Here is a 70,163-nt window from a genome sequence, read left to right as displayed (position 1 = left end):
CCAGCCAGGCAGCGTGGGAATGAAAAGCAACATTGACACGTGTTATGACTCTTACATAATTACATAAAAAAAAAAACCTGTACAAGTATTTAAGACATGAAAACTTCCCCGCACTTCTGCAGCACAAAGGAGTTTGGTGAAGTTGAGTCTTTATGGTTTCCGTTGCGATGTTTATTCCATAGGTTGCTCCTGACCTTCTTTAAACTCAGCCACTCTCGCCTGTAATGCAACAAAAACAAGTTGTTAGAAACATTTAATATACATGTTATCTTATGTCTGCTTGATGTGTTAAGTTGTTTTAGCTGTGCTGTTTGTCTTGAGTTTTTGCAGTGGCAGTTGCAGAAGGGAGCAAACAGAAACTGAACTCAACCAGTGTGTCTGCACTCAGGATAACAGAAGAAACGGCAAAGCCACATAACTGAGCTGAGATAACAAAAATGATTTATGGAGTTGGAGAAACCTGGTTCCTTAATGTTTTACAGTCTCATTAAAGACTCTCAATTGGATTTAAGCATGGACTTTGACAAGGCCATTCTAAAATATGACTAAGCTTTGATCCCAGCCTCAAACTACAACAATTTGATTGAAAACATGGATTCCTTTCACCAAGTGATTTCTGAACAGAGCTAGTGGTAAGTTCTTCACGGGATGGCTGGAGAAAAAAACAAACAAGAAAAAAAAAAAAACCTTCAGATAGTTGTTTAAAAAAAATGCATCCATTTTCCTCGCTGTCCAGAATTATGCTCTACTTAAAGAGTTTGTTCCATAAAATATTCATACAATACGATGATGTTTGTTGTAAAAAACATGGATATTTTTGTGTAACCATCTGAATTAATGGCGCTTTGCAGGCCAAAGCTGGAGACCAGTACAGACCAGTATAGACCAGTACAGACCAGCTCGCTTTTCTGTTTTGTTTCCAAGGGACTGAGATCACAACAATCCCCATGGGCCTTTCCAGAGGATCGACGTTGTTGACAGCCGACTCAGAGAAATGACTGACCATCTCTCCCGTTACTTTAAAGTGCATTTAAAGCCTTGGTAGCAAGTCAACAAGTAGAGCCGGGATTCACCGAGCCAAATGCTCAGAAAAAGACAATATAGATAAAAAAAATACATTAAATCTGCAACCTGCTCTCAGGTTTCAGCAGGTGAACCAGGAGCAGACGTAGCTCAGCCACATAGTTTGAGGTTTTCTGTGCCAGGAGCGTTCAAACGATAATCAGCGGCGGAGCCAAATGAGCTAACAGAACTTCGACCAGGAGGAGCCTTCATCTGCAGCTGCTTTAAATCAACTGGTGAAGCTGGAGCAGCAGAAAAAAAACAGAAACACTGAAACAACTCCCAACACTTTGGCGTGTTGGGAGTTGACGTGGCGTCACGGCCATCTGCAGGCCGCGCTCCAGCAGCGCTCTCATGTCAGAACGTTTCCTAATGACGCTGAAGAGAAACCTTTTCACTTCCTTGATCATAGTGATACGGCGTTAGTTTGTGTAGAGACTCCACATTACGTAATTTCTGGAGTTAAATTATTCGTTACTATAAAGGCAGACAGGCAAGCAAAAAGGTCTGAAATTATTAAATGAATTGTAGAAATAAATGTCAATTTATTCATTGATTACTCGTTACCTGGAGTATAAAGACTCAAAAAAATGTCTGTTTGCTGAATGAACAGCACATTCAGAGCAGTTAATAAGTGAAAATGTGCAAAATGTGCAATGACATTTTCTGTTTAAGACAAAAAAATGAAAACTTTGTAAATCTGTTCTACCCAGAACTCCTCAGGTGGAAGTTTTAGTTTCATGTTGGCCAAATTCTATAAAAAATAAAGTACATTTGCTATTCTATCATTACTCCAAAAAATTCAAAACAAACAACAAATAATCACAGTATTTTTTTTGTTTAGTTGCAGATGCATCGTTTGCTACAACTGACTGAGCTGCAGTAAAGAATCACAACGTTGTTGCATTTCAGGCAACATTTTTATTTTCCTATTAAAAATAAATTGAATTATTTGCACCTACTGATTTATTTCTAATATTACGTAAAAAAAAAGAAAGGAGGTTTAAATGAGTGTGGCAAATCATTTCATCTGATTAATCATCAGAATAATTAATTTCTAAAATAATCGTTAGTGTTAGCCCTACATGCAACAGGCTGCTTCAATGGATGCATAATTAAGCTTTTTCCCCATAAATGACCGGTTATATTCCTTTGTAAGACGATATTTCAACAAAAGACGGGATCCGGCTGAACCTGGAAGGTGTTGAGGACATGTTGGCAAACGTCATGCAGGTCGTTGAGGCCGCGTCGCAGCGGCTCCACTGCAGGAACGCCTCCTGAAACCAGCAGAGGACAAAACAAAACGGTGTCAAACACAAACCACAAGCTTTGATTATGATTGTCCGTTTTCTTTAGCAGTTTGTCTACAGACTGGAGAAATGCTTTAGAAAATTATCAAATATTCATTTTGATAGTTTACGTAGGACAAAACGAAGGTAAAGAAAGCTACACTTTGTGTGCTTTGTCCAATTTTCACTCTTATACCAGTGACAGAAATACAAATATTTCTGTTGTTTTTTTTCAACTCGTTTATGGCAGAGGTTAAAGTGACCAGAATAGGTAAATAAATTTGAATTTCAATACACGGCCTCGTCGACTCTCGAGTCATTTTTTTTCCCCTTCAACTGTAAATTTAACACATCAAATACTGAAGAGAAAAACTGGTTTGTTTCTATTTTTTAAATTTAAACTCATCTCATCCACACCTGCCGACAACTCTAACAAAACTGAACCAAGAGGCTTCAAGGACGTTGCAATCAGGTCGAAAGGCTTCTGTTGAGTTTGTGAACAGGTCAGAGATTTCATGCGCTAAATAAACAAATTGTGGCAAAACGATGAAAAGCTTCACGGCAGAGCGAACGGTCACGCACCGTTTGAATGATTCGTCGAACGAACGTAAATAGACGGAGCGATCCAATTGATTACCTGTCAACAGAGATCACTTTCATCCATTCTCCCTTAGGCTGCAGCAGAGAGCAGATATATATAGACAAATATAAAAAAAGAAGCAGCCTTTTATGCAGCGATGTCTGAAAACACTGCCTGGAAGCTAATTGTGTTTTACTAGGATGGAGGGATGATCCTCTGAGTCCAAGAACCTGCTGCAATAACAAGATGTTTTCTTCGTTGAGAACTTCCATGTGATGAGACAAGACAGATTGTTTTTAAAGGGATTCTGCATCTACGGTGTGTGTGTGTGTGTGTGTTCAGTATATGACTGAGTTCAACACTGGTCACTCTTACGCAATCGAGTAACCCAAGTGAAGGCGCAAGACTCCAATCAGCGTGTTTACTCTGCAACTCTCAGCGTCGCTGCGTGTGTGCAAATAAACGTACCTGGAAGGTGGAAAGACGGGGTTGCGTCTTTTTAAAAATATTGCACACAAATCTAAAAAGCGTGACATGCATTTAGAATCAGCCACTCGGTCAATATTTTATGTAACATCCTTTTGTTACGAGTGATGGAACAACATATTTAGGACTGAATCGGTCTTGACTTGGCGTACACAGGGACTCGAGTTCTTGCCCTTTCTTCATTGCGTATGCTGCAAAAATTCAAATTCAAAAATAATTTATTGATCCTGAATGGAAGTTAAATGTCTTAACTCACATTAACTCAGATTCTTCACAAAGTTATTGTAGATAATAAGATCTTACATAGAAACATCTAAGTAAGATGAAATATTTTAGATTTATGCTCGTTTTCTGTTCTATGAATTTACTTTTATCTCACTAGAAGGGTTTTATGTTGGAGTGTTTTTGTCTTATTTTAAGTGTTTTGGTCCTTAATTATCTCAGTAAGATATTAAATCTTGACATTAATGAATTTATTACTTAGTAAAACCAGAATATTAACTAAAAAATGCGACACTTCAAGAAATACCACAAGCTCTGTCAATTTGAATGGAGAACCAGACATGATTTCTGAATACTTTAAATTGCAGTTTTCTGACTGATTGCTGATCTCTAAAGTACCTGACAATAAAAATTTTTTTTGGTCTGAAAAGTCACTAAATCAAGGAATTTTTTTTTCTTCTTTTTACTTTGCTTCATTGTGTTTAGGTAAAATTCCACTAAAATATATTGAAGTTTGTGGTTCAAAATTTGGACAAACTTCTAAAACTTTCGCTTGGCTGTGGAGACGAGATGAGGCGTGAAGCTCTGGGACGGACTGAAGCTGACCTCGCGTCTGGATGCGGAAGTTGATCTTGCTCTCCGACGGATGCGTGATGGTGTAGCCGCAGAACTCCACTTCCGGGCTGACGGACGAAAACAGGAAGGTGGAGGTGAGACGGAGGATTTTTACCACCGCTTTGCGTAGGAGGCGTGCCAAGTGGAAAGTCTTAAACAAATCACAAAATGTCAAGAGCTGATTCTATTAGAAGGGTTAGCGCAAAACACAAAAGGGGAAAAAAAAAACAGGCTGAACTTGTGACCCTTTTCACATGAGAGCTGCGGTTTAGAAAACAAACAAACTTGCATCACTGACTTCTTCATGATCATGTATCTGAGGGAGTTGCCCAGCGTGTGGTCCTCATCGTGCATCACAAACGTCACGCAGCCGTCATCGGCCCCGTCAGCCTGGACCTGTTCGCAGGAGGACAAGTCATGTTACACATCACACTGTGTGAACACAAAGGACCGTACACGGTCACCAACAATGGATGCGCTTAGCAACAAAGTCGCACAATGCGGACTCTCATCAGCTGCAGGAGGTGCAGTGCTGTTTGTGACCGCATCACGTTGGGACATGTACACCTCGATTACACGCTGCAGTTTTCTCAGCGTCTGGTGACCCACACACTGCGACTTTACGACTCGCGCCTCCGGCTCCTTCGTTGCCTGGTCTGTTTGTTGGTAGTGATGAGCTCCCATATTTTCTCTGTACTTCTGTCACAAGATCTGCCAGCACCTCCAGCAGCTGCGCAGTCACAGCAAGACAGGGATAAACAAACATCAACAGAAAACTTTTGGTAGTAATACCCCAACTGGTTAGAAATAGTTAAACAACATATCTAGGTAAAGTGATTGTTAAATTAAAAACCACAAAAGAACACAGCAAACACTTATATGTTTGCTGTCACTTATTATGGCAGCTTTCTTCATGCTATTGTATTTCCTGATTAGGTGGACTATGCAAGCAACTGGTTGCACTTGGGTTTTATTTAGACATATTTGAGCATATAAGTGAAGGACGGGCTCTGGCTGCATATAATCAATTGCAACTAGAGCAACTGATTAAACACAGTAAGCGGGAAAAAGCTGCTCCAAAGTGGGGAAAAAAGCCTCTAAAACAAATACACGTGTTATCACATTCCTTGGATGCTAGGTAAATCCAGTTTAACGTAGAAATGCCCAGAACTGCGACATAGTTGTTCGGAGTTGAAGGGAAATGACAGTTTTCATGCTTGCTAGCTCGTGCGGCTGCGCGCGTGAGGGGAAAACAGGCGGCTGAGAAGATGCTAACACTGAATCCCGACATGCAACGAGAGACTCCGAGTTGGGTTTAACCACGACAAGCTCACGTGTTTCTGAAACACCGAATAACATGAGAGTTTACTACGTCTCACCATTTCGAGCACCGGTTTCTTTTCGCCTTCCCCGGCCATGCTTCGATACTACGTCCGTCAATATGCTCCTGCGGGCTTTCAGCCCTGGGCTTTGTCTGACAGGCAGAAAGAACGTGCGCTGCCACTTCTTCTTCTTTTGGTGAACCAACTCAAGGTGCAATTACTGCCACCTACCGGACAGTATACTGAAAAGACGACCTGAGCGGTTTTAGTGAGCAAGAGGAAAGCTACTGTATTTTTTTTAAGCAGCCATGTTACCAGGACTTTTCGGATTAAAAGCGTCTTAGGTACGTATTTAAGTACTTTATATAAAAGTTATATCAACATAAAGAAAAAGAAACTACCTGTGAAACATCTTTCTGTGTAAATATCTCATGTTACAACATGGACACCTGGTGGCTAAGACAAGAATGTTTCTGCGGAAATTGTGGTCTATTTGAAACTGCAAAAGCTGAAAATTTACTTTGTGGAACAACAAACACAAAGCAAAACAACTAACGTCTTAGTACATTTTGGTGTCGTTCAATAAAATTTAAGTCAATGTGGCATCAGGAGCGTCTTACGTCACAGATTGCATAATTTTACCCAGCTGTTTGTAATTTATAAGCACATATTTCATCAAATCTTTCGAATGCTGGAGAAAGGCACCAAGACATCCTCGAACCTGGAAGGATAAGTGGAAATAAACTGTGGTTCGTTTAACTGTCAAAATATATATATATATATATATATATATATATATATATATATATATATATATATATATATATATATTTTTTTTTTTTTATGTCATTTTGACTACTTTGTCTATTCACTTAATATCCATATACATTAATGAATACTTTAAACTATTAATTCGATTCGCACAATTTCATAAATTGATGGAATAACAGTCAAAAGATTATTTACTGTCAATAAACTTTAGCTGAAATGTAGCTAAAGTTTATTAGCTACATTTTGGGGTTTGCTTAAATCTACATCTTTAAGCAAACGTTAGATTTTATTGTCAGTACTTCTCTCTTAATGTAGAAAACTTTCGGACACGAGAAGCAGCCTGAGACATAATACAAATCAACTCCTGCGTTCTGGCCCGTCACAACGTCTGCGCTGGCCCGTCACAACGTCTGCGCATGTGGAAAAATGTGACGATTTCAACGACGTCACGCGTTGCCTAGGAATTTGTAGTTTAAACGGAGGACGTACATGCGCTAACAGCGCGAGGCTGAAGGGGGAGCAGAAACTACATTTCCCGGGGATACCAAGAACGAGTTTCCGGTGTTGCGAATTTGCGAAGCAGAAGTCACTCGAAAGAGATTAGCTAGCGTGCTAGCAGCTGAAACGCTTTCAGATGTGGAAATTGGAGCCAAACGGGGGACTTTAGCTATAACTGACACAAAGAGGTAACGTGTGTCTCTGATAGTTGCGTTATTCCTGTCTGTGGAAGGAATGACAATTTGTTAAAACCGCTCATTTCCACCTAAACGCCGCTCTGTATGCTGCTAAACGACAGCAACGCTCGGTGCTTTCCTGCTGTCGTTATCAGCTTTTGGTTTTAATTCTCGTCATTATCCTGGTTGTACAGACGAGGCGGTGGTAACAAGCTCAGAGGTGAACTCTGCTTACATTTTTATGCTCTCGGAGAGCACAGTCGGACGTGCCTTTTTATTTTAAAACAATATATACATACTCTTCAGTCCTTTCTTGTTCATTTTTTAAAATCTTTTCATCTCTTACCAACTGTTTGTGTTTGCAGACAGCAGCACTACAAAAGAACCCAGCTGTTGCCATGGCAATCCTTTTCGCTGTCGTGGCTCGTGGAACCACGATCCTGGCGAAGCACGCGTGGTGCGGCGGGAATTTCCTGGAAGTCACCGAGCAGATTTTGGCCAAAATTCCCTCAGAGAACAACAAACTGACCTACAGTCACGGCAGGTGAGCTGACACTCGCTGCGTGTCGCAGCCTTGGCTCCGTCGGGTCTGGAGCTGCAGAGGTGTTTACATGCTGTCTGATTTGAAGTGTATTCCTGTGTGTCATCAACACAGTTGCAGAAGTGAAGGCTAACCTGTTCTTTTTCCCCTCTAGTTATCTCTTTCATTACATCTGCCATGACAGAATCATCTACCTCTGCATCACAGATGATGTGAGTGTCTCCTATCTTTAATTATAACAACAAAAAGATGCACTTAATCCCGTAGGACTCTGGGATTATGTATTTTTCTTTTTTCTTCTAGAATGATGATGTGATTGTCAGCGTAGTTTTTTTTTTTTTACATGTATACATTAACACTACATTAACAGCAACATCATCTTTAAGTAACTTTACCGTATCTTTTCATGTTTACCTCTTTCGCGCGCCAGGACTTTGAAAGATCACGTGCGTTCGGCTTCCTCGGTGAAGTCAAGAAGCGCTTCCAGACCACATACGGGTCCCGAGCGCAAACCGCTCTGCCGTACGCCATGAACAGTGAATTCTCCTCTACACTTGCAGCCCAGATGGTGAGTAGATAGAATAGAATAGAATAGCATTTATTGTCATTGAACAGGATTCAACGAAATTTCTATTGCAACTCCCATGGAAATCTGCGTATGCAGGCGAAACATTTTTTTTGCGAGAGTCGCTTTGTGACTTGTTTAGGTGTTCGGGTGTTCTTTCTGTGCGTCTTTGGTTGTTGATTTATTTCAAAGAAGAAGATTTATCCATTCATTTCCAACATGATAGAAGTATAAAATCACACACATGCACAAGAAATGCAGAAGACGCATATTTCTGTACCACAATCATCTTAAAATGCTCGAAAAGGAGAAGGAAGAATTACTTATGAACTTCTTGACTTCTACCCCATAAACTCTAGACTCTCTTTATTAAATCAAATAAAAAAAATAAAAAGAAGCAGCATGAATATAAGAATCACAGGATCAGTGACTGCACATTTGCTTATCTGGGAGCCATAGTTTTAAGTTTGCAGAAAATAATTTAAAAGACCCGCTGGTATTTTATGCCAGACGAAACCAGAAGGAAATTTGCGAACGTTGTCATGTTTTCCCAGCTCAGCAGATGACGTCTCATTAAAATATTGCACTGATAACGTCCTATGGGCTTCTTATCCAAGACGTTCGATATCTGTTAATAAAATATCTCTTCGGGCTTTAGGGTGGATGCCTCCAGCTTGTTAAACACTCATAGGGTTCATGACTATTTCTGTAAAAAAATAAAACAACTCTGTGTTTTGCAGAAGCACCACTCAGACCCACGGGGGACGGATCGAGTGACTGAGACTCAGATGCAAGTTGACGACCTAAAGGGTATTATGGTCCGTGACATAGGTAAGCAGCTCTGTAGGCTTATAGAAAAAGTTATTATCGATAGTGATTTTTAATAAGTTCTGGGAATTTCCTTAGTTTTGCAATAAGTGTAAGCTACGTTGGTAGTTTATGTGGCCAAAACTGTTTTAGAAAAAAAATACAAACAGTCTACAAGTTTGTTTCTGTTAGGACATTACTCCATGTTCAGTCAAGATGCCACCCAAACATTCTTGTGACAGAAATGATATGTGAATTCTTACCTCTTAATAATCCCTTAACCTGATCAAATCCTCCTGCTTGGAGCAGTGTGTTGTCCCCTGATGCTCTGCCAGGGCAGCGCTGGCGTCTGCTTGAAGTAAAAGCTCCAAGCCGACATCGTAACACATGAAACTGCAGGAAACATTTGACGGGTTCTTCCAGCCTCACGTCGTTGCGTGTTTTTATTTACCCTCGGCTCTGTGTGCTTTTTACAGACCTGGTCGCTCAGAGGGGAGAGAAGCTGGAGTTGCTGATTGACAAGACAGAAAGTCTGGTTGATTCAGTGAGTTTTAAAATGCAGACATTGACTTGTGGTTGCCCTATATATATATTTCCGCTTTATGAATAGTATTGAGTTGTAAAGATTGTATACAATTGACCCTCAATGAAACCTCAATGTGTTTCATTGAGGTTTTAAGTCATAAGCCAGCATAAAGTCGTGGATATTTGTGTAGGGGAGGAGACATTATAAATGTTCTCCAAACCTTTTAACAGAGAAAAATGTGAAAAGTGTGCTGTCAATTCGCATTCAGTCGCTCTGCTTCAATGCTGAATAGAAGCAGGTTTTGCTACCATTAAATCTTTTTACGATTAAAATCTTCTGGGTTTGCACTTTAAGAAACTAACATTTTGGTCCATTTGTGGTTGTAAAATACCTGAAACTTAAGATTTGATTTAGATCCATGTTCAGACTTAACCACAGATTCTCAGTTGGCTTTAGAGCTGGACTTTGACTGAGCCACTACAACACATAAATAAGGTCCAGTCAGAGGTCTCCCATTCCATTCAAGGCTTCTGTTTTCACCAGAAATTATGTGCAGTGTTGGTTCTCCAGCATAAAAGTGTTTCATGTTTTTTATCTGTGAAATGCTTCTGAAAACAATCTTTTCTTTCACTGTGCACACGTGAGTAATTGTCTTTCCATCTGCTGCTCCACCAGTCGGTCACGTTCAAAACCACGAGTCGTAACCTCGCACGAGCCATGTGCATGAAGAACCTCAAACTGACGGTTGTCGTCGTGCTGGTTGCTCTGGTGAGTACCCAGAATGCTCCTCTGTAGCAGCTGACCTGTCTCAGCAGAAACTTAAACCCTTTTATTTGTTTTTTTAAGATCGATCTTTCTGAAGGCTCTCGTTGTGTAAGTGCTATCAGAGCTGATCAGATGATCGTAGCGGTCGGTGAACTCTCTCTGCTCCCTCCAGGTGATCCTCTACATCATCGTGTCCGCTTCCTGTGGAGGCCTCAGCTGGCCGTCCTGCGTCAAGAAATAAGACGGGAGTGGGGGATGAAAAGCGGGAGGCCGAGGAAGAGGAGGAGAAAGACCTGTTTTAACTTCAAATGCCAATGGACGAACAGACATGCAGCGCTCTTCTCCACCCTCTGCCCCCTTCTAACGTCGCCGGGAGACGCATGCTTCGTCTCCTCCTCCTCCGACCCGCTCTGTCGCCCTCACGCTACAAACCTGCACATTTATTTGCCTTCAGGACCAGGAGTCCCAACTTTTACGCCCACATTTCTAAACAGTGGCCTGATGTGGGAGAATAAATCTTGTCCTGCCGTCCGTCTGGTACATCCATCCCGTCTCCTGCACTCGTTGGGCCTGACGTGTCGGGTTGTGATCTTTGTCTTGCACCTGTGTCTGTGTAAATAATCCACTCAGACTGATGAACTGCAAGAAAAAGAGAAGAATGCCAAGTGTAATTTTTTTCCTTTTTTTTTTTTTGATGTCAAAAGAAACGTGCGGTTCCTGCAGGCGTCAGTAGCATCCATCTTTGACTGCAGATGAGTGAGCCGAGAGTCTGAGCCTGATTTAAACTACTAAAGTAAACAGTTTGGGCTAAACCGATGCAGTGTGAATATTTACATTTGCTTAATCACACAGTGCAACAGCACCTTCTAAAGTGTGTGTTCAGATGATATCAAAAGAATGAATATTGATTAATATTGCTGGTAGTTAATAGCTATTTTAAAGCATTTGTGATTAATGAAAGGATATTTTTCCCTCCTGCTGGCTGTGAACCTGATTGAAAGCTTCCTGTTTCTTTCCCTACCAATGGGATGTTCAGTGTGGCCACCATTATTATTATTTTTTTAACACGGTGCACTTTTGATAATGTACATAGCTCTTTGTCTTCTGGCATCACATGGCTTTTGATTATGGTGTTATTTAATTACTGTACCTCAAGATTTAAAAGAATGAAATAATCCGATGGCTTGAGAATTTCTTTAAAAATAACCTAAAATTCAAATGTATCAGCTTATGCTCATAGTGGCTGTATGAACTATGTAATATCTACTGTTTCTTACGCGTGTCAAAAATATTGCCAAGTAAGTAAATGCATTGTTCTATATTGAGAAGCTAGAATCATTTTATTTTTACATCCGTTCCCTTTGTGACTCGTATGATAAACATTTAGCTTCAAACTTGATATCACAATTTATTCATTTTTCAACCTGTCATCAATACATACGTCAACAGAAAATTTCAATCCAATAATTTAAACAATTCAAATCTAGCAAACTTGCAGTGATCTCAGTCGTATCTGCATCTTGTTTTGTTTTTCTCCGTCATGTCATCTTTGTTTTTCTGGAGATAACCAGAGGAAATGTATTTTCCTACACAATATTTCTAACTGAAATTGAACTTTCTCCTTGTGTCGCATGAAAAAACTTGCTTATGAAGCTTACAGCGTTCCACCAAGGCTGATCACTGACATTTTCAATGCGTTTCTGCACCAGAGACGCATCTCCGGTGGCCAAGCCATGATATTTCATTGCCAATTTTACTTATGTTTCTTTGAGCAACGACAATAAAGTAAGAATAATCCATATTGTGACATCAATTGTGTTTAAGCTGGTCACGCTGATCAAATATCTTCATCTACAAGTTTGAAAGAGTTTCTGAACTTGTGGCAATGAAATATTTCTCTGAGCTCGAAACCCTCCGTGATCCGAAGGCTTCTGAAGAAAACTGACCAACAAGTTTCAACAACACAAACAGTGGAGAATCAAACAGCCACCATGAAAAATGAGAGATTAAGCAAAGTGAAACTGTGATCCTTGAACTTCAAGTTACGGAAGATGAGAAGGTTTCTGCAAAGAAATAAGAAACGGAGAAAGGCAGGCAGGAAAACTGCTGCTGAGCAGGAAGCCAGAAAACACCAGGAGATTTCAGGAGAAAACAGCAGCAAGAAGTTTGCAGAACAGCCAACTTCAAGAATGATATTTATATAGATGAAACGGTGATCAAAATTGATCACGCCACCATGTCTGAGGCAACATAAAAAAATAGAAGAGAAAAACAGCTGCAGTAAATTTCAACATGGCGCTCTGTTTAGTTTTTGTTGCTAAAATGAAAAGAAACATTTCTTACAGATTTACAGTGAGGTGTTGCGACAAATAACACCTGCTGCAACAGTGCTAATGATATTCAGCATGATTTCTAAACCTTTTGGTTTCTAGCACAGCTTTAAAGTTTGGCAACAAACGTAAAATCCTAACAGTAAAGGACAGATTTGCAAGATACAAAACATTAAAAGAATCTGACGGATAGCATTTTCTAAAAAAGAAACAAACAAAAAGACAGTGTTTCTCTGGTGCAGTAAAAATAATTCCTCCGCATTACTTCCTGTTGCCTCTGTCACTCCGTGTCATCCAAGCCAAAGAGGTAATCGTTGACGTCATCCTGGGTGGGCTTGCTGTCCACATCGGCGACCGCAGCTTTCTTCACAGCAGGCATGCATCTCGGCATGAGCTTCTTCCCACTCTGGGAAAAAAAGAACAAAAACCGCCACCTTCTAAAATGATCTGAATGTGGATTTTCAGGTGGCTGCAGTGATTCTGACTAATTAGAGGAATCAGACGTACAATTTTCTTGGAGTCGGCCAAGGATCTCTCCAGATACCTCCTCATCCGTTCCTCTTGTTTCTCTCTCTGCTCCATCAGCTTTTCCTCCCGCATCCTGGGTCACAGTGTGAGGACAGAGGGGCTAAATAAACCCTTGGACTGCCCGTCTCATTACACATCGTCTCCTCAGCGATACCTGCTCCTCTTCTCGCTGTCCTTGACCTTCTTGACCGCCGCCAGTCTCTCTGCTGGCACGCCTTCAAGGCCCTGCAGCAGCGAGAAGACGCGGCTCTCGATTTCTGCCACCTTCTGCAAGGTGCTGAGGTCGGCGATCCCGTCCTCCACACAGCCGCTGTAAACCTCTGTCACCTTTTCGTCGAGAGCGTCCAACATTTCGTCCTGGACATCGAAGACAAACGCCAAGAGTTTAAGTATTTTACTTGTTTTTTGAAAAAACGTGTGCTTTTTGTTTTCACTACAAAAACACAAAATCTGACAAAGTATGTTTGCTCTAATTTCTGGTGCAAATATTTTAATGCGTTTGAAATGAGACAAAAAAGTACAAGTGGCTTTTCAGCAAGATGTAGAAGCTTATTTTAATTCTTTAACGTTGATGAAAAAGTATTCACTGTTGTGATGCATTATTTCACTTGTAACACTGGAAAAATGTCTTGTTAGAAGTGAAATAACCAAATAGTGGAACCAGTTGTTTTTGAACAACACTAAGGAATCATTTAAATAAAATAAGCTTCTATGTTTTACTGAAAACCTACCAAATGCACACAAAATTTTAAAAATAAGAGAAGAAACATTTTCTGTTTTTCTTAATTTTGCTGGACTTTAAAACTGCTCCGGATCAGACCTACATCTATCAGAAAGAAGAAATTATTATGTTTTCCCCTAAAACAGAACAGAAAACTCCCCTGTTCCATTTTCGTTTTGGTACTTTCTCATTCTTCAGAGCTCTATCACCCTGAAATATGCATGCAAATATGAGTGCAGACTCTCCAGAAAAGGGGTCAGATATGCATATTTGGTGTCCTTACTTGGTCCCGTGAGCTCAATGAAACATGAAGCTGCACCATCTGTTCGAGCTTCGCGCCTCTCGCCTTCTCTTTGTCGAGTTTCTGGTTCAGCTCTTTAATCTGCAGGGTTATCTTCTCCTCCTCGTTTTCACTTCACACATGCAGCAATCTACACTTAGCGAATGGTTTAAATGATGGAAGAGGAGAGAAAATGGCGCAGGCTCCACTCACATCTTCCTCCTGGTTGTGTCCACGGTCTGCCGGAGTTTGGCCAGCATCTCCCCCACCCTCGCAGAGTTCTGAATCAGGGACAGGTTCTGCTCCGTCAGCTCTGACATCAGGTCCAGTAGCTGCTGGGGATCGGTGAAGTAAAGCTCCGGCTCGTCCTGAGTGGAGGAGGGACGGCAAAGGTGAAAACTGCAGATAAACACTCCAAAAGGTATGAAGGGAAACTGACCTCTAAGCTGTCATAATCCAGTGGACACGTTTTCTCTCTGAAACACATAAAGACAGAGTTTTAAATGGATACGTTTCATAAATCGTATTCCCAATTTTCAGCCACAAGAGGGAGCTGCACACAAGAAAACGCATGTCCAGAATTCACCTGTTTTAATTGTAAAGTTGGGGAATGGTAAACAACATATCTACAAATACAATGTAGTGTTAAACCTACTGCCAATATTTAATGACAACATGTGCAGTTAAATAAAAGGTTAAATAAAATCTGATTCAAGATTCTGTTGCCGCACCGGCCTATGAGCCGCATGGAGCAAAACACGGGAAAACAGCAGAGGCTTATAGTCCAAAAAATACGGTAATGTTTGTAACATCTCCTTGGTAACAGATGTGATGCCAGTGGTGAAGACAAACATCGTCCTGTCAGCCACCAATAAATTTGCAGGTACCCATGATAGATGTAGTGATGCTAGCTGGCTAGCTAGCAAGCGTGAACTGGCAGCATTTCGGCAGTAGCCTCAACCACATCGAGCCGCAAAACGCGATGAAAATGTCTTTTGCCGAACAATAAAGTACATAGAATAACCAGACTGACTAATCCTGCCATCACAAAATGTAAGACTTGTGATCAACTTATTAAAGGCCATTTTAAAAATCCATCAAAGACATTTTAAGGCCTTCATGTTAGCCGCATGAATTTAAGACTTTTTAAAAGACTCTTTGAGGACACGCAGACACCTTGCCGTGTGAAACAGTGAAAACTTAAATGCATCCAGTGACTTCACCACAGCGTTCTGGCGTACAGCACAGAGCGCAGATGGTTAGCAGTGTGTGTGAGTGCTGTTACAGGGTGTCACTTTGAGCAGAGGACAACCTGGTCGCCCTGACAGGGGGAAGCTTCCTCTCCAAACCTGCGGAAAGGCAAACAGGAGACACACAAACAAATGATTGCTTTTAATCAGCGAAATGCATCTGGCGAGCAGAAACAATTGGATTCACAGCCGACCAGAGCGACGCTAAATTGTTATTCCAAATACCGGTTTCAGTCGGTTCCTGGCCATCATTCTGTTCGGACGACGTTTTAGTCTTTGAGTCTTTGCTCTTCTGCTTGTCCTGCCACTCTGGGGGAGAAAGTCTGAACAGGAAGTCCTTGTATTTCAGGTAGTCTGCCAGAGCATCTTCATACTGCTCAAGCTCACTGTGAAACAATAATAGTCCTTTTTAAAAAGCACATTAAATGATGCCACATAACATACAAGTGTTCCTACTCGACGGACTTTTCTGAATTTTGCCACTTCATAACCAGAAGCTTGACGTCAACAAAGTGTGAGGTGGATTTGTGTTTCCCCTCTTAACGCTGTTTTGTTTTGTTAATCATATATGAGCTAAACTAACACTGTTCATGGAGCGAAGCAGGTCAGAGGTGAAGGACCAAAATGCGACACCACTACCTTTGAATGGTCCTCATTTCAGCGGTCAGCTTCTTCATGGCGGCATTCTTCTCCTGTTTAGATTTTTCCTCCCGTTCAAAACTGAAAGCATGCAGACGTGCGTGTTTGTTAGAGCAATATCCCAAAACAACATCTTGTTGTCCCAACGTGAAGACGTCCGCAGTGACACCCACAGAGCTCTGGCTTCCACTGACTTCCTCTCGTTCTCCCGGAGGAACGCTTCAAACTTCTGGCTGTCCCTTTTGATGAGCTTCTCGAGTTGTTTCACCTTTCTTTCCTCTTTTGCAACGGCCTTCTCCATCTTCAGGATCTCGGAGCGTTTAGTTATCAGAGACAACTAAAAAAAACAACAACAAAAAAAGAAAGACACCACCTGCCTCTGTTATCAAGGCAAATCTGAAGTCTTCCTGAGATTTCACTGTTTACTTTAGAAGGTTCCCTTAATTAAAACTAAAATACGAATGGTTTTTGTTTGGCGCTGCATTTAGACAGACTGACTGCGAGTCCAAATCCATTCCACCGTCTGAACAATTCACCTCCAAGACTGCTTGTTGCCGTTCCATGAGGAGTAATTCATGCCTGCTTTCTTTTGTGAGTTTCTCTGTGGAGAGAGGAAAACACAACGGCTGAGTTCTGCACGATGTCAAAAAATGGCACTTTTGACAAATGTGGACACATTTGTTGAGATGCATGACAAGCTCCTAAACAAAGACCTGAGAGGTGGATCTTTGACTACTTCTCTTGACATCTCTTTATCTGTCTTGATATAACAGCTGTTATAGCCAGAAGCTACTGATCAGACATAAAATCTGATCAGTACTAAAGATGGACTCAAGCCTTTCAGAAACATTTCAGGAGTTAAAACTTGAACTGAGTCCCCAGCAAGATCTTGGCTTAGCACCAAAATACATTAAAGTTCTGCTGCTGTTGGTTCAGGTCTAGAATCAGAACCAAATGTGGAGGCTTTCCTGCTCCTCCAATCTGGAATAAACTCCCAGAAAACTCTCAAACTACCAGAACACAGAGGTCCTTTAAATCGAAACCTATTTGTTTAGAATTGCTTCTGGTTAATAATAACTGGAAGATCTTCGATTGTAGTCCATATTCCCACTTTTTTTTTTTTTTTACTTTCATTTATGATGTCACTGCAGTGAAACGTTTTATGCTACTGTCATGGAAAGTACTTTAAATTGTCTAGTGGCCGGAATGTGATGACAATAAACGGGATTTACATTTATCATGTGATAACTAAATCGTTACATTGTTATTGTTCCAGTAATCGCACCTCAGGTTATTGTTTTGTTAGAAACAAACGTTTCATGACATGGAATCTTTTCTCTCCCACTGAATAAAACTCTGTATTTTCCTAAAATTTTCCATGAAAGATTATGCTACCACCATTAAAAAAAATACTTTTTTTGGTTTTTTTAAGGCCCTTTACACAATTTTATTACGGGCGTTAATAGATACACCCCCAACTGATTGACATTGTGTAAAAGCTGAACTTCCCCACCCTTTCCTCGCGTTACCTCCTTTCGCCGTGGTAATTTTCAGCTCGTGTGCGCTCGGCGTTTGTTTAGGGAAAGCTGCTTTACTCCTGATTTGCTTCAGACTTTTCTTCTTCTCGTCTTCCTCCTCCCTCTCCTCCTCCTCCAGTTCTCCCACCAGCTCATTCTTCAGCTTGGCCAGCGCTCTGGCAGCGTGGGTTGCCTTTTCTTCAATTGGTAGCGCCAGAAATTTTCGCATCTCCTGAGAACCCAAAAATAAATAAATAAATAAATAAATAAAATAAAATAGAATAGGGTTAGGGGTGGCGAGAAGCATGACTTCGGCACAAAGAGATTGAATTTTGTTTTGCCGTGAACGAGGAAGCGCAGGAGCGCTCTAGAGAAAGTTGCGATTGTGAAAACAGCTGTGACAAAGCACACAGACCTCTCTACGGTTTGCCGTTTCCTCTGCAAAAACCGTCTTGTTGATTGGCACTTCATATGGGCTCTGCTGTGCCCTCCTTCTCCTCATTTCTGCACACAGCAATGCAGAAAAAAAAGAATACATATGCTAATAGGAGTTTAATTATCTCACCTTTTTTCACTGGAGATTTGTCATTTTATACCTGATTTTTGTAACTTAGCAGCAACGTCAGCCTCTGAGACCAAAGCCCGGTCTGCAGCGTCAGCTGAAAACACAAATGTTACAACGGCACATTGGGTGAGCTGGTGTACTGTAAGTGTGGAAGCTCGGCATCCTACCAGAAACGTACAGGGATGTGGTGAAGACATTTTTATTCCTGTTGTCCAGAGCCTCACCATCTCTCCCCTTTTATCCTGCCGTAAAATAGACACATAATACAAAAGATAGAAAAATCAAAGGTCGAGCGTTGGCATTCGTCAAAGCATTATTGAGATTGTTTTGTATTGATGTTTTTTGTATAATTTTTTCTTTAGAGTTTGTCTCCTTGCAGCCTTTTGATTTGATGTTTTTTGTTGGTTGCAAAGTGGATGGATGCCTGAAAAGAATAACTTTGCTCCATGTTATGTGTTTGATGTAGCGAAGCTCATATTTAAATATTTTTGTCTTAAATCTACAAAATACCTCTCACTATCTCAAGTGCCCTGGGCTTTGAGATATTGTTTCCTGAATGATAAATAATCTAATTTCTCATCCATTCTTAAATATCCTAAGATCAGATTACTTTTATTCATCAGGTCTAGCAGTGAAGCTGAACTTGGTTTTTCCAAAAATGTTCGTTAATCACAAGTAACTTGTTAACTTGTTAATCATAAGTTATGACAGTATGACATAGTTAATGTTGTATAGAATTCCACTTTTCATCACTTCTAAGTTTGGGTTCCTGTGTAATGGGTGAAACAACGCCCCCTCCTGGTGATTGGCAGCGTTAAATATAGTGAACACAAACATCTCGTTGCCAGTTAATGAGAGATGGACGCCAGATGACGAAGCTGGTCCCTGATTATTAGGCCCGAGCAGCTAAGCGCTGCGAAGGCCTATCGTTTTTGTACTGTTTCTTATTATTTTATATTCTGTTTCATACACATAAACCACATTTTGTCTCATCCTGTCTCCTGGTCCCGCATTCACACAACGCAGAGCTGATGATAAACCATTATAATTAAAAAGATTACAACAGGATGAATTTCCTGTCATTCAGTCAATTGAATATGCAGTCAATTGCCAACTGGCAATCAATTTTCACATGTTTTTGTTAAAAAAAAAAAAAAAAAAGATTTTTTGAAAACTTTAAATCAATTATATGACCAGAACATTTAAATGTGACAAAAAGCAAAACAGAAAAAAATAAAATGGCTAGCAATTTGAAGTAGGTTTATATCGTTTCTTGCCTAAAACAGCTAACGGTACAAGCTAAGCTAACTATAGGCCAGACTAAATTTGTCGCTTTTTCCTGAAGAACAAACAGAAAAAAAAAAAAAAAAAAAAAAAACAATATTAAGAACACGTCTTACGCTTGATGCAAACAACAAAAAGCCGTCCTACCGCGTGACCAGGTCGGGTTTCATGACTTTAAAAACCCAGAAGAATTCACCTCGAGGATTCTAGAAGGACTTGCGTGCTGTTGGCATGGCAACCGGTTGCTCTGTCAGCTACTTCCGTGTTTTCCGTGACTTCAGAAAAAAAGCAAACCAAACGGAATAAGCTCGCAAAACTCAACCTTCTTGTTATTATTACTTAGAAACAGGAAAGAAAACTTTTATAATTTGAAAGATACTCCAAACTTTTACCTAGGGAGGGAAAAAAATGTCTCTCGACAAAAACCAGCAGGAAGGAGCAGCTGTTCCGCAGATATGAGAATGAGAGCTACTTCAAGCACGACTTCAGTGCGTCGTTAATAAACAGAAGACCCGCCATGACGCGGCTCCCAAGCAAAGAAACAAAGGAGAAACTCGACACCAAGATCGAGTTGTGCAGCAGACTTTGTGTACCGTTGTCATAGCAACTGCTGCCTTTGCGATCCCTCGGGAATTTTTTATTTATTTATTTTACCAATTAACTCAATGTTTTCTGCAGCTCTAAAACTGTCAAGTGAAAGTCTAGCATAGGTAATTGAACGAACTTGTAAAAAAAAAAAAAAAAAAAAAAAAAACATCCTCTTGCTGCCATTTTTTTTTTTAAATTAGAAAGTTTTAAGCTTGCCATTTGAGGACCACGCTTTCTCCACTAGGTGGCAGCCAGCCATTACGTTCAAACTGCAGCTAAACTTCAAATAATCTCCTGGGTGTGCACAGGGCCCCTGCTCTCAGGCACATTCCAGATTAAAAGCCTCGTTGCTACCAGGACACACCGGCGTGCTCTTTCTATAAGCGGAATCTGAAACAGTTCTCGCTTTCCTTCAAAGTGTTGATCACCAGCACTCGTCTTAGTCTATGCTGTGCCAGTGAATATACTTAGAACACCATACTGTACATTGCATCCCACGCATCCACACATGACCCCGCGCATCTCTGCTCAACACAGCAGCCCACGCACTACAGTTGCTTGTAGGAAATCCCGCTGTCAGATTGCCGGGTTAAAGTATCACTCACTCACTCACTCACACACACACACACACACACACGGGCGAGCATTGGCTCACGCACCAGCAAAAGGCCACGTTGTTGTGTAAGAAAACATTCATATGTAGGAAACCGAATCTGAAGATTCCCTTCTTCCCTTCACACATTTTTCCTTACTTATTTATTTATTTATTTTTGGGACAGTGAAATTCAGCCATGTTCTGCTTCTGAATACATTTTATCAGCAGTCTATTTTTTCCCCCCAGCACGATCATTGTTCTGCAATAAAGATAAACGATGGATAAGCTATGAAAATGACATAAGTGCAGCCGGTGTCTTTCACAGCAGCGCGTCAGCTGTTTGAGGATTACAGATTGTTCTTCCTCTGCCCGTGGATGTTTGGGATTATATAAGATGTAAACAATCAGACATGATATGCTTTTCTTTAAGCAATTATCCGCCTCCCAAAGGAAAAAAAAAATGCTGAAATGACAGGAGAGACAGAAGAACGGATGACTCAAGCGGCTTGTTTCCTCTGGGTCAGCTCAAGAGTCAATGAGGAATTGTCAGGTTTTGGCACTTCCCTCCCCCTGTCCCCTACTCGCCCGGTTCGGGGCCTTGCACTCGGTTAAAGGTGGTTCCGAGAAGAGGAGGATAAATCTGATCTGCTGTCATGAAACAAACATGAGAGCCGCGTCAGAGCTGCCAGGTTGTCAGGCAGCTGTTGAGGCAGACTGAGCAGCTCGAGATTTTCAGACTCAGACGGTATTTGTAGCAGCAGCACTGTTTGTCATATACGCATAGAAAGCTTTTCCTTCCATAAACCAACAGCTACTGGTTTCATTTTGATTGTGCTGTGTAACCTGTGTGAAAACCTCCATTTGAAAAAATAAATAAAAAAATTAAAACAATGATGGCTGATAACCTTAATGCAGCTTTGCCACCTCTATACGCTACGCAGTATGGTAGGCAAAAAAGGCTAAACTTTTTCTAACAAAATTTGTCTTTATAAGGATGTTCCAAACAATCCCATAATCTTATGAAATCCTGCTGATATAACGTAGCCAACAGCGATTGCTGTTTTTTCCCCCTTTCTGTTACATTAATGCAGTCACATGATTTGTTGTCTGTGTTTTAGCGTGAAAGATTTCTTGCCAGAAACTTGTACAAATTCATCACCTGTGGCTCAACTTTATTTTTTAATGTGATGTGGGATTTAAACGGTTGGTACCACTTTGCAATAAGTCTCTGCTTATAGATGTCTAACAAATAGTTCATGTATATGTTATTAATTAACTTCTAAACACTTTATAACTCACAAATAACTCTCAGGCTTTAATTAAAGGTGAGAAGTTGAACTGTATCTGGAGATAAGTCCAATAAAACTTGTAAACACATTTAAAAAAAATATAGTATCCTTTTTATTCTTAATTAGTGCACAATAAACAGTTGTTCATTATTTATAAAGTGAATGACTAACATATCTACAAGCTGTTTATTAGTCATCTATGAAAATGTAAAGTGGTACCAAAAATTTAAAGGAACAACATAATCATGTATCCCCCCTCTACCAAAATAAAAAAAAAAACCATGTAAACGTATATTCACAGCTACATGATGAGTAATGGATTTTTGTTGCAAGATTTCAGATAATGCAAAAGTTTGCAAAAGATTATAGAAGACAAAAACCTCTGGTCAGCAGCTCTTCTTTTTCTTTGTTTGTATTTGGGCCAGTGACATCACAAAAGGCCCAAGTAGCAAGCTGATACACCGACCTTTGACAAAGTCTGGCGTGAACTCTGAAGAATTTAAGTTGCACCTGAGTTCCGAAATGTTTAACAAGAATTTCAGACTGAATTTGGTCTATCTGACCTTTGAACTTGAACTGGTACAAAACAGTTTGCATCTGAACGGATGCAAACTGTTTGGTGTCCGTGCGTGTCCTCCGCTCGTACAATGAGTAAATCCAATGCTAAGCTTGTGAAAAACTAAATGGCCATGAAGTTTGCCTGGACAAAGCAGCCTGAACTCAGACTTCTTTAACACATCTGTGCATCTTCTGCATTTCTTAAACCACTTCCTTGTGTTTAATTGATGCCAAATGTCAGAAGTCCATGCAGCTGAAATGTCTTGCTGTGGCCAAACCAAACACAAAAGGACACAGTTGAAGGTGCAAATTGATCAAAAACATTCAAACAATGAGGGAAAAGCAACAAACAACACAACAGAACAGTGGTTTTTCAGCCTTTGCCTCATGTGATGTCATCAGTCATATGCCTGTGGCAGCTTGCTTTTGTTGAGCTTAGTCAAATAACTGTTTACAACAAGCTACCAACAACAGGACATGTTGTTCTATAGGTGACTAACTCTTTCTAAAGTCAGTTAGAATGGCTTCACAGACCAGACTGGATTACAACTTTAATTTTCTTTTACAAAACATAATCCTTGATGGAGATTTCACTTGGGGTTTTTTTATGTTTTTTTTTCCATCAGTAGGAACAAATTGATTTTGTCAGCTAAAATCGCTGTTATATCATAGCGACTTTCCTGTCAGAGACAGCCGAATGTAATGAGTTTCCATTTTTGCATCGTATGGTGCGTGTGTGTGCGCGCGTGTGTGTGTGTGTGTCTGTGTGTTCAATTCCCTCATGTGTGTGTGACTTTCACTTCACCTGTAAGCCATCATGCATGTGACAAAGCGGAAACTTGACGGGTTAAATTCAATCTAAACGACGTGTAGAGTCAATCTTCAGGAATGAAATGAACAGTAAAGAGACCAGGGGCAAAAACCAACATCTCGTGTGCGAATAACCAGCGAGAAAACATTATTTCCTTCCTGAAAGCAGCTGCTGTGTGACTTCAGAGAGCCTGTCATCTCTGCCTCTTTGGCTGTCAAAGCCCACGCCTTCTCTAACACTGATAACATAGTTTTATTTATTTATTTATTTACTTTTTTGTACTTCTGCCTCTTTTGTGTTCGCATTCCTTTTCCGGTTTCCAACAGCAATCCGGTCATTTGTAAGCGTTAACACAACGCGGAGGGGCCATTCTTATTGGCAAATCCTGGGAATGTGATGAAGACACCCGATTGATTATATCTGGTGTTCTGATTATCCCTGCCTGAACTCTCGAACAATCCGTTTAATTGAATGAATTATTGCGCTGTGAATTGGGACTTCGGAAACACTCTTTTCTAAATATAGGAGACAGTGAAGCATGCCTAATGCTGGTTTGCAGAGTATAATTATTTGGCAGGGAAGCCGAGTGGAGCTCGACACAAAGCGCAGAAATCGAGACATGATTCCAACCCTCCACACGTCTGTCTGTCTGTGTGTCCGTTCAGTTTATTTGTCTTTCACACGAGGAATATCTATTGAAATGGGAAGTGTTAACATTTTAATTAATAACGCAGAAGCAACCTGGACGAGAAACAATTTGGTTAAAAGCTTTATTAAGAAGAATGTGAAGGATGTCAATTAAAAAAACACACACACACACAAAAACAACATAAGACCGAGTTCATTATTCCTCTTGCTTTTGATGACTGTCACCGCCGAGCCACAAACAATATTACCTCTGCTTCCTGTTTTCTCTGGTTTTCGAGGACAAAATGCGGCGTCTGCTCAAAGAAATACATGGAACCGGAAAAGGAAATTACCCAAACAAACAGGCTGAGTGGGTCCTAAGTGGCGCGAGGCCAGCTAACAGGTTTTCAATCATCCGCCTCTGAACGGCCCGCCGGTTCAGAGAATGGGACCGGAACCGGGCAAACCGCGTTAAGTCTGTAAATGTAAAGCAAAACCAGGAAGTGGGAGGGTATTTATGTCCACTGTACTGAAAGACACCACCGTTTCTCACTGTGACATGAAATCTGAGTAAGTGTTCTTATTAGGACTACTAAAACTGTGTATGTTGGCTAAATAATAAGAACTGCAAGACGTAAAATAGCTTTAGAGACATTTCATGATTTTTAATTATTATTTTTTTGTTATTTCACAGTTAGCTTACTGTAAGTAAGCATTAATGAAGGGCTATATAACCACTGGGAAATTGGCACCCAGCCCTCTACCCACCTTACTCAAATTAAATAAAAATTGCGTAGAATGTTTGTGCAGCAAAAAGTTTCGTCTGTGCTGCCATCATTTTAAAGACATTGGTAAATGTTTTCTGGTACCTTCAGAGGTTATTGAAGGTCAACCAGTCCCTGCCAGACTTACAAAATCCAACAAATTTGGTGTTATTTGGTGTTTGACTAGAATTTTAGCAGCACAAACGCAGCACTATTCATTTAGATCAATTTTGTTAACGTGTTGGGGGACGAGGCAGGTTGATTTCTCATTACCTCTGGAAACGTTTTCTTTAAAAAAAAAAGCTTAAAAATGACAACGACACAAACGGAAATTTTTTGCGGCACAAAAGTTGCACTGTTGATTGACACCATATTTCATCGGATTGTGTAAAAACGTGCTGACATTTGACCACCTCTGGAAACATTTATGAATATTTTTGAAACGATAGCGCCACAAGTGATTGGTGCACAAACGTAGCACAAATGTTTGACACCAGTTTTGTTTTAATTTGAAGAAGGCGAGGGGTCTGCTCCACTCAGGTAGCGCAGCCTCAGTTGACCATTTCCTTAAAAGGAAATAAAAGAGGAGAGTTTGTTTCTGTAAAACCTGTGGATGCCTGACGGGCCCACACTATTCTGCTCAAAGATTTATACTAAATAATATCAAAACATTCAGCTTACATTCGGTCTCTCAGAGGTGGATGCGTTTTTTGTGCAGTTTTGGAAGAAGTTCCCCTCCAGCCATGGGCAAGTTCAACACTTTGTCGCCATAACAACTGAACATGAACTGTTGGACTGACTTTGTGCAGGGCATCAAAAATACAAGAGTTGATCCTTTCTCTCTCAAATGCTGTTTCTTTTCCACTGACGCTACTTAAGTGTGACACAAGACATGGTTTTTGGTTCGTTATTTACTTTTGATACATGCAATACGGTGAATAAATCACTAAAGAGTCAACTCTGTGATTAAAAAGTGTTGTGGTTTCTTGTCACAAAACGGACAGACAAAATAAGAGGTGAAGACAACTCTGATCATTGTGGTTCTTCTTCTTGTGAAAAAAACTCTTGTTCTGATTTTTTTTTCTTTTTTTTTTTTGCATGTCCGGTGAGAGAGCAGCTGGATATCTGGGCGGCAGGGGGATCCGTCCACAGTTTTCGGTTTGGTCCCAGCAGATTTAATCCAAGCGTAATTAAAAACTCGTTAGCAGACACAGGCCTGGTCTTGACCGGGGGAAAACAAATGCACTCTGGAAATTGGCAGCAAAATAAAGGCCTAAAAACAAGCAGAGACACAAATAATACTAATTATCAAACTTTTAGAATGAAAGGAAATGTGGCATTTCAGTCGCATTGTTTAGGCCACTTTTGTGATTCTCGTGGTTTCTACTATTATTAGACAATTAATAAACATTGCTGACTGTTGTTGCTTCAGTATTAAGTCCCATTCTGAAGCAGTTACAGTCAACATATTCTGAATTGCAGTGGTGTGCACAAACATTTTTGGGGGCCGGTGCTCAAGAGGAAAAAAAGGGCCCCTGCTGCGACAAGTGGAAACACCGCCTACCTTAGTAATGTACTATTTTTTTTGTATACAAACCTATTTTAAATTGAGTCACACATAATACGTCGTAAAACAAAAAAAAAAAGGATTTCAGAAGGGCACTTTTTCATCCAGAGAAGAAAAGACAGGGGCTATTAGCACCTCCTAGTGTCTACCTGAAAACTGGCAACAGCATGAAGGCTTATAAAGGAACAGAGAACTCTACAGTGGTAACAGAAACATTAAAAATGAAAAGACGTGAATATTTTTCAGATTTCAGTAGCATTGCTGCGACGGCTCTTTCGACTTTTGTGTTACCTGAGTGATCTGGTTTGTGCAGCAAAAAAAATCCCTTTTTGCCACTACCATTTAACAGATATCAAGAAATGTTTCCAGAGGTCATGAAAGGTCAAACAGCCCACCCACCTTCTTCAAACCAGACAAAATTGGTGTCAATCAACTCGACAACATTTGTGCAGCAACATTTTTTGTTTGCGCTGCTTTAATTTTGAAAATTTCCATGAAAATATCCAACCCTCCTGCTTTTACAAAACCAAAATGGCCTTTAAACTTTCATTAATACTTTCAAAGCCAAAGCAGCTCAAACAAAACCTTTTTGCTGCACAAAGCAGCTTAAACGCAGTCGAGTTGACTGACAGGAATTTCGTCTGACTTGAAGAAAGTGGGTGGGCTGGTTGACCTATCATGACCTCTAGAAACAATTCTCAATATTTGTAAAATGATAGCTGCACAGACGAAAATTTTTTGCTGCACAAATGTTTGATTTGAATTTAGTCTGATTTGAAGAAGGGGCACTTCACTGCTGTCAACACATACTTTTGCAATACACTGTAAAAACAGAACAAAAAAATTCAGAGGGGCCTTTTTTTTTTTTTTTTTCTGTCCAGAGGAAAAAATTCCAGGTGCTCTAGCGCCTCCTAGTTTCTGTCTGTGCATGTCCCTGGTGAATTATAGAGCCTGGAAAGTTAATTGAATCGTTTGATCCCACACCCGAATACACTTCTAATGACAAAGTATAATGAGCTCTTTCACCTTGACCCACAAATTAAGTTTATTTAAAGCCACCAATCACTCTAAATCTATTATTTGCTCTGGCAGAGATGATCTGCTGCCATCAACGCTCACATATTTGTTTTGTCCTGTAATGGGATTAAGGCAATAATGTGAATGACTTTGAAAAGGCGGCATCATAAACAGAAGAGCATCGTTTACCGTCTGCAGACCAGAGCAGCCACCACAGCGGCAGCCGGGAACCGGGACGATGAGTTCACTGGTCTCAGATCGGATCATTACACCAGGAGCCACACTCATCTCCAACCGGCCCACTCAGTTGCACTGATGTTCCCGAATTACCGTCATTATGTACTTTCTTTCCCCCTTTTTTGATGATTCAATACATTTTATGGCCTGTCATTAATGAGTTTTTTGAGTCTTTCTTTTTTATGGTATGGCCCAATTTATGGGAATAGAGAGACAGTAAAGCACTTTGTGCTGCAGGCACTTCATGCCAAATGATTCCCAAACAACTGCAGTCTAAGTGTGGGCTGCTTTCCACACAGGTCCGTTCCACAGAAGCGCTACTAATTCCACTGTATGGTTATTATTCCAAAATGAGGTTTGCCAGCGAAAACTTTTTTTTTTTTCAGGTTTATGAGATTTCAAACTTTCCTTCCACAGAACTTTGTCGTTGGAGGGTTGTCAAAAAAAAAGCGGGGAGGAAAATCTCCACACCTCCAACGTTTGTGTGGCTCACTTTCACGTAGGCGTCTGGATTTCAAGCGCGTACTTCTTCACCTAGGAGACTGTGAGCACCTGAGGTTCTACAGTGTCATCAGCTGAGAAAGGCTGGTTCTGAAATCTGCTGAGGGCAGTTCTGACCTTTCAGGTCACAGCGTCAGAAAGCTCTGATGGCCGATGGCGACTCTGAAGGGTTCGACTTTCAGAATCTCTCCGTTTCGTCTTCAAGTCGTCCTTTAAGTTTCTCGTGTTGATCTTGCTGCTTCATGACGGCCCTCTCGTTTTCTTGGTTTGACCACCCACTGCAAAAACACACAATCTATTTTAACGACGTGCGGAAAAGGTTCACATGTTCTACCAAGGAGCTGCGCTATCATCGGAGGACACTAAGCATACTGCGAAATCATCATTCATTAGAGCCCTGTAAATAACGCGCCACGCTCTGGGAGTAAAAACCAGTCTGCTCTTGCACAACCCAATTACAACAAGATGATTTAGAGCACAGACTAAGGAGAACAAATAAACAGACCTGCACACTGTTCTAGATAACAGGCACGGATGTCACAGCGCACAGGAAATGAGCCAGAGAAGCCCAAACTGCTGCTAAACGAATAGACGTCTCAGGAAAAAGACCAACAAAAGAACAGAGTCTGACTCAACTTCAGATCGTGAAGTATTGGTTGCAAAGTGTCCGACACAGGACATAAACGCTGATTCCCAAACTAGTTTCCAGCTGCTTCCTCTTCGAAAAGAGCTGCAGGGATTCCACAAAAGGGTCCAGATGTCGGTGACGTTCTGGCCCACATATGGGCGATGGAAGCCCGGCCGATGGTCCGGGGGCCTCTCCTGAGAGGCATCCTCAGAGAGCGGAGAGGGCTATTTCCAGTGCGCCTATTTATAAAGCGGCTGCCTCAAAAGAGAGGAGCAATGAAGTAAGATTTTACCAGCAATAAGGTCAGGGATGTGGAAAAACATCCCAGCCCGTTGTTTTTTCCTTTTTTTTCTTTTTTGTTAATAAATGAATTGTCAAAATCAGAGGGATCGGTGAAACTGCTTGAGGTTTTTTTACTGGCTCCGTGACGTCAAACAGGTGCTCTAGAAGTGACTCACTTGTTTCATGTTGCAAGGAAATTTCTCTTTTTTAAAAAAACTGTTCAGAAACGCATCTTTTTACTGAGACGGCATAATCTCCCATGGGACATTTTTGACAATCCAACCTATCATCTTAATTTTACTTTGTCTTTTATTTATTGATTTTTTCCTAAACAATCACAGGAGACAAAATTATTGGCGCTTTTAATAATCTTTCAAATGCACATTTTGACTTTTGCCAAATTCAATCAAACGCTGAAGAAACTTCAGATTAGTAATCCACAAAAACATGACGTGACACATTTAGTTTAGGAAGCAAAAAAGAAAAAACAAACAAAAAAAATGTTTTGCTGCTCATCCATGACAACCAACAGGCTTCATCGCCATGCCGACCGGTTGTCTCAGAGGCATGTGAGGGTAAAAAGCGTTTTCTTTCCTACTATCACAAACGTAAAACACATGGAGTGTGAACCACACAAACTGAGAGGATTGCATGAACGTGAATCAACATGAATCTCGTCAGGCGGCTTTTCATCAGTGAGGAAAATTCAAGGCCGTGACGGGAAAATATTTTGCCGAGCAATGCAAAATTTGTTAACCCTCTCCAGGCAGGTGTTGCAGATTTGCAACAACTTACACAGTCTTTTCAAGTAATTTGAGCCTGAGAGGGGACATATTTTCTCCATATTCATACTTTAACAATAATGTCAGATTCTAAAGATATTCCCTAATATTTAAGAAACAAATGAATCTGTGCCTTTTCTGTGTTTGACTTAGATTTGTACTTTATTGATCCAAGCAAAGTCGTGTCAGGCTTCCTTACTGAGATAACGTTTGACCATTAACTTTTCAGATTTCATTATAATCTGAAATAGGTAGTCGTGTACTGTGTTTACAATCAGATTAAATCTAATCCATCTATATGGTTGGACTGTGTTTGTTTGTGTCACGTGAAAGGAATCAGATCAGATTAGATTGTGAAGCGGTGCCACTGTTTGTGAGTCGAGGAAACGTACGCTAACTTTCAATTCCAGACCAAAAAGAGATCAAGTCCTTTCAAATAAGGTAAAACTAGTAAAACGAGCAATACCTCTGTTTTGTTTTTGTTTCCCAAGTTGACATCTTGCTGGAAAAAACTCATTCCCTTCCCTGACCTCTGCATCTAATCTTCACGATAACTAGAACAGATGCTCATTACAGATAGTATAGAAATAGCCCAAATTATGTTTAATTAATCTGCTTGCCTTGGTGCTTTCTGGGGATTATTTGGAAATAACACAAATCTAAAATCGTCTCCACTGATAAAGGGACTCAAACTGATTTGTTGGCCGGTTGGATTTTTCGACATGCTTCTGGGATACAAACATGAAATCTATGTCAGCTTGTTTTTTGTCTGTCAACTCGTGTTTGTTCATTTAGTGACGACTAATGAGGCCAATCAAGTAAAAACAGTCGAGATGGAATAGCTCATTTAATTATTATCTCAGGATCTTCATTCTATATACAATCCATCAGCAATGCTGATGGATTGCTGTTGTTTTTGTTTACCTTTAAATGTCGCTGTTGGGTTTTATAGAAACTCTGGTTCTGTCGGGTCACTCTGGGTTTAGTTTTGTGCCATTCAGTGTTAATGTCATGTTTTAGTGAATTTTTCAGTAGTAACATAATTTTCTTGTTTCTTTATATTCAGCCTAGATATCCCTTTGTTGATCAATTATTTCATTCAGCATCTTAGTTTATTTTCGGATTCCTAAGGCGAGTGTTTCGCCCTCTTCTCTTGATTCCTCGTCAGCCTCTCTCTTTTTCCCTCAGCTGCCTGACTGCTCTCCCCTCACAGCTGCGCCCTGTTACCAGTCAGCCACCTGTCTCTTGTCCAGTAATTAAGCCCCCCAGTATTTAAGCTCCTCATTCTCAGTCTCTCACTGCTGGATTCTTCCAGTCTTTTTTTTTCTTACTATTGTTTCCCTTTGCTTTGTATTGCTTCCTGGTTCCCTGTCTGTGCTGCCATGCCAGTTCCTCGCCCGTATCCCTCTGTACCCGCCTGCAAGTTTTTATATTTATTTTCATTGAAGTCTCGTAATTATATCTCTGCCTCTGACTTTTTCTGCTTCCTGGGACTCACTGCGACACAGCACTATGACAGTCTTAGGAGCAGAAGGAATAGAAACTCCTTAAACATAAATAAATAAATAAATAAATAAATAAATAAATAAATAAATAAATAAATAAATAAAAGTCTGCCTCTGTACTGGAAGCTATTGAGCCTCCAGAGTTGACAGAAGGAAAATATATATACGTTTATCATAAAAAGGACATTTCCATGTCCTACACCAAACTGTTGGATTGTTTTCCATACAGCCTTTAGAGTCTTCGTCTTGAAGTAGTTGTTTCCTGAACGGCTTTGCAGGGAAATTGTAGCTCAGTTATTTCCTACTATACTGTGACTGGTTGAAGATTGAACACATTCGTTATATGAATTTTAGTCGGGTTGAGGACTGATAGACATGGAATAGGCCATTTTTAGCCCTCCGGTTGTTGACTTGCTGCTGCGTTTTGGAGATCGTCGCCCTGATGATGTCCCAGTTTTGGCCATGCTTTAGGTGATTAACAGATACTCTTGCAGGTGAATCCAAACTATTTTGGTATGCATGGTTTGCTGGACGACTGCAGGTCCTTGGGCTCCAAAACGAGGCGTTTGTGTTCTGATGTCAGATCACAACTGCAATCGCAGAGGTAAGTATATCTGGTTTCCTGTAATGTTTTAAGTGCTGCCCATCAAAACTGTTGAATAACTTTTCCCCTCGAGTTTAAGCTCTTGTCTGACGTAGAGGTTAGTGGTCAAGATGCCGAAACTCAAATCAATTGCTGTGGTCTTCCTGTCGAGTGAGGAAAATGTGGCTCGATGAAAACGCCATTGTTGCAACTGTGACGTTCTGAATAACGTCACAGCTTCATCTTTTCTTTAAGTCTCTGTTTCGGTCTGAGAGGACATCGCTCCATCTGTCTTGTGCTTCTTCTGCAACTTCATTCTTTAAAGGGAGAAATTACTTTCTCTTTGCAATTCTCCCAAACAAGCTATATTTATTCATATTTAACAGTCCTCTCATGAACATTCAACATGCTAACACGTTCTGTAAAATAGACACAATGATGTCAAGAGCAGGGCACAATTACCGACCAAAACCCATAGTTTCTGACATTTCTTTTGTTCCTCCTCCCTGGTCTTACCTTCCAGTATGTCTGCTGGAACAGCTGGGAGGCCATCTTAACGCCGACTTGAGAAAAATCCTTCTCACTGTGGGATGAAAATTAGAAAAGGGCCTTTTCCAGATCGAAGGACAGAAACAGCTGCTTCTCTAATGTGTTGCTGTTGTTTCCCGGTGTTTTTCTTCTCTCCTTAGCAATTTGTAATTTTGCAAACATTATGTGTGCTGAAGAGTCTCATATCCCAAGAAAAAGGGAACTTTACTTCTAACAACTAAAAACGACATCCTGGGGTTTGGAGAACCTTGAAGAACCTGAAGAACCTGAATGCTGGGGGTGGAAAATAGTTTGTGATGAGATGTGTCTTCATTAAAACAAGTTTTTGTTTTTTGGATACCAGTCGGAACTCTCTGTGTTTTCTTGGGTTTGAGGGACTGCTATACAAAGCCTTTTGTGTCAATATTTCAATAATTATTGATTAGGTTTTTTGTTTTAAAAATCTGAAATGCAGCCAACCTGGTGGTGTGACATTTAATATTTCATCCACAGATTTCACGCCACGCCGATTCTCATTTTTAAGAAAACGGATCTAAGAGTAACAAGGAATAACTAAACGTAATAATCCAGATTCATGAAGAAGAACTGAACTAAGGCAAAAACAGAAACAAGAAAGACAGGAAGGAACAAGAAATGACGGTATTTTTAAACCTGAAACTGCTGTTTGCACGAGTTACTCAACAGGGTGACCAAAAAAGCGAGAGACTGAGTTCATGCACCTCACCTTGCTTAGCTTGAGGCTAGAAGTTGAGTGGCTAAACGCCTTTCCTACATCACCCAGAATTCTGTGCGGCGTTCAGTGAATATTCCATCAGGCGTTTCATCTATCGATATTTCGATATATATATATAGTTATCGATTTATTGTCCAGCCCCACTGAATGCACAAGAAATAAAATTAAAGCAGTGAAAATTTTAGTTTTATTCTTATCCCAGAAGCAAAGAGACCACATCAACGCCACCGCCCAGCACCTGAAGAGAGTGTTGCATCTGGGATGTAACGTTGAGGCTGCTTCTCCGTTGACAGAGTGTGAACACGTTTGGCGGAAACCAGAATCCACAGAGGAGACTCTGATTCAATGCATTCCTGTTGCAGTCCTCACTTTCCCACACAATGTTCCATGAAAATCTCTGTTCCAGGATGAGCTTTCTGAAAAGAAGCAACAATTCATATACTGCAGGTCATAAAATATTAAAGAGTCTGAGCTAGTTTTTTCATTTTAAATTCAGCTGATGGTGAAATCTAATTTCATGTTTTTTTGGGTTTTTGTGTGAGCAGGCGAAAGGTTTGAATGTTGGACCAGAAGACCTGGACTGATTAGCTAACAGGTAGCAGGTGAGAAGGAAGAGAACAAGGGACTAAGAAAACGGATCTAAGAGTAACAAGGAATAACTAAACGTAATAATCCAGATTCATGAAGAAGAACTGAACTAAGGCAAAAACAGAAACAAGAAAGACAGGAAGGAACAAGAAATGACGGTAAAACCAGAACCAAGTAATCAAAACAACCTGACGGTATCATCTGTATCTCCATAGAAGGCCGTAATCTGTGCCGTCGCATCGCTATGCTGCGTAAATCTCAGACTACAAAGTCAGCCGACTGTTGCATGAACACCTGCTCCCCAAAACGCCTGTGCATGTCTTTAATCTTCACTGTCAACTTTATTGATTTAAAGACATCCCATTCGTGCAAAACCCACTGATCAAACCCATGCACACACAGTAGATCAAATGGACCGAGCGAACCAGTTGTTTTCCGGGCTGGATTGTGGAATAAAGTGAGCCATAAAGGCCAGGTAGGGGGAAAGCGACTCAGTCTGCGCTCGGAGTTACGATTGATGAGGCTCATTGTGGCAGTGCAGGAAGCTAATGAGTCAGAACCACGAGTCAAGCTGTTGGGAAATCACACCAGCGCCGACACCCCCTCTAAAAAAAGACACAACGTGACACGGTCGACTCCGAACGAAGGCAGCTGCAGAGACGACTGACAACCAAAACGAGACACCAGAGACGAGCTTCTGTTCAGCTGTAAATCACTTCTCCCCAAGAAAATGACTAATTATCAAAAAAAAAGTATATATATATATATATATATATATATATATATATATATATATATATATATATATATATATATATATATATATATATATATATAGGCCTATATATATATATATATATATCCTCAGCACTTCATACAAAAAATAATGGAAGGAGTTGCTTTTAAAAATAGAGCTGTGATGGTAAAAGATGGGCTTCAAAAACGACAAGCGTTGAAAGCACTTTAGATGTTTCTGTCAACCTTCTCGCTGCATCAGATCAGCGACTTGACTTGAGGCTGTCTCGTCCCAGTCGCACCTTTTGGCTTTGAATCCATCCCGGCATTAAATAACATAAACATCAGCAGTGACACTGTTTTGTTGGGGCTCGAAAGGACAAGTTTCAAGTATCCTGGGTTGGGTGGGATTCTGAATATATCAGCAGTACAAGATCGATCCAAAACATATCGATGCATATTGGTATCAGATTGATACTACGCTCCTAATATCAATACTTTAGGTTCAGGTCCCATCGTGGCATTTTATTTCATTTTTGTATCTTTTGCATTGGTTCTCAACTCTTCCTAAAAAAATTTGTTTTGCTTTGTTCTCAAATATTTGTTTCTAAAATGCACATAAATCATGTTAAAGTTATTAAAATATTTTGTGGATGCCTGTAGATGGAATTCAAATTCTGTCTCAGGTTTAAATAAAAACACTTCAAAGGAAAAAACACCAAAACAAATAGGTCAGAAGTTTGACTGTAATATTAGTATCAGTATTACCAATACCGATACCAGTATCGGTATTGCATATTTTGGATTGACACCGAAACATGCAGTTTTCCACACCTCTAATTTGCAGGAACGTGTAAAATAACGTGTCCACCTGTCTACAACCAATCAGTCAATCAATTCTGTGTACGTGTTGCTCATTGTGGTAATGGTGAAGAAACAACTTATCTTTCCAGGAAAACTGTTCATCTACAGTCATTGGTGGCTGTGTTGTTTTTTTTTATTTTTAGTTTCCCGTGGAAAACAGCAAAAGAAGAAGAGAGAAAAACTGCAGTCAAGCTGCAGATTCAGAGTCTTTTGACATGAAAGTCCTCCATCTAATGCATAAACATGTGTGACTAAAGACTCCATCTCTAACCTCTGGCTTTCGTAGCTCTGAATGTGGAATGTTATGTTTTCAGACGTTTGTACCTCTGCTTTGCACTGCGTTTCGTTTCGTAACCAGCAGCGTTTCTGTGTCGCTCTGTGGCAGATCGGTTTCTGCAGTAGCCACCGTAAGTGAACTTTCAAAATTGCTTCGCTGTGCAATCCATCAAAGGTATGTTTATTTCCACCGACACTGGGTCTCCTTGAACTGGACGGCGCATGGAGTAATCTAGCAGCTTTTTTTTTTTTCAAACATAGTTAAGTAAGCTTGAGCCCGGCAGCTTGGACCTTTATCTCAGGGATCTGAATGCTGTTTGCTGCGACTGACCCCGGGTGTCTGACCTCTGTGTGGAGGTGGAGTTTGATTCAGAGAGAGTCTCACCTCAGGGGTTGAGCAGCATAAAAGGCAAACCTTTCTCTGACATGAACATATATAAAAATAACTAGATGTTTCAGTCTTCCACCTTCACACACACACAAACAAATTGACATAAAATCTTTCCTTAAGGCACAGCAAACATCAACCTTCCCCTCGCGATGCTGGATAATTCCTCATTATTATTTTTTGAGTCATTTATGGAAAGAGAACGAAAAGAAAGGAAAGCCATGGGATTGTGACTCCGACTCTCCTGATCCTTAACTGTCCTCTGAAAAGATGACTTCAAGCTGGATCTTCAATCCTGGCTGCTGTCCTCGCAGCGCGTTCGTATGAGAGCGGCCTGCTCTCATACAGGGTGAGAAGGGCCTTCGCCGTCCGCCATTATCGAGAGTGAAGATGCTCCGATCCAAATTAAAAGGACGCATCGTGCTAAACCATTATCCACTTGTGAGTCTGAGTGATTGGGTGTCATTTATGCTCTGCAGGGCCCCCTCATCTCTTTCAGTCAGCCCGCCCACCCATTAGATTAGCGTACTTGACGCTACTTGAGGGCCCTCTTTCCTCTTCTGAGAGTTTTTCTCCTTGTTTGTTGCCCTCTGAAAGTTTAGGTCTTGGATGATGGGCGACTGAAAGTCACAAGTTGGGGCTTGGGTCCAAATCCAAACTTTTTATCTTCTTCTACCTTAACGCAGAAAATATCCCCCCTTTTTGATTAGCCCCCAAGTTCCAAAACCTTTTTTTCTCTGACATCCCAGCTTCTAAGTATAGGCGGTTTGGCCTATTTAATATGACTGTAGCTTACTTATGGGGACTGTGCTTCTTTTCCTGCTTCGGGGAGAGAGCATCGCCTTGCTCTCTCTACCTGCTTTAGGCAGGACTAACTCACCTCTGTTGTGTCCTATGTGTGTGTGCTGAAATGGAGGATGTGTGTATGTGTGTGTGTGTGTGTGTGAGAGTAGGGGGGAGGTCTACGTTACATAAGCCTTCAAGTCAGCATTAGAGGTACAATCAAAGGGTTTAATTGATGTGTATGCGTTTTAGTGGGAAGAGCTGCTGTATTACGGAACAATGGGGCTGTTGTCACTAAGCGTCATTGTTAAGTTTATATTTGTAAGGGCCTCGCTAGCAAATATAGACTTAAAAAGAAGAATGGGGCTTTTTGAGTGTGAAAAACAAAGCAAAGAAATAAAATAAATAAATGAGCGCAGCTAATGTGGGTGGTGGTTACTGTCGGTTCTGATTGGAAACATGAGCTTCAACAGGATCGTTGACATTTCTTCCGGCAGGGACGGCAAGTCCACCTGGACGGGTGATGGCGCCGACATGGGACATAGCAGGGGAAACATTGATGTTACCAGTTAACTCAAATAAATCGCTTAAAATCAAATGGCCGCTTTGTATTTCCAGCCAAACAAACTTCTTAACCCTTCTGCAATTTGTATCGTGAAGAAATGTATACAATTTCTCTTTGTATGGGTTGGGAAGTACCGTTTTGCTTAGTCTAGAAAGACACTTATTTTGTCAATTCTCAGCAACAGGAATGCAAAATATGTCACTTTTTTTAAAGCCATGTTTCGCTGAATTAGTCAATGTCATAGCAAAGTTCATAGTTTGTTCTGAATTTAAAATGAAGGTACTAAAAATACGATGAATCATTTGTGTCGTAAGAAATGTTTTATTTTTTTCAGCAGCATTTTATTCATAAAAAATATGACTGGAAATAAATGTCTGACTGATAGAGGTCAGATAATTATTAGCAGGATTAATGCTGTCACTTTTGCTTTCGGATTCAAGCATCCAGCATCCAGAGGTGAGGGAGTTTTCATCAGAACAGTGAGACTGTTCACATGGAGTAGAATGAGATTATTAGCACTTTCAGTTGCTGCGTTCAAAAGATTTGTTTGTTTATTTAAGAACAAATCTGCGGGGTAACTCTTATGTGTTTTTTTCTGGCAAATATCACAGTTTAAATGTAGATTTAATCTGACAAATGGGCCTCATTGGAATCCATAAATGAATTTATTGAGTATGACAGTGTATACTGTAATATAAAAACCACACCGCAGTAGTAATGCTCTTCTCCCCTTGTGTCTGTTATCCTTCCTCCTTCTCTAAGAAAAGTTGTCTGTCACTGTTTATATATAGAGCAGGTATGCTGAGGAAAGTTTTTTTTAATGTTAGAAATGAATATATTTTAACTGTGCATGAAATGAGAGCAGAATTATTATCGCACCTTGATCCTGTAAATATGCACATTTTCCATCCATTCCTGAGAGAAGAGGAGAGATGTTTTCTAGATCTAAATCACACACAGCACTAAGCCAGAAGACTGCCACAACTGTTGTGAGCAGCATTTTTTTTGGGTAAACACAGACGGAAATGAGGCGATTACACATTTATAGAGCTGTTCTCTGGATGATTTGGATATTTCTGCAGGGGAGGTGGCCGGTGCAAGATGGAAGAAGAGGCGTAAATGTTGGTGGGAGTGCGTTTGCCCTGCAGCACATGTTGTGTCGGCGCTCTTTTTGTGCACATGCACTTACGCAAGTGTGCTTCTCACGAATAAATCTCTAAACACTCGAGCGTTACCTCCAATCACACGAGTACATAAAGTTGCTCTGTGAATCTAAAAGGAACAAAATCGCAAATCGGTGACGTAAATGCGGTCAAAAGCAGGTGGATGTTTTTGAAATTGAGGGAGAAAATATAAGTAACGCCCATCCAGTGGCATAAACTGATTTCCCTTCAAATTGCGGCAAAGAAACCAAACTATTGTTTTCGTTTGTCTGCAGAGTCAAAAGTGAACAAACGTGGCCCTTTCCAGTGCGGTGCAGGGAATTTCTCTGGCAGAAAGCGTGTTTCTGTCCTGCTCTGGGCCGCCCACCAGCAGCGGCAGCAGCTGCAGCCACCACACTTTACTGAGCCGTTCTGCTGAGCCATGACAATCGCAACGGAAACTGGATGACACCGATAACCCGAGTGTCATTGACACACTGGCGTATACCTGTCGCTATGGCAACCGTGCCTTCAGTTTTGATCTTCCTGGACATTAATTAGTCATAATAAATCTACCAAAAAAAAAATCTACTGTTTGGCCTTTTGAGGAAACAAAGACAGTTCATCTTGATCAAACTGCATTATATCGTCTGAGGGCAGAGCAAAGACCTCCAAGCCACCAGGGGGCCTCCAAGAAAACCAGAATGATCAAATTTACCTTTCTACGATTAACACCTCATGCAACAGAGAACTAAACTTGCAATACTTAATGCGTAAAATGAATCACTGCAATCGTATTGCAAATATTGCTTTCTTTTTTTTTTTTTTACTTAAATATTTAGTTGTTAAGTATTTTGAAAAGTAATAAACAGTTAAAGTCTTTATTTCTAAGCTGACTTTTAGCAATCTGAAACGTCATTGATGGATTGTGGTAATGCTGTTTTATTTAAACCACTCAGACTAAATGAAGACGGTAAGAAAGTTATTCACTTCCGAGGATTTAGCAGAACCTCCCCGACGCTGGAGATGTTATTGAAGACGTTTCTAGAGTGCAGAAGCAAATTGCATTTCACTGTGTCTGCTCTGGCTGACAGAGACGCATTTGTGGTCAGATTGAGACTCCTCAGGGGTTGCCACTGTGAACCCTTATCTTTCGGTGCAACCAAAGTATTTATGGTCTCGTTAGACCTCCCCCCATCTCCCCTCATCTTTTTCTGCTTCCATTCTGCAAGCACACACAGGAGCTCGGAGAGATTGCAAAAACAAAAACTAGATCATCGTCGCAGTCTATGTGCACTGCAGGGCATGCAGCTTACAATAGCAGAGGATTCTGTTGCAGACCGCCTCACGACGGAGTCGCACAATCGCTGAAATTCAATCAAAGGACCTCTAAAAACTCCTGCGTGTGACAGGTACCAAACGTGTCTCCGGGCCACGAGCGTTGACGCGGCGGACGGGAAATTTTCAACGCCGGCCAGAAACCACAAGGAAAAGGTCAAGAGGCATAATGAGGCCGGAACGCCGTTTCTTAAATCTGCGTGACATTTTCAGTCGATACGTGAGAGCGGCCTTGTTGTGCGGTCTGCCGCCAGAGCCTCGCTTAAAAGAGCAAACGGTAATCAAACGCCCAAAAAGATGAGAAACAAACAAAAAGAAAGAGTCCCTCGGACGAACGCCAGCCCCCACAAGGAGCGCGTGCATTACTCATCCCCCACAGAGCCGCCTTGCTCTGGTGTGTTGTGGGAGGACTGGGGGTGGGCGGCTGTGCAGGAGATTGAGAGCTGCCTTGCAAGACTTGCATGACTTCAGCTCGCATAAAAGATACTGTATCTACATAATGCTTCCTCATCTTCCCCCTCAAAAACAACACACACAAGAAAAACCTCTTGTGTGTGTGTTTGTGTGTGCGTGTGTGTGCCTTCCTAGCACTTTCAAACTCATCAGGAAAGCCAGTGTGGTGGAACCCAGACATCTTGATTCACCCGCGCTTCACCTTCAGAGCCAGCCGCGCACTCACGCACACGCACACACACACGCCGGCAGCACACACAACGAGTGAAGGTCTTGTTCTTGTCCCAGGTGCAGAGAAATCTGTGAAGCAGCGTGTGGCTTGTCCCAGTTCCTCCACAGTACCTGTGTGCGTGCGGACGCGCCCGAGCGCGACTGCGTATTGCGACAAGACTGACCCATTTGAATCCTGACACAGGCAGGCGCTCGCCGATGCGTTGCCTGAAACTAGTTCAACATGTAGGTTAAGCTGCAGCTGGCGCTTCCGCGTGGCAGAGAGCGGTGGGCGCCATGTTGGCGCGGGCCGGCAGAGAGGTCAAAGAGCACGGCGGGATTGCTGGCGCGTATTCGCAACTAGAAACTTGATGCCAAAAAACAAATAAATAAATTGCTGTCGCCTGCAGAAATAAAGGGAGGGAAGAAGGAAGGGGCGGTGGCGGAGTGGACAGCCACTTGAATTTGTTGGGCCCTTCGAGCTAAGCTAATGTCGGACTATATTCCTCAATACAGGAAACCTTCTGTAAGCTGCAACCTTTCTTTATACGTTGAATACGCTTGATAATTTTTTCAAACATCTCAGAAAGAGCCGAGCTTCTTAAAGAGACAGAAGCCCAATATAAGACACTTCATCATAAAGTCAAATTTCTCTTGTTATATTTTATATAAAGTGCTTTTCCAGAACTAGTGAAGGTAAGACAGTTGATTGTGCTCTAAAGTGGCAGCATGTGGCTGGAAAACATAACCCTGCCCCTTTAAGGCAGCCGGACGACTGAAGTTGGGGTTTAGGCAGACTCAGTCCAGAAGAATATGCAAATATAAGAATCAGCCACTGCATGTGTGAAACTGGTGTTGAGTCTCACAGCTTCCTGACGAGAGCTGAATGAGTATTGTGTCGTTTGAAAAATATCAAGTTTTACCAGCTCTTAATTCTTCCACGGGATTTCTGCTCCATCACTGATTTTGGTGTATAATGTATTTAGTGTCCCCCCACATCCCCTGGCTAAACTTTCTGGAGGCGCCCCTGGGAGCGGGGTCAGGGAGGCTGGGGCTTAGCGGAGAGGAGAGGCGTGGGAGAGGGAGGACTCCTTCTCAGAAATGTGCCCAGGTTTTAATGTGAGAGAGGGACAGGAGGAAACAGGCAGGGATGGGAATGAGAGAAAGGAGGTGAGACATTGGGAAGGATCCGGACAGGAGGTGACCGCCCGGTGTTGGAGGGTGAAAGAGTGTGTGTGTGTGTGTGTGAGAGAGAGAGAAAGAGAGAGAGAGAGAGAGAGAGAGAGAGAAAGAGGGAGAGAGAGACTGTGTTGCGCTTGTGGCGGAGAGACCGCAGAGAGAAATCCACACAACTTCCAGCATCCTCCCTGCGCCGCCGCGCCGCGCTGCGCCCCGCCGCTGCCTCTGCCGCTACCGCGTCTCTCCCCCCACCCCCCAAGTCTCTTCTACCCGGACCCAGGCGGCTTGGCGCGGTGAGATGTGAAGAGGCTTGAAGTATGGCATGCGAGGATGCTGTTCGCAAAGAAGAAGGAGATGGTGACGGCGACGCGACGCGCGTTCATTCGGACCCTGGTCTACTTGTTCTGTTTGACGACTTGGTGAGTGCGGAGCCGGGAAAAAATAAATAAATTAATTAAAACTAACTAAATAAAAAAAAACCTGATTGATCGGAAAGTTCAGTTTTTATTTTTATTATTATTTTTTTTATATAGCCTATAGCTATTTTTTATTATTATTTTTTTTCTCGTAGTGCGAAAACAACCTCCGGACAAACCAGGAAGGATGAGAAGATTTACCCGGAGAATTTCACTCGGATTCTGGACCGACTTCTGGACGGCTACGACAACAGGCTGCGACCCGGATTCGGAGGTATTTAGAGGAGAAGCGCAATTTTTTTCTTTTTTGGGCGCACCGCAGAACAAGCGTCACGCAATTCACGACACTTTTGGCGTCACTTTGGAAATTATATTATCGGCTTCAATGGAAAGACTGAGAACGAAAATGGATGTTTTGCCAAAGAAACATTTTCTCTCTACTGAGGCGCAGTTTGAGTCCGAGAAGGTCAAAATTATTTTTCCAACATCCGGCTTCAGCTTTTCCTTCTTAACTTTAATTTTATTTTATTTTTTTACTGCATTAGAAAACAACCAAACAAACAAACAAAAAAAAGATTTTTTTTTTAATTTTTTTTTTGCGCAGGGCCGGCCCCAGGTTGTCCGCGGCCCTGAGCTCCGGCTCTGCCCTTCAGCTGTGCTTCATTCAGTTCGTTTCTGAGCTCAGAGCTCAGAATGACGTCACACCCGCGTCGAGAGCTGTCGTTGAGCGTCAGAAAACCCGACTGTCGAAGCGGCCAGTGAGAAAAAGATGGCGGAAAAAAGTTGAAGGAGTAAACAATTTGTTTTTCTGTAAATGAAAGGAAGCTCTGTCTGAGACACAAACAGTAGAACTTATTAAATTTAAATCTGACAGCTGGCATATTTTCAAATAAATGAAAAAAACCAGTTTTACTTTGTAGGCAAAAGGTCATGAGGATAAAATTTCAACTATAATACAAAAGGAAATACTGCGGCAACATCTTCTAAATATGAGGGAACACGTCAGACCTTGTTTCGACAAAGAAACAAAGAAGAAAAAAATAGAAAATTAGTTTTTCTCTTTTCAGCGTTGAGCAATTAATCAATTAATTGCATAACAGAAGAAAAGAGTTCAATAATTTTCATTTTTATCATTTGCTGTTCTTCACTTTTCTCTCTTTCTACCAAAAACCGGGAGACGAAAGTCTTCAGTCTGGTGCTTTGGTCTCAGTTTGCCGTTTAACTGAAGGACGGTTTGCAGAGACTTTCTAATAATGCATTTTATCTGTTGTTCTTGTTGGACATTTAAAATGTCCTCTAGTTCCAGTGTTACATGTTCTTTAGAAGTGAAAGCAGCTTATTGATCTTTGAGAATGTGTCCTGATAACATTATCCCATCGTATTACTTGAAAAAGTGGTCTCAAAAACAGTGATATTATCGGTTATCGCAATAACTTCTGGGAAGCAATACATCACCCACCTTTTCTGGAGGACTGGTAAAAAGAGAAATCTCTTCTCAACAGCGACACTCAAGCTGGTCATCGATGTAGAAACGCAACGCATGGCAGAAAACAGACTCTTGTCTGTTGTGAAACTTGGAAGCGGCAGCGATGTGCTTTTCTTTAGTCGAGACAGGAAAAGGTGATTAGAGGTGATGGGAAGGTGTTGGAGGCAGCATCAAAATAAGACTAGAGTCTAGCGGTGGGCATTTATCGTAGCGATTATCATTTGTTGTGATAAATTTCTTATCGCAACAAGTTTTTGATTTATTGGCGTCACAATAAATTCTAATTGATAATGTTTTAAAAAGACTAATAGCTGTACTATTTTAGAATCTAGAATCAACCAATTAGAACCAGGAGGCGGGACTTAGTGCTGTCAATCACCATCACAACCTCTCTCCTTTGCTCTCTGCTGCGGTGCAGCTATAATGGTTTGTCATGAATGCTAAGAACAGTTAGCACAGTCACCGGATAAGCAGTGAGCTGTTTCTCCGCCATTAGCGCATTTAGCAGCGCATTCATGGGGATGATTTGAGGCACTGAGATCCACTTCCTGGCACTGATTGGTTGTTTTTGGTTGGAGTGACGCATTTCAGACGACAATAACATTTCAGGAAGGATGTGGAGGAAAGCGATGTTTTCACTGATTTCCTGTCTCACAACACAGTGATAGTTTTATTAAAAGTTACGTACTGCAGTTTTAAAGACAGCCTAAGCAAACCTGCTTTACTTCCCAAATATTAACTGTTGAGAAACAAACAAACAAACATGAAACGCAGTAAGCAGGAAATCCAAAGAATTACAATCAGTTTATTCGATCTTAAGACGCTCATAGGCAGATGAAGCCTGAGGAAACCCTCCATTCAGGACAAATGTGTAACGCTCGGCCCAAGAGGTAAAAAGTATGGATCTTTTCATGTCTGCTGAATATTCATGCTGGGAAGCAGCGAGAACTGACTTACTGCGCAGAGCGGTCTGTCAACGGGAACGTCTGCATGCAGGCGCACGCTTCCAGCTCGTCTTCACACTGGGACTCCACATCCATTCAATGAAGGGGGGGGAAAAATCAAACAGGATTATTTTCTTTTCTTTCTTTCCTATTTTTATTTTTTTTTTTACATCTTCTAAGCTATTTTCTCCACTGCATTATGCAGAGTACGACACAGCTCCAGAAGAGATGAGCTACTGCAAGTCTCCTAGATTTTATTCTGAGGATCTGTAGACCTCAGACCAGCTTATAACACCTATTTGGATAAGATAACTTTCTGAGAAAATGTCAGTGAATGTGATTTGTGTGGTGTGTTTAATTGACCCGACAGGTCCTGTGACAGAGGTGAAGACCGACATTTATGTGACGAGTTTTGGGCCAGTCTCAGACGTTGAAATGGTACGTAGCCAAACTCTTGTCATGTTGAATTCTGTTCTTACTTTTACGCAACTTTTTGTGCTATCAGGTTGTGCTATTCAACATATATCACAAATTTACTGTCAGCGCAATATCACTGTACACAGTATGCATATGGTAAAGAAATGTAATTGGTTTGCTAATCAGCTCAGGTCTTTTGGTCAGCATTCAATCTCCCCAGTACTTAAGCACCTCAACCTCAGTCACTCCTCGCCTGTTCCTTTCGTCGACTCCTCATCTTCAATATATTATCACACATGACGTTTTCTTAACGCTGTGCAGCCGTAACACTGCATTATTTGGTCGTTCAGCCAAAACATTACTGCATTTGATATTTTGTCGAAAACAAAAGAATTCACACTGCTAACTGTTATCCAGATAAATCCATCCATGTTTTTCGTGACATGTCGGTTTTCCCTCCATCAGGAATACACTATGGATGTATTCTTCCGGCAGACCTGGGTCGATCGGAGATTGATGTACGAGGGTCCAGTGGAGATACTGAGACTTAACAACCTGATGGTGACCAAGGTCTGGACACCGGACACTTTCTTCAGGAACGGCAAGCGGTCAGTTGCCCACAACATGACCGCGCCCAACAAGCTCTTCCGCATCATGAAGAACGGCACCATCCTTTACACCATGAGGTAAAAAAAACCCCAACCTCTTAACTGTGCCTCCATCTTATCAACAGCCTGCTGCTTTGCATCTAATTTCATAACTTTCAAAAACGTTGGCTTGCGATTACGTTGCAGACACTTCACATATTGTAGATTTGCATATTTCTGTATTTTTTTCATCTTTTTTTTTATTGCTAGAAAAGGCGAGTTGACAGACTGTGTTTGCTATAAAGTAAGAAAAGGGATTCATTGTGGAATCCAACCAAGGTTCTCTGTAAACAGCAGAAAGCTGCTCAGAGGCGGTGCAGACGCCAAACGTTTGGCGCTGTCCAAAACGTCGCCTTTTTCAACTCAGAGCCACGTGGGCCAAAGTAGGAAACGAGCAAGCTAAAATCTTTCCCTGATTTGTGTACCCTTCAGCTGTCACAATGCAGACACTGTCAGAAACAAACAAACAAACAAAACTTTCCTCTACGATCAAAAGTGACTTACAGTATCCAGAGGATCTAAAAAGTTTCATTCAGGTGGTTAAATGTGATTAAATAATCTGTGTGTCAGGAAGGGTTTTGGTAGTTTGCTGCTCTGCAGGTGTTTAGTAAAGGAGCAATATGGTGTGAAATGAACTCTTTTGAGCTTAACGTCATGTTACAACGTTATTCCCCCATCGTAAGACGGCAGAGAGTGTCGCGTTGATTCTCTCATGCATGTTTGAGGAGGGTGGGAATCTCCCATACCAACCATTCTGGGGCGCCTAAATGGGTTTTCACAAAAACAACCCAAAACCAAAGCTATTCCTTCTAAAGGCGAACGATGGGGTGTAGTTTTTACTTTCATTGTATTGACAATAATAATAATAATGACAATAATTTTAAAAAAAGCTTTTTGATTAGCAGTGGCAAATACATTTACAATTTCAACCCATTCTGCTGTTAGATCCTGTCTTTTCTGCTGCAGACACAGCCATGTAAAATCCATCTTGGTCCTAGCTTTAACCGCTCCTCTGTGCGCCGCTTCAGGTTGACCATTAGCGCCGAGTGTCCCATGAAGCTGGTGGATTTCCCCATGGACGGACATGCCTGCCCCCTCAAGTTTGGAAGCTGTGAGTGCTTTGGTGCTTGTTTACCTGATGAAATGATGTGCAATGTGTCGTCCAAACGGCGAGAGGCAAACCCTGCCGTGGCAGCAGAGTACACCATGTTAACCTGCAGAATCACAACAAAAAGTCAGGCAAGCTAAAGATATTATTTAATGAGTGATTATATTTGACTGAGAACAATCGATGTGTTGGCCTGTCGTGATCAATTTTGCCGGTCAACAAACTGTCCCAGTATTTATTGCGATAAAGGATAATATTGTCGTCTTGAGGCTATTTTCAAGTATTGTGTTGGCAGTGGCATGATAACGGAGGTTCGCCCTCTCAAATGTCAATAAACTTTCATTTATTAAAAACACTTAACACACTTCAACTGGAAGGCTTTTTAATCATTCAAAAGTGAAACACGACAACCAAACAGACACAATAAGACGGAAATAAAAACCACTTCCAAACAAAAACCATACATGAAACAGAGTATGATGTCTCATTTTAACAAATATTTGCCATCAAAATGGAAATTATTGCGCTCATTTTAATATATCGTGCAATTATTCCATCAGTCGCCTATTGCGATGTGCTTACTGATGCATTTGCTGTGGACCAACTGAGGCAATGTGGCTGCCGTCTCTGCTGGCCTTTTCTGTTCAGTGTCTCCTGGTGTTCCTTCTCTGGAGACTCTGGGCTTTATATTAGAGGGGGGAAAAAATGGCAGCCACATGAGCAAAGGACATGTGGCAAGTGGGCTGGTGTCAGCCTGGGAGTGAGGTCCGGACTCAGGATAGTGCAACTCCTTTGTCAGCCGTCTTTAAGTTTGCTGCAAACAAAGTAAGGCAACTTCTGCAAATGTAGCACTATTTTCCAAACACCGAAGTCACAAAGTAGGATTATTATGTATGTAAAGAGGTTTATGTCATGTTATAAAGTCATTCCCTCATTAAACACGTCCCTGGGTTGTTGCTTCGATTCATTCATGCATGTTTGAGAAATCCTTGGGGAACGCCTTAGCGCTCGCTTTTCGGCTCAGCTAGCGGCAGCAGCAATTAGCAAGCACTGGTGGAACTGAGCGTCTGCTGAGCGCATTACACAAACTGCAGCTCGACTAAGATCGGTTCGTCGACGGCGTCAATGAACCCATAGAGAAGCATTGTTATGATAAAGTGCTGGCAAGGGTAGTGTGTTCTTAAAGAGACAGACGCCCAATTTCAAGTTGTCAGATGCAGCTATGATGCAAAGTCAAGTTTCGTTTAAATTGTTTTTGACAGAGAATTTTGTTAAGAGCTGAAGGTGACATAGTGTCCGGAAAATACACAATACCTCCCTTTAAGCTACGCATCGACAAATCCTGTGTTCATAGGCTGACGTTGAGAAACATGAGGACATTTTAGTGCCTTGGGATGGTATTTATGTCCCTCCAACGTCTTCACATTTTCTCACTTCACACTCACTAAAATGCAATGTATTTAGGGGTAATTTAAGTAACAATGCAGGGCAGGTGAAAACAAATGCTGCAGCATAATGTACATATAGACACATAAAGAGCTTGAGTTGAAGATCACCTTTCAGCCGGACTTCAACCCTGAACGGTCAGAGCTACGAGACGATTCGGATGTTCAAATGGAGGATTTTTGATTTTTATAGGGTTTATTGGCTCTGATGGCCTTTATTTGACAGTAAATTGACAGGAAAGTGGGTAGTGAGAGAAGAGGGAACACAGGTGCCAAAGGTCATCAGACCGGGAATCGAACCTCCGACGGCCACATCGAGGACTAAGGCTTCTTCCATATGTGGGTTGTACTCAACCCCTAAGCCACCACAGCATCCCAAATGAACTATTGTTTGAAATATTTTGAAAACCATGCATCATTTCCCTTCCAGTTTGCAATTATTAATTCTGTCTGTTGTAAAAATTAGGCTTGTAGCAATAAATCGGCCCATATTTCCTTGATTTTGGGAGATTGGTGATACTTGCGTGTAAAGCCGACCTTTTCGCTGATACCTCGGCAAACACTGTGCTTTTTTGCTCTGCTGTGAGCGAAAGTCTGACTGCAAGCATTACAGTTAAAAATTAGTTAATAATAGTCACCCCACAGTTGACAGCTCAGCATCTTTCTTGTTGCATGTCCCAATTGGTATTGGCCAAAATCGAGAGAGATCAGGCTTTTTAAACATCGGCTGGAAAACTGCAACTGGTGCACCCTGGATGGAAACATTGAAGTCTTTTGCTGTAAAAAACGTAGAAAAGTTCAAGTCGGGGAAAGTCGCGGGATTTCATTTCTTGGACTCTGTGCTGAAAAGGATTTGCTGAGCGCCGTAACCGCATGACGACATGTTTCGCTCTTTGTGGCGAAGCCCTAACTCAGCATCCGTGTTTACGCCGAGCCTCGTGGTCAGCAGAAACAACGGAGACAAAGACGCGCCGTGCGCGGAGCGGCTCCACCTTATCAGGCGAGTGCAGCGATTTGAAGATTACGAGAGAGAAAGGAGACGCATTTACACCCGCCGTCAATTACCCGTTGCGGTGACATTGCGGAGGACGTCCTCTCCTCTCCTCTCCTCTCCTCTCCTCTCCTCTCCTCTCCTCTCCTCTCCTCTCCTCTCCTCTCCTCTCCTCTCCTCTCCTCTCCTCTCCTCTCCTCTCCTCTCCTCTCCGTCCCGCTCATCCCGCTCTGCTGCCACCTGCCTCCGGTGAGGAGGAGGAAGCGACCGTGAATCTGCAGAGGCCCCTAGCAGAGGAAAGGTCAGAGTCCCTTCCTCCGCCTCGGGACGGCACAGACCTATGCAGCTATTTTCCATAGCCGCTGTGTGTGAGCTTATTTTCTCGCTGTCTGCCTCTCCTTCACTTTTTCCCTCCATCATCCAACATCTCTCTCTGTACCTCCACCCCCCCAACCCATCCCTCTCTCTTCCCCGTCTTCTTTTCTGCTTCTCCATCTGGGCTTGTGTGCACAGGCGCGGCGTTCCACTCCATGACACACCAGAGTCATTTCATTTGGCAGAACAGTTGGTGGCCCGCCGATGTGGGGTCCCACCGGGAGTGGCAGGCAAAGACAACTGCTCCTTGGCTGCGCGCGCACAGGCTGGTCAACCTCGCCCGTGTGCGAGCGAGAGAAAAAACAAGATGAGGACGAAGCAACAAGAGCAAATGAGAAAACCTCCGTATTCACACCGAGGCCGATGCATCCAAATGACTCAGAACAGCCTGAAGCCTCGACCCAACGCTCGTGTTTCTAGTGATTTTAGGGCGTCCGCGCAAACTTAGAACGTTTAAAATTCACATTAAGGCCTTAAAACGTCTTTACACTCATTTTAAAACGCAGCACATTAATCACAGGTATTGTTTTTGTCGTGGACAAACTAATCTCCAGTTTATTTTCCTCACAGGACTTTTCTTTCAGGCAAACGTTGGAGTCACACACAGACATCTTCACTGCCTCCTTTGACTCGAGGCAGATGACTCCACCACTAGCTAGCTGCTAATATACCCCTGCTAGCTAGGTTTTATGTGTCCGTCGTTGGAAGGTCGATAAGACCAGCACGTGGTCCTGTTGAGGTTTGTTCTCCCTGTCGCTTCAGCACCTCTTTTCCTTCCACTCGACTTTCCATTGTTATACTTGGACACAAGCAGCAGTTTCAGCAATAACCTTTCGTGGCTTCCCCTCTTTAAGGAGCGTTCCAGTGGAAAATAAATGCTTGGAAAACATTTTAGTTAATAATCGAGAAGGCCCTTAAATGGATGTTGCATAATTAATTTGAAGCTCGATAGGAAATATTGAAGATTACTTATAAGTGTACAGTACTAAATTAAACAACAACATATACAGTTGATGTCTAGTGCAAACAATTTGTTTGATATACAAGCAACTTCACCAATAGTCTATGCGTGTAGAAATCTGCATTTTCAGGCTCAGACTTGCTGAGATGAATTTGACTTTGTAAACTGGTGCTGGCAGGACCGGCTCACGGTCCGTGACACGCACAGAGTAGAACCGGTACCGACTGCACAGAGCTAATAGGGAGGGAGAACCAAATGTGGAAGTGAAAAGAGCTTGTGAGAATTTATTTTAGAGTCGCCGGTCAGGCGTCTCCTGCTCTGCAAAAACACAAAATCCTACCAAATGCTTCTGGTTTGGTTTGTAGAGCAAATCTCAGAAGACCAAACAAAATTATAAATGAGCTTGTTTCAATAGATCTTTAGTGTTGATGGAAAAAGTCCTAGTTCCATTGGCAGATGATGTCATAACATGGAAAAAAAACGCCATGTTCTCAGTAAAGTAATGTACCAGTGGAAACTGCACTTTTTCATCAATCTCAAGGATTTATTGACTCAGATCAAACTCCTACAACTTGCTGTCAAGTTAGTTCAGCCTTATTTCAAGTGTACTAAGATGCACCAGAAACTAGACCAAAAAAACATTTTGTGTGTTTGCAGGGTCCGACGCAGATTTAAACATTTCTATAAAATGCAGTCTACCAATTTCAATTTTGACTCATTAAGATTTTCCTTAAGGAGGATTACACACTTAAAAGAAATGTCCTCAGTTTCTTTGGGTTTTTTGTTTGTTTTGCTTTTTTATCACAGATGGCAGAACACACACAGGAAGAGCAAGCTCGGGTTTGGAAATGACAGAGAATGTTTGGAATTAAGGGGAAAAAAGCAGCATACGTTTAAATGTGACACTTGTAAAAAAAAAAGAAAAAAAAAACTCAGCATTAATCTGCTCCACTTCAAAACCAGCCTCGTGGATTATTTCAGCACAATCGCCTGTCGTCGTGGAAATATCGACTGTCTTGTTCATTTCTGCGTCAGCAGAAACATGCAGGGCTTTTTATTTTTTTTTCTTACTGTCGGATTGAGACGTAAATAAATACATACTTGGAGACACAGATTGCTTGAGATTTATAGCGGGTTCTTTGGATGGGACTCTGACACAGGGAGCACATGCAGATAAAATCAGAGTCTGGCTGGAAGTTTCTCTCGCTCTCTTTTTGTTAGTCCCACATCTCATTCGTTTCCCCCTGTCTGTCTTCAGACGCCTACCCCAAAACGGAGATGATCTACACTTGGACCAAAGGGCCCCAGCATTCGGTGGAGGTCCCTCCCGAGTCCTCCAGCCTCGTCCAGTATGATCTCATCGGCCAGACGGTTTCCAGCGAGACCATTAAATCAATCACAGGTGAGCCGCGGATGTCCTGTCAGCATCTGTATTTATTTATATTTGCCCCCAAGTCATTTTGCATGAAAAAATAAATAAATAAAAGAGTTTCGAAATGTGAGCGAAAAGCACACGGCGTTGGGCACGTATGTAAAGTTCTTGATGCGTCTCCGCCGGCGACATCGGAGGCATTTTTGGAGCCTTGACACTTGCACAAACGCGACAGTCTGTCAGCTGAAGCATGACTAGCACCCGGCAGCAGCCTCATGAAGTAAACATCACGGATTGAGTCACGTCACAGGCCAACTGCTTCACCCGAGAAACTGATGGATCCAGAAACAGATTCTCATTTATCTCAGTTATCTATTTGTTTTCCCGGGTTGTGTTTTTGCGGGACGGATGACGGGCCTTTCACTGATTGCACGCCGATTGTTTTTTCCTTTGATGCAGGTGAATATGTGGTGATGACGGTCTACTTCCACCTGAAGCGGAAGATGGGCTACTTCATGATTCAGACGTACATCCCCTGCATAATGACAGTGATCCTCTCTCAAGTGTCCTTCTGGATAAACAAGGAGTCGGTCCCGGCACGTACCGTTTTTGGTACGTAACGCGCCTTTTCACCACCGCTTTTATTGTCCTGCATAGGGGGAAAGTGCAGGTGTCGCATCAGCAACTGACGTAAAGTAAAAATAAATAAACAAATAACAACAAACTGCACGAGAGTGTAACCGGAAAATCCGTGCAGCTTTTAGAAATAGGCACATCGGACATTATATGTGAGTCGAACTCGTTTTTATTCCATCAATTTTGAAATTAATACACTTGGAAATGAGGCGTCGTAAAAATATTTTTTACGTTCTGCAGTGCCGGGAAGGCCCAGTTCAACTTTTACGAGACTTAGTACAAATGAATGAACTCATGTTCATCGTTCACCCGAAAAGCACTCAGAGGTAAATTCGCCTCTGCAGAACGAGGTAAAAAATTTATTTATACACAGCTCTGGAAAACAAAATGAAGAGCCCTGAACTCCACTGAAAACCTCCTGGTTATTCCGCTCAGTGTTGATTTCTGACCTCTGAGCTAAAACATTCGTGTTGCTGTTTCTAAATGAATCTGAATTTTGTTTCTTATTTGAGCTCTGACACCACTGCATCTTTTTCACTATTTTGGCCATTTCTCATTTTCTGCTGATGAATCCTAAAATTTGTGTCTGGGATTTCAGAGACATGCTGCTGGCAGTTCATAGAATAAAAGAGCAATGTTCATTTTACTCAAACATAAAACTATAAACGGTCAAATCTGATCATTTTGAATGCTCTCTTATTTTTCTCCAGAGCGGTATTTTTACACACCAGGTCACGACTTCCAAATTGACACTCCTGTGTTCCTTTCTGTTTTCTTCATTGGCGTAAGCGGCTCTCATATTCACATTTGTCAAGTCTTTGTTGTCAGAAAGCACGTTTTGCAGAGAGAGAGTGAGAGAAATGGGGGAAAGACGTCCAACAAGATTCTGAAGGTCTGGAGAATCGAACCTCAAACTGCTGCGTTGATAGTGTTTGCGTGTTTTCGTTTAAAGACAAGTTTGGTTGCAGATGATGTCTCATCCAACTTAAAGCGGCGGCAATTGTGATTCATCCGTAAAGCGTTTGGCTGTCGTCCAAGAAATGCACTCTAGGACTCAGCTTGAGGTCACTTTTCCCTTTGGAAACACTTACGCATCGCTGAAACCAATATACATTTAACACGCTTGTTTGCTGAGTAAAAAGATATTGCGTGACCCACAGTGGAAATGTGTCTTGGTTGATGCGTGGTTTAATAAAGCCCCGGGGGATTAGGGCCGCTCTCCTGCAGTCGTCAACATATGTGTCAGAGCCTCTGCTTCCTTCTCCTGAAGAGTTCGGCGTGGCGTGGCGTGGCGTGGCGTGGTGTGGCGTGGCGTCATCCGATGCTCAGAGGCGGCGGCCTGCTTGGAGGGGTTTAAGGGGGGTTCTGCTGTTGTTTTAGGTGTTTTTAACGTGTTTGTTTGGGATGAATGGGCGTCCGGCGTCCCGATCCGTCCCCGTCTGCCCTGCACCTGCAGCGTGTTTAACTCCCCGCCTCAGTGACCCATTTCCAGGATGGGGAAAGTTTCATCAAGAGGAGAAACGGGAGGGAGGCGGCGGCTCCTTGAGGTTTTCACGGTGTGTCACTTCATAACCACAAACCTCGATGCATCTTACTAGGATTTTGTGTGACAGACCGACATAAAGTTGCACATACCTGCAATGTGGAGGAAAACGCCGTTTCCGCAGGTGAAATACAAAGAGCGGCGTCCATCTTTAATCAGCCACCTTTAAACATCTAAACACTGAAAATATCTACTCACCTTTTTTCACAAAGTAATGACGAATCAGTGACTATATTAGTTGCCGACTATTTGAATAATCAATTCATCTCGATTAATCGTTCGGGTTATGTTCTTATCTGTCTTTTCTGACACAGATCGCGAGCCTTCTTGTTGTCAAGATGCATCTCTGTCTCCTTAGTCAAAGTGCAAACCCAACAAATGAACCTGAATCTCTTTTATGACGCATCGATGATCTACTGCAACCAGTCAAACCGGTTTGTTTATCTGAATGAAACCCTGTCGTTGATTTGTTTCGAGCGGCTTGTGTCCAATAAAAACAAGCTAAGCTAATTGCCATTTCTGGCAGTAAGTCCTGCACACTGAATTAATTACCCAAACGAAACTCCCCTTTCACAGCAAATGGGATCTTCCATTAGCGCTCTTACTTAACCAGTGGGTCTCCTTTTAAGTTTTCGAGCTCGCTGCAACATTTCGAGCTCATTTTCCCCGCATGTTCACTTTAGCTGCAGGTCAGCTGTCAATGTCAGCTGCAAGCTTTTGACTGACAGGTAATTATATGGCGGTCACGTCTGGGCAACAGACGCAGCGTAGGGACTTTCAAGAGCGCCGCGTTCCTGTTCTTGTTCCTGCGACCGAAGGGGATTTTCTCCAAATCACATTATTGCTGTTTGTTAATGATCCCAAGGACGAGCAAAGATCTACGCAGACGACCTTGTCTTTTCGTTCGGCGGGGCCTTTCTTCCCGGAGCTCTCTAACAAACCTCCATGGTGAGGCTTGGTCAGGGTGTCCTCTGGCTTTGCGATGGATAAACACCCCTTTACTTTTTACCTTTGCTTCCGCCGTGGGAGAGAGTCGCAGATAAAGACGATGAAGCAGAATAGAGGCAGTTTATTCAACTCCAAGCTGGTGGCGTTGGGTCTTTTGATGCAAGAATAGCATTTGGAGGCAGAGCTTGGATGCTAGCAGAAATAATCCTGGCTGATATGAGAGAGCCACAAAGCCTTTCATTTGTCACTCCTTTACTTTAACGATTATGGTATTTAGCCTCGTCGGCCACTGTTGACTCACCCAGAGAAGGAAATACATTTTGGATTTAGACGTATGATCCAGTTACTTAGCATGATAAAACCCGATTCTGATTAGCAGTGGCATCAAGTGACAATCTGGGATGTGAACTGAGGTTTCCAAACCGAGGAATTCGAGTTTGACAGACTCACCTCATTTCACTTTGAAGCTGAGAATTTAGACTGAATTTTCCAGCTGAGCGGTTCGGTCGTTGCCTGAAACGGAGGAGGTCAGGGGTCATGTTCAGGGTGGAGTGAGGGATGGATTCATGACTTGCAGACTCATCTGAAGTAATGTGGCATTGCTGAGGTGATGACATGTTTCTGCCAAATGATGAGGCAGAAACATGTCATCAGTAATCTGTGTATTAATGTGATTCTAGAGTGAAGCCTTTCAGTGGTCAAAATGACTGGAAAAGCGACATGTAAGTTCAGTCTATTTACCACTAGTCCATCCAGGACTAAACTATTAATCATGTTCCACTAATTATTAGAATAATTGTCAACTAATTTAGTAATTAATCAATTAAAATCCTAACATATTCAGCCAAACTCAGTTGGGCTAGTTTTAGCTTCACGTGGTTCATATTCATTAAAGGAATCTGACATTATTGCATTTCAGGCAATAGTGCAGCCTAAAATGCATTAATGTTTATTTTATTGTTTAACATTTTTATATAACCTCCCTAATTTTTTAAAGAGATAAAGTAGAAAAATCTGTATAATTTGTATTAATCGTCAGAACAATCAATGAAACAATCAATGGCTGAACTAATCGTTCATCAGCCCTTTACAAATAGCGCAGCTGTGACTGTTGTTGCATCTGGAACAGAGAAACCCGTCGTTCACGTTTCACGCAACGTGAGTGCTGACGTTTGTTTCCTCCGGTCACCGGTGACTGTCTTTATTGAGCGACGTCCGATTCTGTAGGCGTCTTCGTTTTGCCCTATTACATTGAAAAAAAACAAACAAAAAAAAAAAAGAAAAAAGTTCACTTTTGCTTTTGGAAGCAGAAAAGAGAGGCTCTGCCATGGTGGCCTGTCGCCAGGCGCAGGGCCGGACCTTCAGAGGTCAAACTGAGTCCACGTCTTGTTGAGTCAGAGCTGCTTTGGACTCAAAACGGGACCGAGTTTTCTGGTTTTGGCCAGCTTGACGGTGCTGGATGTGGACCTACTTTTATGTTGCTGCCATGCAAAGAGAGCAGGACCAAACGTGGAGAAACAACTTTCAGATTCTACGCTCTTCTGACCTGGAACAGACCTCCAGAAAAAACGGCAAAACTGCCGAAACACTGAGTTCCTTTCGATCCAGGCTAAAAACCCACCAGTGTGGCGCTGCTTTCGATTAATAGAGTCGAACAAATTTGAGGTGTATTTGGTTGACGATTCTGATGACTGCGTTTGACAAAATGTAATGTTTATTGCTTGTGTCATAATTATATTATGCTATTAAGATGTAAAGCACTCTGAACTACCTTGTTACTGAAATGAGCCACGAAGATAAACACGGAAAGGTATAAAAGAAATCTCAAACACTGCTGTTTCCATAGAAATAGTTATAGGAGCGTTTTCACATTAAACCAATGTTTGGGAGTGATGTGAAGGAACAAAAAAAAGCCTTTTGGTGTCCTACCATCACAAACGTATAGAGTTAGCCAAACTACTTGGACTGGAGCTGTGTGTGTTTTCAGTGACTGACCCTTTTGGGGGGTCTTGTGTAAAAGAGACGGATGATCTGTGACACTCTACGTCCTCGGAAACTTTTCAAAGTTCACAGTTTTGTGATGTCTTTGGTGTTATGATGAGCGTTTGGTGGACTGCAGCTGGTTTACCAGCTCTGTAGTAGAACACGAAAACAAACATGGTTGTCATGGAGTTTCAACAGAATAATGATAGTAAGCATATGTTCAGATACACAGAGAAATGGTTCACCAGACGTCCCTCCCCGCCCTCCTCCCCCCGCTTCCTCTCGCTGCGTCTAATTAAAGTTCAAATCTGTTTTAGGAATAATCCGAGATGAATTCAAGTCTTCACCATTTAAATATTGCCGTCACCTCATCCTCAAAAATGCTTAAATTACCCTTAATCTGCTGGAAGTGCACACAGGGTTCAGATCTGCTAACATTTAGCTCCCCGAAAAAAAAAAAGACCCTTCATGCTGAGAAAAGCACAACAGTCCCTTTCTGTACATGCTCCACATTGCATAGAGCAAAATGGTTCATTATCACTCCGCAGTCTGTTAATGAAAGATGCAGATGAGAGCAACATTACTGCGCACGCATGGGCTATTGAACACTGGTTGTTTTTGTTTTGTTTTTGGTTTTTTCAATTCCAATTTTTAATGTGTTATTTTGGAGGGGGGAGGAGGGGGGTCCCTTTGTAGGGAAGCTGCAGAGAGAACAGCACACACTGTGAAAGCATCGTGCTTCTTCATTAATTTAATTGGGTTCAGTGTGATTGTGTTTTTATGGATTTAGTGAAAACCTGATGTCTGAGGTTATAAATGTATTTAATCATATATATATTTATATATACAGCAATGTTCAAGCTAGAGCTTTATGACCAGTTATATAAAGATGATCTAAATTAGAAATTACATAAACTTGTAAAGTGTGAAGCATTTATAATTTGGAACCTACTCAATGTTTTTCTTTCAACAAAAATCCCCATCACCAATGTAGCAGTTTTTACTATGTTTACAGACTTTTCTTCCTTTTTAAAATCAGAATCGGTCAAAATTAGAATCGTCATACGTTTTAAAGACAACTGCAATCTGTGCATCCCTAGACTTCAGTTATGCTTTGCTAATTCTATGTACACATTATGTACTATTGTGGAGTTTTCATTACAATGTTTCTATATGGTTCCATAGCCCACCTTTGCCTTGAAATGCGACCTAAATGTAGGGCGATCCTCGGTTTCAATGATCTTGTTCGTTTTCTGTTCCAAATTTTCTACTAGTGTTGGAGTGAACAAAGTGAATTCACACACGCTTGTTTAGAAAAAGAAAATGCAAATATCCGTGTGACTCGACTAATTTTCTTTCCTCGTTTTATTTGTAAGGAATCACCACCGTCCTGACCATGACAACACTCAGCATCAGCGCCCGCCACTCTCTCCCCAAGGTCTCGTACGCAACCGCCATGGACTGGTTCATCGCCGTCTGCTTCGCCTTCGTCTTCTCTGCCCTCATCGAGTTCGCTGCCGTCAACTATTTCACCAACGCACAGATTGAGAGGGCCAAGAAGAAGCCGGGCAAGTGTCCCCCCGTGCCCCAAAGCACGCCTGTCAAGGTGAAGGACGCAGAGGAAGTGCAGCAGGTGAGGTGGCGTGTGTTTGTCTTTTTCTTATTTTCCCTCTGCACCTCTCAGGCCGGCTCAATAATTTGATCGCGTTTTTACCTCAGGGGGCTCTCGGGCAGCCTACCCCATCGCATGGGCTCTCCGTAGCTGGCATTTAGCCTGGACCCTCGAATGACGTGAAGAGAGGGTGCTTGAGAATAATTAGCTTTGCCCTTGTGTGCATAGAGGATTTTGCAGCTGAATCAATATCACGTCCTGATTCCAGGACGTGATATTCTCTGAATCTGCGCCTGCGCTCACACAGCAGGTTTTTTTTGCTTTTAGCCTGGTTGTTCATTCTGCTAATTCAATGCATGTAACCATTCGTCTGCAAAAACCGCCTGGTGGACCGAGCTCCGCCTTTGAGGTGAAGCTCCAGTTTCCCAGCTCTGTGAAGCTTTCATCTCACAGAGCAGACTTCTTCCATTCGGCTCCTTCAGACTAGCCAATAGCAATTGGCAAACACTGGGTGGAACTGAGAATCAGCTAATCTCATTGCAGGAGCTACTTCTCAGCGCAACGCTGGTAAAAACGTTAAAGGGTTAATAGAGGAGCCACGTTGTGATGACTTCCTGAAGGCGGAGTTTAAAAAAGAGCAGCAGCTTCTTAAAGAGACAGAGGTCCAATTTTGAGATGCTAATTTACAAATTTGAATTGTTTTAAGTCATATTTGACATATAGAGCATTTTTACTGAAGGCAACATAGTTTCTTGGTTGTGGTTTAAAAAGGCACAATGCGACTGGAGCACATATGATGCCGGCCCTTTAAGTTCAAGGGGTGGGATTATTTTTGCGAGGCAGAGTGCATGAGCAGCATAGGAGCTGACAAGTCAATCAGAACCAATGAGCAGGCCATGTGGCTACTGTAGCAATTTGACACATATTGAATGTGTTGAATACACACCACAAAGTTACTGCCAGATTCTGTGTGTTCTTAAAACCCAGTTTTTATAGTATACTCAGCTGTGGAGGCGAGAAGAAGGGCGCTCATTTCCCCGTGCATGTGTGCATGTGTGTGTGTGTGTAGTGTGTGAATCTCTCTGCAGCATCAACACTAAATATATAGATCTACTGTTAGCTGATCGGTGACGCTGACACGACCCGGCAGCGCGTACAGTACGCCTGCTCTACACTGAACACTTTAAGTTGCCCCCTCCGGTCCAGATCGCAGCGTGGCGTAATCGTGCCTGAATGCGGTACAGTGACAACGGCACTTCAGTGGATTAGCAGGTTGCCACGGCAACGGAGCCCTGGTACATCTGTATAGGTTTCAGGGAGCCGGGGCGGCGGGGCGGCGGGGCGGCGGGGGGTAGAGAGAGAATTAGTGCCGGTTTCCTCGACAGGGAGAGAGAGGAGAAGGCCCCGTTAGTCCGAGGCCCGGCACACGGGCCTGGGGGTCGTTGATGGGTTTAGGCTCTCAGGCTTCTGGCTTTTCCAAGCCAACACACACACAGGCGCGCAGCCATCCCCGGCCATGCTTTGGACAATATAATAATATCGGATCCTTTCAATTTTCAGAGTGGATAGTTGGGGTGGGGGGTTGGATTATTTCTACAAATGCCTCAGTACCGGCATCACTCTCTCCCCGCTTGGGAAAAAAAAAAACATCAACTCTCGAAGGATAAGCTCCTTTGATGCTACACTGCATTACCTCCCGGATGCAAGCGCTACTTACTTTCTGTCTTAAGCCTGTGTGAAATGAGTGAAATCCTCGTTAAGTGACATCTGTGATGCACACGCCCTTTCGTCCGCCATCTGTGTCAGAGGCGGAGCGGCGGTGGTGGTGGTGGGGGGTGGAGGGTGTAATCTGATCAATAGCACCAGGCTGATGTTTGCCTGATCCACTTTTCACTGAAACAATCCAGTCCGGTTAAGCATAAAGCGTCATATGCTCTAGAAACCATTCACTTTGTAGGTTCTTATTTATATAAAAATATTATTACGGTAGCTGTATGAGCGGGATGTACACAAAGACGTTAGTGGCACCCCAAGTGGAGCAATCGCATTATAGCGGTCAGTCAAAACCTATAATGTCACTTGACACAAAGAATAACAGATAAATTACCACTTGATGGAGTTTCCGATTGGGCTGAGAGTTGGTTCCCTGTGCTGTAGACACCTGCCAAGGACCGGAGCCAAAAGGTCAGAGGTTGCACTAAGTGTGAAAGCCTGTTGAGGTGCGTTTCAGAGCATGCCTCGGCATTTCCAAGGTGTTTTGGGTGGAGTTAAGTGTGACTTTGGTTAGCCAAGGCCAAGTGAGTTAAGGCTTATGCATTGTGCAAAGAGTAAACAATGGAGAAAGAAACAACGTTGTGTGACAGGATTACAAGAGTTCTCATGTTTTATATTTTTGGGGTGTTTTGGAACAATGAAAAGATATTATGTGTCTCTTAAGAGTGTTTTTAGCTCATGAATTAGCCTCCACGTAAAGTAAGAACATATTGAAAATGCCCCATTGACAAGACTTTCTCTCATCCTTCACAGCAAGTTCCTGACACCAACGGCTCCCTGAGGAAGCGCATGAATTATGTCTCACACCAAGACCCAGCGGGCCAGCCGAGAGCCCAGTCCACCACCAACATCTCAGGACTGGGAAGAGGAAGGCAGCTGAGAGCGCTGGCTGGCGGCGCCAACGGCAGCTCCTCGACCCTCTCCCGCTCCAGCCCCAAGTCCGAGAGCCTGCTGAGCGTGGCCTCGTCCTCAGCACAGCTGGTGAAGGGCACGCCTCAGCCCGCGGCGTCCACCCCAGACGTGATGGCGGGGACGCCGGGCCGGTGTCCCGCCGGCCCGGCGTCTCTGCAGCACCTGCTCGGGCCCAAGCTGGAGCGCATCCAGATGATGGGCAACAAGCCGGAGCAGAAGCAGACGCCGTGCTCCCAGCCGACCACCGCCGGCATGGGCGGAACCAGCAAAATTGACAAATACGCCCGGATCCTGTTCCCGGTGTCCTTTGGGGCGTTCAACATGGTCTACTGGGTGGTCTACCTGTCGAAAGACACAGTGGTGGCCAAAGGGGGATAAATCTCACTCTGGCTGTGAGGTTCATTGTGATTTCCTCTAGCGTGGATACAACAACAACACGCTGCTGGTTCTTACCAGACAGTTCAGTGTGCTCATCCGTCAACAAGGGATCCTGGAGAACGCGTTTGCCAGGCATTTGCTGAAGGACCACAAGCATGGAAACAAATCGTTATAATTAGGACAAACTGACTCGGCTTAGGAAAGAACATGCGCACACTGGATTACTCCACCGTCCTCTTTCTATTTCACATTGCCTCGTCCGATTGTAAAGGTCTCCAACTGCCCGGTGATCCATGCGGCCTGGAGGAAGACTGGGGATTTGTCATTTTCCTATTTTTGTACCCTGTACCTTTCGGGATGCTTGGATATGTCATCAATCGGAACTGAACCTCGCCCGCAATGTAAAATATATACATATATAAATATTTATTTATTAGGCTAAACAGATTTATATTTAATGTACAAACCTGATGCACTGTTGTGCCAGTAGATTTAAGGATTAAATCGATCGGAGAGCACAAAGTGATCTGCGTTGGTCTTAAATGCTCCCTGGGAAAACGGGTGTCAAGCTGAAGAGAAGAAATTTGATGAGAAAGTCCTCAGAACCGAGGCTTAGAGGAGCGCCGGTCACAAGTGGATGAGCGGCGAAAGCTTCTTGCGCCCAACCTCCGTGTGGAGTATCTGCATTGCACAAGATGGATTAAGCAATACGGAGAGAGAGAAACAAAAAAAAAAAAACAAGATGAAATGTGGGGATAAATCAGGAAGGAAGCGGAGGAGACGTGCTTACAGTAGGAGGGTTTAAGCTTCTTCACTGTCTGGCCAAGATTCATACTTTGATTACGTAAAATGTGTTTTTTTTTTTTTTTAAATTCACATGACCAAACAAAAACAAAGAGAATGGAAAGACATTTACTAGCAGATCATAGTGTGAGGGGAAAAGTAAGCTTTGCCGGAAACCATCTGCTGTGCGACACAGAAAGGTTCTGAGACACAGTAACGGTGTTAGTGAACCCGCTCAAGGGCGTCGTCAACCCAGACACCTGGATGGGGTTTCATCCTGTCTCAGGCAGCCAGATGTTACCTTATTATCAGTGCAGCTGTTGGTCACTTAGATGGCTGCGCTTCATTTTCCTGCAGCTCGTACAGTTAGGATAATTTGGTTTCTTCAAGGTGAGGTTTTGCGTGAATTGTGTCAGCAGAGATGGTTCCCTTGCAACTCGCGGTAGATGTTGCGCTGCTGGAAGAAATCCTGAGAGGAGCGGAAGGTCAAATTCCGACTTGGACGTTTGGAAACCGGAGTGAGTTTCATATCCAATGCGGCCGCAGACCACATAAAGTCGAGTCTGTACGTCTGTAATCTTTCGCCTAATCCGGGATTGAGTCAGCAGGCTAAACAGATGACTCCAGTGTTTTTGGTCTAGTTTCTAGTGCAGATATTGTAGTACTTGAAATAAGACAAAACTAACTACTGAGGTATTTGCACTAGAAACTAGACAAAAATTAAATAAATACTTGGTGAGACATAGGATAAGCAGGAATCACAAAAATGATCGCAGCGCCTTTAATTCTCACCAGATTTCTATAAACATGGTTTAAATTGAAGCTGAGAAAATTGCTGATGTTTGTAAGTTTTCTAGCTTGATATAAGTCTATGAACAGTTTAGTTTCTATCGAGATGCAAGAGAGGACAAAGCAAATCCCTCCATCCCATTTGATGATTAAATGTTCAAACAAACGAGGAAATTAGTTCAGTTTTTGTCATTTATTAAAGGTTTAGAAATTACAGCAGCTGCAGGGCGCCACAGCGATGGGACAGTGAGCTGATACAAAGTTGTAAAACATCTTCAAACTATTTATATTATGTTTCTCCTTGCTTAGTGTCGGCATGCAAACCCGTTGATATGGTCCAGAGCAGAGAGTAACATACTGACCAGAATGTCCTGCTCTGTAGTTCACTTCCTGCTTTTGAAACGGTCTCTGGTCAGGCTGCATCCGTTTTAGAGTCCACTTCAACCGGACCGAGACCGAGGTTTTTAGGCGGATGCTCCGGAACTCAAGCTTGCATTCAGACCTCCCCAAAAACTCTGGACTTTCGAGACAAACGGATCAGAGTCTGATTCAGGAATCTAATCCTGGTTTGGTCTGCATGCACCCTTGGTGTGTTTTTATTTTCAGGGCTCTGTTCGCCGCAGACTGCGTCACAACAAGTGATGACGACTCCAGCGAACCTCTATCCCTTCACCGTCGCTTGACACGTTTCTTAAACATCTCCGCGACGAACGAGGCCACGTTTATTAACTGTTTGACTTCGACTAACACTTGAGCACTCAGTGACCCAGATTGCCATGCTCATTTAAAATGAGCAATGCAAAAATAGATCCCTCGTTTAGGTGAAATGGGCAACGCGGCGCTCAGATGTCGCCTTCACTAAACACGGAAGAAAGTCGAGCAAATGATTTCCTCTCAGGTGTGGAAGAGGTTCTGGGCCGGTGTGAGATTCTCACGCGGTGTGTCAGCTTTCATCAGAAGCACAATGCATGCAAAAACACTTGCGGGAAATGTTTGGATGTCTCACTTTTCTGTCTCAACTGGTTCGCGGTCTGCACTGCAAAAACACAACACCTTAAAAAGCAGATTTTGGTTCCCAGTGCAAACGACTTTACAGAAGGCAAAACGTCTTTACAAGTAACTTTTCAGCAAGAAATGGGAGTTAGTTTTAACTGAGTAATTTATCAATATTGATGAAAACATATTGGTTATAAGTGAAATAACCTGCCCTGCAGCTTAACGACATAAAAAGGGTTTTTCCACTGACAGACTATTTCAATTATAATTAGTACCGTTTCATCAATATTAAGCTCCCACATGTTGCTGGAAAGTGGCTTGTAAGTTAGTTTGTCTTTTGGGTTTTTGCAGTCTGCCTGCAGCACACGCCTGCAATGTTGTGGAAAATCTTCTGCTGTATTAAATCGGACCAGCAAAGGAGGTTGCTATTTCCTCCTTTGCTGAAATTATTTCAGCTTTAAAACAGTAGCGTTTTTTTTGTGTTTTTTTTTTTTCATGTGACCTCCTCTTTTAGTTTCAACACTATGACTATGCCAATGAGAAAAATTGTAATCAGTGGACTTCCAACCCTATGGAGGGTACAGATGGAAAATGTGTGTTTTAAAACCTTTGCATACCCTGGTAGGGAAGTGGATCTGTGCCACCTGTGGCTATTAATAGCTAAAACTCCACTTTTCTCACTTTATTCATAAATCTGCACATGTGGAAATAAGATAGTGAATGTAATGTCTTCATCAAATGTCCACGCTTTAACCCAGGACTGGACAATAAGTCAGTAACCATAAAAAAATATTGCAACAGACACATGATCAACATCAATACTGCGTGTTTCAGTAAACACATTAAACCCTGATCATAGGCGGCGCAAGACAGGAGAGGGAATGGAGAAGAAGAAGAAAAAGACCTTGAGGAAGACGCTGTTTGTGGACTGTACAACTATTGCTCTGGTTAAATAAAGACCGTTCAACAGTTATTCCCTTTTTCCTTTGACTGTACCATAGAGTACTCAGAAATTTCACTGGACTTCTATCCAGAACCGCACAGCATTCTGGGGGATGTTGGCAAAAGGAGGAAAGTCTTAGGGCTAGCTCAGCGCTGTTGGTGGCGTCAACTCACTCACTCGCTCTTTAGTTACCTAGAAACAACTTGTTGAGTAACTTGCAGCAGCAGTTTCATTTTTCGTCACTGTGCCTCATAGCTGCTTAAAAATCAACGCGTTGTGAAAACTGGATGAAACAGTTAAGACCACAGCATCAGTTTGGCAGTATTTCAGATATTTAACTAAATAAAAGAAAAATCAACAATTATTGATATTCACTGATATGAAACGCTTGTTTCGTGACACGTTTTTCGACCATAACATCCAGCCATACTGTAAACCCAACACCAGGGAAATAGATCTACCTCAGTGTTCACATTCATGTCCGAGTCAGACAGGAAACTGAAGTATGTTATTAAATCCAGTGGCTCTTCAAGGAAACCTGATAGAATCTCAAAAGCTCGAGTCCGTTGGCAGTAATTTGATTCTTGTGTGGCCAAAGGACACACACCATTATCCTGATAGCAGTAGGCAACATGACGATGGTAAATTGTCCTCCCTGGTCTTCTATTGCTGCAATAGGCTGGTGGAGGTGAAGTAGAGAAGTCATTGAGCAGCCTATAAAAATGGACTGTAGTGTGTTGCTGTAAGTGCTCAAGAAAACATAGTTGAGAAACCACAACAAGAGAAAATGATGGGAGTTGGCAGTTATCTCTGCTTATGGCCATGTATGGCATAAAACCTTCCATTTTGGGCCAGTGACTAACCAAAATGAGGTGGTACCAGTTGTTTCACTGAACAGTTGGCAGATGAACACGTCTGCTGACGGACATGTCACATGGACGGGGACTCATGGTACAATTTGTACCTCGTTCCTGCCTCTGATAATCGTCCATGTGTGGTCGTTGCTCCTCATCGATTGGTTGCTCCAACAGGAGGTTGATGAGAAGTACAGATCAAGAACCTCCACACACTACTCCACTCTCTGCAGTTGACCATGTGTGAAATTGATTTTGGCATCATTAGCTCTCCATTGATCTCTGGGTTTTTTTTCTGTATTTGTCTCTGATAGGGTAAAAAAAAAAGCGTATCCCATTCAGAAAACACAAGACATCCAGGGGACGAATGAGGACCGTGTCAGCAAGAGATTGATATTTGCTGCCCCAACCATAACCCTGTATTCCCTGATTTCACTGAGCATGAGCCTGATTGATTGGAGCTGCCAACATAAGGTTGTGGGGTTTTTTTTGTTTTCTTTCTCTTTCTATATAAACAGATTAAAGATGCTCACTTTGACATTTTGATCGGAGGATCGGCATACAACGTCGCTACAAGAATAACTTTTTATTTATTTCAAAGAAAATTTGATGCGCCGACTGTCAAACAGTTTGCCTTTGAGTGGGTCCCTGATGGAAGTTGTACACGGCACTCAGGAGGCAAAACATGGCTTCACACGCCCTCTAGTGGTTCAGTTCACCACTAGATTTGCTTGGCATTTACCCATGCAAGGCAAATAAGGAATTTCATTTACTTTTACGTTTGGTTCTAGTGACATACAGTGTTGTGAAAAAATATTTGCACCCTTCCAAATGTCTATTTTTTTAAAAGGTAATTTTATTGTTTGCTTTTATGGCACATGTAAATGTTTCACATCATTAATCAAATGCCATCATTGGAGAAAAGATAACCTCAGTGAGTACAAAATTTATTTTTTTAATGACAACTGCATTCAAATGAGGGAGTTATCCAAATCAACCTGACATCATGTGGAAAAACAATTCCTCTCATCCTACCTCGTCATGGTAGTTTGGCTCAACCATGTCTTTTGAATAATTGGGTTTAATGTCGATCTGTATCCAGGCCTGATTACGCGAGAAGTCTGACAGAACTTGACTGGCAACATGAGATAGGCTGTAAGATCTCAAAAAGCAACACCCACCTTGCTCTACTAAAAACATGAAATACCAAATAGATTAAGCACAGAGTCACTTATATTCACCACTTGATATATTCACAAGGTCATTTGGTCAGTGTTCATGATTCAGCATTAAAAGAGAGGCAACCTACCATAAGGGAGTTTCAAGGTCAAAACCACTGATGACCAAGAAGTCAAAGGGTGTGGGGAACCAGGTCCTTTTCTCTGTACTTTTAACAAATCCACTTGGAGCACGTTCATATTTTTGAAGGCCTGTGCCTCGCCCCTCCTTCGGTATCACAAGGGATGAACTTCGGCCCCCCCGGTGACCATTTACAGGATGAAATGGACTTTGCCTTTGGACGAATTGAAGGCCGGGATGCAATTTGTGAGGTCATGTTTTCGCATTGTGGGAATTAAACGTCAATGAAACTGCTGTTGTTGGCCGTTTTCGTCTAAATCAAGCTTTGAACCTTAAAAGGTGTGGAGCATTGCCTGTAATCCAAAGAGCAGGAGTCTCACCCAATTTATTTTCATTTCGTTTAGAGATGAGCAGCGTTATTTTTCTTTCTCTTTTTTTTTTAAAGTAGTTCCTGACTGTGGAGACGTGAAGCGGAGTGCAGTGTCTGAAATGAGCCACTAGAGGGTGCTGCAGCTGTCTTTTTCAGACTTCAGGCGTTCGGATTGTTTCGCTTTAAAGGGTTCAGATTTTTCTACACTACACCTAAACAAATTAGTTTTTCTGTCTTCATAGAAAGTCATTCTGAAATATTTTGCTTATTTTATTTCTCTTTCAAATCCAGTCATAATTGTACCTGCATTCTGCCTGCTGAATGGAATATCCAGCTCGTTGTGTTGGTTTACTTTTCACCCTTATCATTTAAGATTTAACAAAATGAAATACAACAAGGATCTTGCAATATTTAAGATGCTAACTGGTGAACCTTGTGCTCACATTATAATGTTACTCATAGATTTGGGAGAGATAAAAAACAACAACTGTCCAATCATTGATTAGATTGAACAGATTGAGGCAAATAACAAAGTTCTTGGTTGCTTTAATCAAAATCTTGTGTTTCTTAAAATGTTTTTGGTTCTCCGTTTAGAAGTTTCAATTTGTAGTAAAAATCCTTTTTTGCTGGACCATCTCATCCTTTTGGTTTCATCTGTGCGTTTAGTTTTTGTTGGTTTCCAGGCCTTTTCCCGTTTGCTTTGTAGATCCTTTGACTCAGCTCCCTCTGCGGTAATTAGTCTCCCTCCCTCAGTTTCCCAGCTTTCACCCTGCCGCAGCTGTTCCAAATCTCCTTTGATTAGTACATCTGATTGTCGTTTTCCAAGCCTGTCTCAGTACTCAAGCTCCTGGTGTTTCATTGTTATTTGCTTGATTCTTGATTCTGGAAAGCTTGTAGCTGGAAAAATAAACAGAAACACAACTTAAGAGAAAATCAGCAGGTTTCTCACTGACCCAGAATCCAATATGGCTGTGAATCCTCGTTTAGTTACCGTGTTGATGTTTTGTGCAAATTGGAGAGAAATAAATGATTAGCTCATGTTGCTAACAGCGTTTAGCTTAGTCAGTGAGTGCATCAGTAAGAAAATCCAAATCATTTATTTTTGTTTTTCAAACTTGGTTCTGTAACACGCTGAAGTTTGGTTTTGAAGTCATCCCCGATCCAAGTTTTGACATAAGGCATCAATAGCTGCGCTTCCGTTACAAATTTACCTAAAAACATTGTTTATTTTCTGTTGATGTTGGAGAAACACAATCTGGTAATTGCAGTGCTTCCATTGAAGGAGAAACGCCGGCGTCCTCTCACCACTTCCTGTCGTCTTCTTCATCGTTTCCAGCAGTAGTAACATTTTTTGCTCACGTGACTCGTGTGATGTGAAAAAAAGTGTCGCCATCGCACTTTTATGGAACGCACTCATGAAAAACCACCTCGTCATAGCACAAAAACGTAAAAAGAAATAAATAAATTAAAAAATTAGGGCGTTTCCTTTACGCAAATTTATTTTCATAATTCCAATAAGTGCTGTTATATAGTACGGAATAGTATGGAAACGTAGCTAGTGAAACGCCTGGAAAGTGTTTTTACTTACCAAACAATTTAGATATCACCAGTGACGATTGCTTATAAGACATAAATTTCATACACTTTTTATTTATTTATGTTTTTTTACATGAACACCTATCTGTGGTCATGTGTCACAAATAGGAATCATCTTCTCCCCCAAGAGAAGATGATTCCTGCTGAAATTCTCTTCTTTCCCACTGGTAAATGTTTGCGCTGACGCATGATTTCTAAAGGTTTCTGGGGGTCACGACGAAACCTCTCGCTTCTAACAACAATGACTGTAGGAGCACCCAGCAGTTTTTATCTTCACTGCATCAGACGAAACCAAAAATACAGAGCAATAAGGAGAAGAAAAAAAAGAAGCATCAACACGTTAAATTCAGATCTCAGCTGAATTTTGTAATAAAAACCAGTGCAGCACCAAAGGACTCATCTCCCCAAGACTCATTTATTAAAGCGCCGTTTAACATCTCCTGCACTCATCTTTAGAAACTGAGACCCCAGAGATGCACATGTGATTTTAAAATTGTATGTAAAATGTTGCTTTGCTTTTTGTTGTTTTTCAGCAAAGTGAAATGGATTTGTATATTGTGTGATTAGTCTTGATATTATGCGACAACACTCTGCAGCACTGTACAGAAGTGATTTCCGACAGGCACAACGAGGGACAAAGTATTTTTTTGAACTGTCTTATTTATTAGTCCCAATCTCTAGTTTGGAGGAAACGTCATTAAACATGTTTGATGAACGCAATGTTGTTTTGTTTTCATGGCCAAGAGGAAAAATGTTCAACAAAGTTACATCCCTTTTGTAAAAAAATACATAAAAAATAAATAACTCAATACTATTTGTGGCCGCATCACCTATCAGTGCAGTTCTAGGGCCAAGTCTTTTACAACAAGTCTTAAAAGTAAATAATAACGCTGTGTAACAACAGCAACATAATGGCTCAAGAGACTTTCTCATATTTAGTGCAAACCATTTCCTCATGTAGAAGTTTGAATCGTTTAATGCTCGGTCATTCTTTCACATTCAAAAGCAGCTCTATGGGTTGCTTTGAACATATTCCACTTTAATGAGATTTTAATTTGTGACCGGGCGGCCTCCTCTGGACCTCCCTGGTTCGGACCAGTTTGTTTCAAA

At 41.9% G+C, this 70,163-nt stretch overlaps 4 protein-coding genes across 12 annotated transcripts in view; 2 read left to right on the top strand and 2 right to left on the bottom strand.

Moving 5' to 3' along the window:
* The window catches only part of polr1d (RNA polymerase I and III subunit D), a 6,179-nt gene extending 420 nt beyond the window's left edge, over positions 1–5,759 (bottom strand). Inside the window, exons 1-5 of one of the 2 annotated variants that reach the window (XM_055034551.1) lie at positions 5,634–5,759; positions 4,553–4,650; positions 4,178–4,322; positions 2,257–2,339; positions 1–219 (exon numbers count right to left, since the gene is read on the bottom strand). The exon at positions 1–219 is cut by the window's left edge and continues 420 nt beyond it. In XM_055034551.1, the coding sequence (XP_054890526.1) occupies positions 90–219; positions 2,257–2,339; positions 4,178–4,322; positions 4,553–4,650; positions 5,634–5,672 (495 nt within the window). In that variant the 5' untranslated portion in view covers positions 5,673–5,759 and the 3' untranslated portion in view covers positions 1–89. The remainder of the gene's footprint in view (positions 220–2,256; positions 2,340–4,177; positions 4,323–4,552; positions 4,651–5,633) is intronic. The other variant, XM_055034552.1, reaches the window with a different exon arrangement.
* Positions 5,760–5,839: 80 nt separating this feature from the next.
* sybl1 (synaptobrevin-like 1) lies at positions 5,840–12,024 on the top strand. 4 transcript variants are annotated; one of them, XM_055034548.1, is made up of 8 exons: positions 5,840–5,920; positions 7,387–7,565; positions 7,717–7,774; positions 7,993–8,130; positions 8,868–8,958; positions 9,411–9,478; positions 10,136–10,228; positions 10,398–12,024. In XM_055034548.1, exons 2-8 carry the CDS (start codon positions 7,420–7,422, stop codon positions 10,464–10,466), a joined length of 663 nt encoding a protein of 220 aa, XP_054890523.1. In that variant the 5' UTR covers positions 5,840–5,920; positions 7,387–7,419; the 3' UTR covers positions 10,467–12,024. The 4 variants fall into 4 exon arrangements, with proteins under 4 accessions (XP_054890523.1, XP_054890525.1, XP_054890522.1 ...); XM_055034550.1 differs by lacking the exon at positions 5,840–5,920 and adding an exon at positions 6,276–6,325; XM_055034547.1 differs by lacking the exon at positions 5,840–5,920 and adding an exon at positions 6,823–7,033.
* LOC129362799 (cilia- and flagella-associated protein 100-like) lies at positions 10,780–19,941 on the bottom strand. Of its 5 annotated transcripts, XM_055034537.1 has the most exons (18): positions 19,732–19,941; positions 19,487–19,614; positions 18,234–18,297; positions 18,087–18,149; positions 17,906–17,994; positions 17,503–17,722; positions 16,510–16,574; positions 16,147–16,310; positions 15,974–16,054; positions 15,560–15,720; positions 15,370–15,433; positions 14,524–14,560; positions 14,298–14,452; positions 14,088–14,217; positions 13,238–13,440; positions 13,063–13,156; positions 12,821–12,961; positions 10,780–10,864 (listed from the first exon to the last, which is right to left on the bottom strand). In XM_055034537.1, the coding sequence occupies exons 3-17, from the start codon at positions 18,280–18,282 to the stop codon at positions 12,836–12,838; spliced, it is 1,701 nt and encodes a 566-aa protein (XP_054890512.1). In that variant the 5' UTR covers positions 18,283–18,297; positions 19,487–19,614; positions 19,732–19,941; the 3' UTR covers positions 10,780–10,864; positions 12,821–12,835. The 5 variants fall into 5 exon arrangements, with proteins under 5 accessions (XP_054890512.1, XP_054890513.1, XP_054890511.1 ...); XM_055034538.1 differs by lacking the exon at positions 10,780–10,864 and having other exon boundaries at positions 12,507–12,961; positions 19,456–19,614; XM_055034536.1 differs by lacking the exon at positions 10,780–10,864 and having other exon boundaries at positions 12,507–12,961.
* A 21,521-nt stretch (positions 19,942–41,462) lies between these two features.
* gabra4 (gamma-aminobutyric acid type A receptor subunit alpha4) lies at positions 41,463–69,773 on the top strand. The gene is made up of 9 exons (XM_055034541.1): positions 41,463–41,895; positions 42,048–42,166; positions 44,693–44,760; positions 45,205–45,425; positions 46,415–46,497; positions 51,525–51,668; positions 52,098–52,250; positions 58,125–58,381; positions 60,887–69,773. Exons 1-9 carry the CDS (start codon positions 41,807–41,809, stop codon positions 61,421–61,423), a joined length of 1,671 nt encoding a protein of 556 aa, XP_054890516.1. The 5' UTR covers positions 41,463–41,806; the 3' UTR covers positions 61,424–69,773.
* The last annotated feature ends 390 nt before the right edge of the window (positions 69,774–70,163 follow it).

The sequence above is a fragment of the Poeciliopsis prolifica genome, unplaced genomic scaffold (genome assembly GCF_027474105.1).
Source record: "Poeciliopsis prolifica strain line A6 unplaced genomic scaffold, Auburn_PproV2 SCAFFOLD009, whole genome shotgun sequence".
Lineage (NCBI taxonomy): Eukaryota > Metazoa > Chordata > Actinopteri > Cyprinodontiformes > Poeciliidae > Poeciliopsis > Poeciliopsis prolifica.
The sequence above is the reverse complement of the archived record's forward strand: the minus strand, read 5'-3'. Positions and strand labels throughout refer to the sequence as shown.

Bases quoted from the DNA above. Each gene is read 5' to 3' on its own strand.
- sybl1 (XM_055034548.1), top strand. From the start codon at position 7,420: ATGGCAATCCTTTTCGCTGTCGTGGCTCGTGGAACCACGATCCTGGCG. The intron at 7,566-7,716 runs GTGAGCTGACAC...TTTCCCCTCTAG, and splicing joins CTGACCTACAGTCACGGCAG to TTATCTCTTTCATTACATCT. The intron at 10,229-10,397 runs GTGAGTACCCAG...TGCTCCCTCCAG, and splicing joins TCGTCGTGCTGGTTGCTCTG to GTGATCCTCTACATCATCGT.
- gabra4 (XM_055034541.1), top strand. From the start codon at position 41,807: ATGCTGTTCGCAAAGAAGAAGGAGATGGTGACGGCGACGCGACGCGCG. The intron at 42,167-44,692 runs GTATTTAGAGGA...TTGACCCGACAG, and splicing joins GCTGCGACCCGGATTCGGAG to GTCCTGTGACAGAGGTGAAG. The intron at 51,669-52,097 runs GTGAGCCGCGGA...CCTTTGATGCAG, and splicing joins GACCATTAAATCAATCACAG to GTGAATATGTGGTGATGACG.
- LOC129362799 (XM_055034537.1), bottom strand. From the start codon at position 18,282: ATGGTGAGGCTCTGGACAACAGGAATAAAAATGTCTTCACCACATCCC. The intron at 18,150-18,233 runs GTACGTTTCTGG...TTGTGTTTTCAG, and splicing joins AATGTCTTCACCACATCCCT to CTGACGCTGCAGACCGGGCT. The intron at 15,721-15,973 runs GTAGTGGTGTCG...ATTGTTTCACAG, and splicing joins GAAATGAGGACCATTCAAAG to TGAGCTTGAGCAGTATGAAG.